Raw genomic sequence first — 72089 nt, 5'->3', positions numbered from 1 at the left:
TGTTGATAACAAAGGAGGGAAATATTGGTGCGGGAAGCATCCGACGATCGAACCTGAATTTTGATAATGGCAAAGGATTCAAAGTTAAGGGTTGTTGTAATCTAACATGGTTGAATGAGTATTTCAGGAAATTCCTAGCTGCGGTTAGGCAAAGGGAAAAACCCTAGGGGGTGGTAACCCTAGGTCATAGGGGGTGGTAACCCTATGCGGAAAGTCTTGGCAGGTCGATAGCTTCAGGCAAAAGTCCTAGGGGGTGGTAACCCTAGGTGGAAAGTCCTGGTGTCGCGAACTAGGTGAAAGTCTGGACTAGCTGGGAAGCGGATGTCCAGCAGAAAGTCCGGAAGCATCGAGTGCTGAGCAAAAGTCCAGTCGATCTGGAGGATCGATTGGCAACAGGTAAATCTCCTTAGTGGAGTAGGTGAGGACACGTTCCCCGTAGAGGGAACAGTAGGCGTCGGGTCGACATAGGATTTCCGGTTAGAAATCCGAAGTCAGACTCGGACAATCCGAAGACTGTCAATTCTTCTTTACGATGTTTTGTCTTATTCTAACACTGTCTTGCAGGGGATTTTGCTCGGACTAACCTTTGTTTGCAGGTGAGGAACCTGCTGGAAAAAGGCTGTCCGGGCGCTCGGAGGTCCGGGCGCCCAGGACCAAAGTTTATCCCCTGCGTGAAGTTGACACGTGCAGCATCCTGGTTGGCTGGTCACGTCACACTCCAGGCGCCCGGAAGGGATCCAGGCGCCCGGAACATCATATAAAAGAAGGGTCAAGGTGCAGCTTCAAAAATGACAAGAATCTAAGTAATCTCCTTGCGACAAGCTGCTAACGACTCGATCCAGAAAGTGCTGCAACGACACCCCGACAACCCGGAGCTTCGATTTAGTCTTTTGTTGTCGGTATAATCTGTTTACTGCTTTAAATTGTAGTTAATCTGTAATAGTTTTATCGTGCTTATAGTTTTTGCCCACGGAAAGCGATCAAGGATCGCGGGCCTTCGAGTAGAAGTCGCTTTAGGCTCCAACGAAGTAAATCTTCCTGTCTCTTTGTGTTTGTTATTTCTTTATTCCGCTGCGTTTTTACTCGTTTGTTTTACGAATCGAAAGAAATAGCCACGAACGCTATTCACCCCCCCTCTAGCGTGGTCTCGATCCAACAATTGGTATCAGAACGGGGTCGTTTTGAATTGGTGCAACCACCTTTCAAAACAAATTTTTCTTTCGATTTTATATTCTTCGGAGTCAATTAGAATTTAGCCTTAAAGCTTTATTCTAATTCTTTTATCTAATCGGCTTTTGCCCGAAGTTGGTGCAACACCACTCGAGCTCGTTATTATTACTATTCTTTATTCCCGCACTACTAATCCAAGACGTAGTCTTGGAACATATATTTTTTTTTGTTTTGTTGCATATTACAAATGGCTCAACAAGAGGGGTTCAGTACTGTTCGTCCCCCACTATTCTCCGGAGATGATTTCGGTTATTGGAAGGGAAGAATGGAGACGTATCTGAAGATTCAGTTCGAAACATGGATGATCATTAAGACGGGACTTCAGCTACCTTCCGATGACGACGGAAAACCAACCCCCTGCGAGAAGTGGGACGCCTCTCTAATCAAAAAGGTGGAATCCGACGCCAAAGCTACCTGCACCCTCTAGTGCGGCCTTACCAAAGAAGAACTCAACAGAGTCGGCCCGTTCTCTTCCGTAAAGGAGCTCTGGGAAAAGCTAGTCGAACTCCACGAAGGCACTAACGACACCAAGGTAAGTAAAAGAGATCTTTTACTTAATAAATTATATAATCTAAAGATGCAGGAAGGCGAAACGGCAAGTTCTCTACATGCGAGAATCCAAGACATCCTCAATTCTCTTCACGGAATCGGACAGAAGATAGAGAATCGGGACGTCATAAGGTATGTTTTAAACTCATTTCCAAGGAACACATTGTGGGCATCAATGGTAGATGCCTACAAAGTTTCCAAGGACTTGTCTTCAATAAAATTAGACGAATTATTTTGTGAATTTGAACTTCATGAGCAGACTAATGCACAGCCAACCGAGAAAGGTATTGCGTTGGTTGCAGGTACAAGTCGAACACGGGAACCGAGATCACGACGAAGAACGGAACCGGAGTCGGAGGTTGAACCAGACTCAGACGATGAAGACATTGAAATTACAACCGAGCTGGTAAACCTCGTAAAGAAGCTCTACAAAACGAAGGGCTTCAACAAAAGAGATCTAAAAAAGGCAGTAAAAACGAAGGAAGGTTCACAGAACTCAAAGATGAAGTTTGAAGTTACATGCTACGGCTGCAACCAAAAAGGGCACATCAAATCCAACTGCCCTAACCTGAAGGAGGTCAAAAAGCAAAGAAGGAAAAAGGTCCTTAAGGCAACATGGGACGAATCTTCATCGGAGGACGACGACGACGACGAGCTTGAACAGACGAGTCTACTCGCATTAATGGCCCGGGACCAAATCGTCGAATCCAGAAGCGAGAGCGAGTCCGAGGCGGAGTCCGAGCAAAGCCACGGATCCGTATCCGTTTCCGAAGGACCAGACCCCGCTGTAAGTATCTCCCGGTTAAACATTTTAGTTAGTTATTTATTGCGCAAATTAGCTAAGTCAAACCTGAAAGTTAAGTCACTTCTAAAGGAAGTATCTGTCCTTAAAGAAGTGGCTGACACTAAAACCTTACCTGACTAGAGTCAGACTGAATTTCCAACTCAAGTTCATAAACTTGAGGAAGAAAATTCAAGTCTAAAAAATCAGGTTAAAGATTTAAAAACTACTTTAGAACGGTTTTCTTTGGGCTCCAAGAACTTGGACTTAATTCTTGGGACACAAAGGACCATTTACAATAGAACTGGGCTAGGATATAAAAGTAAATATAAATCTTACTTATCCTTAATAAACAAACAAAGTAGTAACACAGCCCAAGCATGGGTCCCCAAGTCCAAATTGATCAATCAAGTTGGATTTGGTCAATACTGGGTCCCGAAGGATCAAATACATTACATCGATAGACCATATCGAGGCCGTGATCCAGGGGGAGCAAAAAGAAAAACAATAATTCGAAATTAAATTATAAATTCAAAAATTAAATTCAAAATTCGAAATTAAATTATAAATTCAAAAATTAAATTCAAAATTCGAAATTAAAATTATAAATTCAAAAATTCAAAATTCAAAATTAAATTATAAATTCAAAAATTAAATTCAAAATTTGAAATTAAATTATAAATTCAAAAATTAAATTCAAAATTCGAAATTAAATTCAAAATTCAAAATTCGAAATTAAAATTATAAATTCAAAAATTCAAAATTCGAAATTAAATTATAAATTCAAAAATTAAATTTAAAATTCGAAATTAAATTATAAATTCAAAAATTAAATTCAAAATTCGAAATTAAATTATAAATTAAATTCAAAATTCGAAATTAAATTATAAATTCAAAAATTAAATTCAAAATTCGAAATTAAATTATAAATTCAAAAATTAAATTCAAAATTCGAAATTAAATTATAAATTAAATTCAAAATTCGAAATTAAATTATAAATTAAATTCAAAATTCGAAATTAAATTATAAATTCAAAAATTAAATTCAAAAATCGAAATTAAATTATAAATTAAAAAATTCAAAATTCGAAATTAAAATTATAAATTCAAAAATTAAATTCAAAATTCGAAATTAAATTATAAATTCAAAAATTAAATTCAAAATTCGAAATTAAATTATAAATTCAAAAATGAAACTCAAAATTCGAAATTAAATTATAAATTCAAAAATGAAACTCAAAATTCGAAATTAAATTATAAATTCAAAAATTAAATTCAAAAATTAAATTATAAATTCAAAAATGAAATTCAAAATTTGAAATTCAAATTCAAAATTCAAAATTTAAATTCAAAAATTAAATTCAAAAAATTAAATGAAATTCAAAATTTGAAATTAAATAATTAAATCAAATTAAAAGGAAGGCTCCAGATTATCTGGCACCTCCGAACTTAATATACCCGATAAGGGTAACCAAGAGTAGACCACCCGGCAGGGTAATTGAGGTTAGGTAAAATGGCCTAGGTTTAACTTGACCCACAGTACTGGTGAAATTTTTTGGATGATAGTACGTTAGGGAAGCTTGGGCATCGCATGTCTAGGAAGATATGGCTTCGACCTGGTGCATTTGGCCAAGTGGAACTGACCGAAGCTACCCTTAAAATGGATCCTAACTAGTTAGACCAAGGGTTAGTATTAAGTTCAGTGGGTAGGACTATTTGGAAAACCTCGAAGGCATGGTTACTTTAATGAGCTCCGTGTGACTCACCATAGCCCAGAAGTTTATCCAAAGAATGCTTACTTGTTGAACCCAAAGCTAAACCTGAATCTAATACAAAGTTAAACCAGACCTTTGAATTCAACAATAAATCATCTCACATCAATTATAGGATTCCCTGATTGACAATTTAGATCGGGTGAGATGACTAAGAAAACTAAATTTTAAATCTTACTTAAAGTTAAGTTAAACATCCTTCAAAATCAAATTAATTCAAATATCTCCAACCTAAACAGTGTTAATCAAGTTAAATTAATAATAATAATTAAAAAAAAATTAAAATTAAAATCTTCCTCCTTAGCTTCCTAGCTTATTTGCGAAGATTCTGAAAATTAAAATTTTCCACGGTTGATCCGGAGTCGTAACTCAACCGAGGTCGAGTACAGCAGATAGCAGCTATTTTGTTACTGTGTTATTTATCTAATAGACTGTTTTACTTCAGACTTGATTGACTATACCTCAATCTAATAGATCAGTCTCTTAATAACATTTTCAAAATTCTAGGCAAAATTGATTTACCAAAATCCCCACTTTACTAGACTTTCGAAAGTTGGATTTAGTCTAGGATTGTACCCTTAGAAATCATGTTCCTCCAGGACTCAGCCAGAGCATCTCACAAACACCTAGGTTTACCTTGATTGTGTTTGTAAAACATAGAACGGTGTGAGATGCATAGGGTACAGCCTGGACTCAAGAATGCTTATTTCTGTGCATCAATATGAGTCTGGGCATTAAATACATAATTAACAGTAATCAAATCAAGTCTTCCAGCCTTAGTCAAATCTAACTGGATCAATTGACTTGACTTGACTAACCAGGTGAACACTGTTGCCCTCTAGGCAATCAGCAAGTAGCTAAATGGTTAGACAGTTGGTGGAGGCAATATTAAAGTTTAAGCATGTTTGTACTTAAGGGCTCTGATACCTGATCAAAACCAAATCTTGACTCATGCTTGGACTTTAGAACACTGAAACCTTACTAAAACTAAATTAAGGTTATCTCTTCTCCTTTGCCTTAAGTATTCCTGAAATTTATCTCAAAAACATTCCTTACTCAAAAACATTCCTTAAACAGTTTTATCAACATTTTCTCCAAACTTAACTTTCAAATATCTTCTTCTTTGAAAATTTTTTTTAAACCCTTTTGAAAATTCATTAAGTTGTTAAAGCTTTAAAAATTATTTTTCCTTGCAAATTTATTTGAAAATCTCTAAAGTTGAAACTTGTATTTTGAAAATTTTTCTATGAAAATTTTGGAAACCAATGTCTTTCTATAGACTCTATAGACTCAAAAAGAGCTCATGTTTTTCTATGTCTATTCAAACAAAATAAATTCTAAGGTGTTGTCCTTCACTTCCCTTGCCTAAGTTAAAATGTTTTTAATTCTGTCTTGAAAATTAAGTTTTTCAAAACTAGCTCATTTTTGATATATGGCAAAGGGGGAGAGTAGAGAAATTCAAAGTAGAGAAATTCTAAAGAAAAAGGAAACCCTGTATTAAGGGGGAGCTTCACAAAAAGTTTACAAAAAGTTTAAGTGTTAGCTTAAGTTAGGCGTTTATTTGAATTTAGATACTTAAGCTTGCTTAATATACTTATGCATTTGTTTTTTAACTTAACTTTGAATCTGGGTTGCCATAATCAAAAAGGGGGAGATTGTTGGTGTGGGAAGCATCCGACGATCGAACCTGAATTTTGATAATGGAAAAGGATTCAAAGTTAAGGGTTGTTGTAATCTAACATGGTTGAATGAGTATTTCAGGAAAGTCCTAGCTGCGGTTAGGCAAAGGGAAAACCCCTAGGGGGTGGTAACCCTAGGTCATAGGGGGTGGTAACCCTATGTGGAAAGTCTTGGCAGGTCGATAGCTTCAGGCAAAAGTCCTAGGGGGTGGTAACCCTAGGTGGAAAGTCCTGGTGTCGCAAACCAGGTGAAAGTCTGGACTAGCCGGGAAGCGGATGTCCAGCAGAAAGTCCGGAAGCATCGAGTGCTGAGCAAAAGTCCAGTCGATCTGGAGGATCAACTGGCAACAGGTAAATCTCCTGAGTGGAGTACCCCGTAGAGGGAACAGTAGGCGTCGGGTCGACCTAGGATTTCCGGTTGGAAATCCGAAGTCAGACTCGGACAGTCCGAAGACTGTCAATTCTTCTTTACGATGTTTTGTCTTATTCTAACACTGTCTTGTAGGGGATTTTGCTCGGACTAACCTTTGTTTGCAGGTGAGGAACCGGCTGGAAAAAGGCTGTCCGAACGCCCGGGATGGATCCGGGCACCCGGAGGTCCGGGCGCCCGGAGGTCCGAGCGCCCGGAACAGGTCCGGGCGCCCGGGACCAAAGTTTATCCCCTGCGCGAAGTTGACACGTGCAGCATCCTGGTTGGCTGGCCACGTCACACTCCAGGCGCCCGAAAGGGATCCAGGCGCCCGGAATATCATATAAAAGAAGGGTCAAGGTGCAGCTTCAAAAAGAACAAGAATCTAAGTAATCTCCCTGCGACAAGCTGCTAACGACTCGATCCAGAAAGTGCTGCAACGACTCCCCGACAACCCGGAGCTTCGATTTAGTCTTTTGTTGTCGGTATAATCTGTTTACTGCTTTAAAATGTAGTTAATCTGTAATAGTTTTATCGTGCTTATAGTTGTTGCCCACGGAAAGCGATCAAGGATCGCGGGCCTTCGAGTAGGAGTCGCTTTAGGCTCCGAACGAAGTAAATCTTCCTGTCTCTCTGTGTTTGTTATTTCTTTATTCCGCTGCATTTTTACTCGTTTGTTTTACGAATCGAAAGAAATAGCCACGAACGCTATTCACCCCCCCCTCTAGCGTGGTCTCGATCCAACAGGAAACTCATGATAAAGGTAAGAGTAAAAGCTAGCCAAAAGAAAACAAGAAAGGAGCAAGAGAAAGGCAACTTGTCTTCCTCCCTTTCTCTCCTTCTTCCTCTTTGGTTTTGTCGAAAATTTAAAGAGGGATTAAGGGGATTCATTCCCCCTTATTTCACCATGAAAGATGAGGATAAATAAATAAATAAAAATAAAAATAAAATAGAAAAAAAAAAAGGCTAAGGGAGAAGGAAAGCAAAACTTATTTTGCTACTTCTTCCTCCTTAACATAAAAGGGAGCAAGTAAAGAGAAGAATTCTAATTTTTCTCTCATTTTTCTCATTCTCTCCTCTCCCTCACCGAAACCTCAGTTCCCCCTCTCCTCCATTTTCGGCCCCAAGCCAAGGTTTTCTCCTAAGAAAACCTAAGATACAAGGAGGACTTAGCAAAGGACTCAAGGGAAAGGAACTAGAAGAAGAGACTACTTCTTCTTCACCATACCTTAGATCCACAAGAGAAAAGGATGTAAGCTTCCCCTCACCTGTGGTACAAGGTGTTTTAAGTGTTTTTCGGATTTTATGAAGATTTTAAAACCTAGAAACAAGTTTGAGAAAATTCGGCCAAGAAGGGCTTTCAAAAATCTAATGATGTTTAAACTAGTCTTCACTACATGATAGATTTTTCTATGCTATGTAGAAGGGTTCTTCTTCATGCTTTTATACCTATATGATGCTTGATCAGAGGAGTACTGAACCCTAGAATTTCGGCCAAAAATATTCTTAAGAGGCTAGGGAAATTTATTGTTTTACCCAACTAGTACAAGGGTCTCCCTATGAAATATTAAGGATCATGTATTAGTTTTTCTTCCTTAGAAGATATTTTGAAACTAAAAGAAAACCCACTCATATGATTCGGTCAAGAAAGGGTTTAGGGTTAGGAAGACCTTTAAATTTAAATAACCATGCTCATGTGATAGAATACAAAGATCTTAAAGGATTTGTATGCTTGAATATTGCTAGAATTTCATGAACTCCTTCTTAGGGTTTTTCGGCCATGATGAGATGGATAGCTTAGAAAAGCTTAAACAAAATTTTAATATGCTCAAGACCTCTGTGCTGTTTAGATATGAAAGTTGTTCATTGCCCTCATGCTTAATTAGGGTGTAGAAAAATTAGTTGCATGACATATAACATGTATGACCACAAGGGGTCCTAGCTTATTCATGAACCAATTTGTATATATGTTTCTTAGTAACTTTTGCCATGAAACTTACTTAGGTTGTTCATGATTTAGGCCACTTAAGAACCTAGCTAAAGAATGGTAGGTTTCGGCCATGAGAAAAAAATAAAAGAAAAAGAGAAAAAGAAACCTAGAAAGCCTAAGACACATTTCATATGTATACTCATTATGCTTGTCTTTACATATGCTATGAAACTTGTATGACTTCATATGTTTTTATGTTATTTGAAGCAAGTTTAAACACTGATGAGTTTCGACCAAGTAGAGTTTAAATGACCTAGAGGCCTTAGAATTTAAATCAAAGGTGTTAAAATGCTTCTTATGAAAATATGATAACCTATTGCTTGTGTCACATGCTTGTATAATTTTTCCATGACCTAAATGGACCATTGTAAGTCTCGGCCATGAAGTTTTAGATGCCCTAGAGACCCTAGGACTTAAATTAAATATGCTCATGTCACTCTACATGAAATATGATAAGTAGAAAGCCAAGGTTCAATTGCTATATGTTGTTTTATGACCTAAAATGATGCTAGGGTATGATTCGGCCATAACTATTGTATGATGCCTTGTATGAATTTATACATAAGGTTAGTCCAAGTTCACATGCTTGTATGCTTGTTTGTAGCCCTAATGAGAACTTGTTAAATTTCGGCCATGACATATGTTAAGGGTTTAAAGAACTTAGGAACTAATTCAAATGTGTCAAATGTGTTTACCTTGTTCCTTGGTAAAAATGTTATAAATATGATTTAAAGTTGTCCATGCTTTTATGTCATATGGAACCTTGTTTCACACCTTAAGGTTTCGGCCACATGAAATTAGGGACTTGAAGAACTTAGAAACTAAGTTAATCATGTTTATAATGCTTCCTATGAAAATGTTATGATGATAATTTAGGTGTCATATGCTTGGATGTTGTGTTTAACCTAAATTAAGCTCTAAAGGGGTTTCGGCCACAAGGGTTTAGGAAGCTTAGAACCAAGATGAATATGATACCATGTTTCCTATGATAGGATAATCACAAGATACACCCTTATGCTTAATATGTATGCTTGTGATTTATGACTTATGATATGATATGCATGCTTTTATGATATGATATGCTTTGTGCTAAAAATATGCATGCTTATGTTATGATATGTGGTTAAATTATGCATGCTTTAATGCTATGTTTAGTGCTTAAAATATGCATGCTTTCATGATATGCTATGTGGTTAAATCATGCATGCTTGATGATATGCTTTATGCTTAAGATATGCATGTTTTATGATCTATGCCTAAGTGATGCATATTGTTATGACATGATGTATGCCTAAGTGATGCATGCCTTTATGATGTGATGTATGCCTAAGTGATGCATACCTTATGATATGATGTATGCCTAAGTGATGCTACCTTTATGATATGATGTGTGCCTAAGTGATGCATGCTTTTATGATACATGATATGTATGACATGTACTTTACTTTATGTGTGAGTGGCTTGTACCAAGGGTGGGCTCCATAAGCGCCCCGAGGACTAAGGACCTCGTTAGGGATGGGCTCCTAAGTGCCCCTAGGACTAAGGGCCTAGTATGTTTGCCTCGTAGGGTTCAAGACTTGCTACCTTGGACCTACAAGGTTGCGCGCAATATGTAAGTGGTACATAGCCGGGATCCCCCTTATGTTGAGATTACTTTCAAGTATATATATGTAAAAGAAAATGGTTTTAAAGATCATGAGACATACACATGTTTTTCGGATACATGTTTTCCAAAATCATATTGCATACACCTTATGATTATGCTATATTTCATGCTATGCTCTTGATTATGATATGCCATGATAAGGTATGATTATGTTATGTTCATGCTATACCTTATAGACATGTTTCGGCCATGGATATGTTGATGCTTGATATATAGATTTCGGCCATGGATATGATGATGCCTTGATGTACATGTTCGGCCATAATTATGATGCTTTGATATACATGTTTCGGCCATGATTTGATATACCATGATACTTGGTTGTTATGCCATGTCTAGCTATGTTTTATGCAATGCACTAGGTATATGTTTCGGCCATGATGATGTTTGATATGCCATGACTAGTGGTGATTATATTATGATGCATGATATGCTTGAATAGAATGCTAGGTTATGCCATGATTAGTTGAGATTATGACTTGTTGATACATTCTTGATTATGTGCTGATTTTTGGTTTTAGTGAGTAGGAAAGGAACTTACTGAGCCATGAGTGCTCATAGCTTACTTTCCTTGTACCACAGATAAAGGAAAAAGCTGGATGAGTTAAAGGAGCAGCAGGAGGGGCAACGAAGATGTGTGTGGCGGTGGCTAGGCAACTAATTAAGAACCTGCTTTAAAACCTTTAAGAACTATGCTTTGGTTTTGTGAAATGTAATACACTATTGGTGACTTGATGTTAAGTTTTTATTGATTTTGTTATCATGTTATGAAACCATGTTAGTGTAGTTCGGTTTGAAGTATGTTAAGAAAAATAATTTTTAAGTCTTCCGCTGTAATACGTACGTAGAGTATCGTAGCCCCGTCCCTTAGGGTTAGCAGGGAGGGCGGGCGTTACAGAAAGTCCAAATGTGATCTTGGTAAAGGTTGTAAGCCCAAGCATGTGGTCTTGGAAAGGTAAGTCCTAGTGTGACTTGGCAAGGAGAACTCGACAACTAGGATGAGGCCGAAGGAAGCTCCTGAAGGCAAGGCGTGAAGAATGGGAGATATCCAAGGGATGTAAGGCTGATGGAGGAGGCTACAAGGCTAGTTCGAGGTTGGTCGAGTGTGGCCAAATGCTAGGCATGGAGACCCAACAGGTCACGGTTGAACGGGAGTTGGGTTTGGGAATTTGGACTTGAGTTTGAGTCAAATCCAGGTTGGTCAATCGATCGGGTGATCGATTGAACCAGAGTCCAATCAATCAGTGGATCGATTGGAGTGTGCTGCGATTGTGGGAAGGCCCAATCGATCGGTCGATCAATTGGGATGTGAAATTGTGAGCACAGAAGCATTTCCAATCGATCGGCCGATCGATTGAGCAGCAGGAGTTCTCACGCGATCGCAAGAGCACAGAAAGGCTCTGAATCGATTGAGCGATCAATTCAGGCAGTCCCAATCGATCGGTCGATCAATTGGGAAGTGACCGTTGGGCAGGAAACGAGCGATGGACGACTGGGATAGAGCGGTGCTGATGTGGCAATCGATTGGGGATGGATTGGATCGATTGGGAGCACTGTTTAAAGCCTGGGTGAAGCATTTTCTTCGTCAGATTTTTGCAATCTATTTTCTGCGAGTTTTGTGCGATCTTCACAGTGATTTCTCCAGCAGTCATGCTAGTTCTTGAAGGCACTTAGGGAGCATCTCCAAGGTTCAAGAGGCAACACCAAGTAGTAAGAAGAAAGGTGTATTTACTTGTATTCTTGTAATTTCTTCTTGTATTTGTGTTTGTGATGTGTGTGAGTTTGTACGAGGCTTCTCCGCCTCCGGCTGCGACCGAGAAGGAGGTTTTCATAGTGGAGATAGCGTGTCGTGTGTGGATCTTTGGATTAGTCACTTCATCTTGAGGTAGATACCAAGTAAATCTACTTGTTAGCATTGTATAGTTTGTCTTCGAATTGTATTCCGCTACAAACCATCCAGACGAAGCAAACGACGCAAGCGCGCGACGAACCACTATTCACCCCCCCCTCTAGCGGGCACATCGGTCCCAACAATTAGTATCAGAGCGAGGTCACTCTTCTACGGACTAACCGCCAAGAGAGCAAGAAGCTAGAGGAAGAAGAAGATGGAGAGTGAAGGACCTCTCGGATGGGACATCCGAATTCCACCTCCGTACGACAAAGAGGACTTCAATTTTTGGAGGAATCGATTGGAGACTTGGTTCCAAATGGATTGGAACTAATGAATGGTCTTGGAGGACCCATTTGAAGCTCCAATGGATAAGAAGGATAAATGCCTCCAACCTTGACATTGGACCGAGGAACAAAAGGAACAAGCAGAGGTCGATAAGGAGGTAACGAAAATTTTGTTGAATTTATTACCTTCTAATATCGTTTTGAGTGTAGGTGAATACACAAGTGCATGTGATCTTTGGAAAAAGATCATTGCCTATCATGAGAAGGGCTCATTGGTCCAAGAAGAGAAGGACCAATCCGATGTTGACATAAGGTCAACATTCGAGGAGAAGAAGGAAGAGAAAGAGAAGGAGAAGGAAGAAGATGAGAGATCCTCTACATCTTCAAGAGAGGAAGAGATGGAAGTATCCATATCCTCAAGAGTTGAAGAGGTGGAAGCCCCCACACCCTCAAGAGGAGAAGAAGAGGAAGATGATGCAGCCTCCACAATGCAAGCTACATCAAATGGAGAATCAAGCATCATCCCTAAAAGAAAAGGTATACAAACCTCAATTGAGAATAATAAAAATCATATCATTTACTTTGAGTGTAGGGAGCATGGGCACTACAAGAGTAAGTGTCCCAAATTGGCCAAGAAGAAAGGCCAAGTAGTACCCAAGGGCAAGGAGAAGTCCAATGAGATTGGTCCCACGAAACGCAAGAGTAAGGAGCACATTGTGTGCTTCTCATGCAATCAAAATGAGCATTACCAGAGTCAATGCCCTAAAGGGAAGAAGCCAATCAAAGTTAAAGGAGGAAGCACAAATCAGGGGGGAGCTTCTAAGAGCAAACCCAAGGTAACTTTTAATAGTGCAATTCCTCTTAGTCATGATAAAATGCATGTTAGAAATAACACTTATCATTTTAATGCAAATTATCATGAAAGTAATAAGCATGATAGTGTTAAGGGAAAATACATTCCTCCTCATGCTAGATTTACCACACCTAAGGTTAGGAAGGTAGATAACTATTTAGGCAATAACTCTAAGGATTATAGATACATGCCTAAATATAGAAATGCTCATAGGGGTCAAGAAAAATCCAAACCTATGGATTTAATGATGAAAACCAAGTCTTGAGGTCAAGACTTGATAACTTAGAGAGGACTCTAGCAAGAATGGAAAATATTCTTAAGGTCAAAAATGGGCAAACTCTAGGGAGAACTGGACAAAAGCTATCCAATGGCTATAGAGGTTTGTGATACAAATCTAAAGTCAAGAAGGATGTGATTTCTTTTCATAGTGTTCCATATAGCTATGAGACCAACCCTAGGTGTAGAGGTCAAGTCAAGGATACTAGGGAAGGAATCTCTAAAGGTCCTTTTGGCAAGACCAAAGTGACTAAGGCTCCAAAAAGGCCTAATAAAGTCACAAAGAAGGTTATACAAGGGAAGTTATCCCTAGAAGTGACCTAGTAGAAGAGACCAAGACTTCTAAGAAGCCTAGAAAGGTCCTTAAGAATGTATCTAGAGAAGTTATCCCTAGTGAGTACCTAGAGCATCCAAGGAGCACCAATAGGTATTGGGTTCCTAGGAACATATTCTCTACACCCTAGATGGGTTTAGAGAGTGTCAACTCCAATTGGAAGGGTAGTTAACCCAACCTTGTTAAAGTTGACACTTGAGAGCATTTTCAAGGTTATTGTTAACCTTCAAAAATGAAAAGGATTGAAGGGTTACTCTTTGAAAGAGTAATATATGTGTCAAAATTTAAAGAGTTAAACTTAATCTAAATTGGCACACTTAAGAAAAGAATAAGAAAAATCAAGTTAGAATTTTGATACTTTCTTAAAGAATTAAGAGAAACCACATGCTTTAATCAAATGTGATTAAACCTTGAAAAGAAAAAAATGTGTCAAAGTTTGAAAAGTTGAACTAAGGTAAATTGAGACACTTGAGAGAAGCAAAAGTAATGCCAAATTTAGAATTCGGCATTTTCTTATGGAACTAAGGGAAAAGTAAACCTTAATCCAAATTGTCACTCTTGGAAAGAGTAGCATGTGCCAAATCTTAAGGAATCATGTTTGAATTAAATTGGCATAATTTGGAGAATCATAAGAAATACCAAGTTGAGATTTTGGTATCTTCTTAGTGATTTAAGGGAAATCTAAGTGTTAATCTAAAGGTTTACTCTTTGAAAGAGTAAAATGTGCCAAGTCTTGAGGAATTGGACTAAAATTTAATTTGGCACAAATGTAAAAAAAGAAATACCAAATTGGAAATTTGGTATTCTATTGAGAGGAGGGGTTAAGGGAAAATTTAAACCTTAATCAAATTAATTACTCTTTGGAAGAGTAAGTTGTGCCAAACCTTGAGAAATCACATCAAAGGTAAGTTGGCACACTTGGAGAAAGGATAAGAAATGTCTAGTTGAGATATTAGTATGTTCTTAAGGGATTAAAAGCAAAATTAAGTCTCAATCTAAATATTTGACCATTAAAGAGAGTAATATGTGCCAAATAGATATGTGAGGATTGAATTCTTAATTTCAATTGGCACAAATAGAAAAAGGAGTAAAAGAAATGCCAAGTTAGGTTTTGGCATTCCTTCAAGAGATAAGCAATCTAGGCTTAATTTTAAGGTTTTAGCTAAGGTTTAAGGACACTTAGATAGGTTATCTAGGTATATTTTATTTATGTTAAAATGTCATGATTGATTTCCTATTATATGTCATGACATCATGTGTTTCATTCATTTTTATTATGAAAAAAAATACAAAAATACCATGTCATGTCATACATACATCATGTAGCTATAGCATATTTTTCTTTTAAAAATTGCTTATTTTGATGTATGCCATGTAACATCATGCATTATGTTAATTTCCTTATAATTAAGAACAAAAGACATTTATTATAAAGGGTAAATATCCCAACAAGTGGAATTATACCAAGTGACATCCTAGGTGGATGATCATAAATTTCATAATGCCTAGATAGATATGCATGATCCCTCAGTTTAGGGTAAAACCAAATATACATCTCACAAAGAACTATAAGGTGACTTGTATGTGTTTTAGTACACATTAGATACAAGTGAGATGTTAGGATGGTGAACAAAACTCAAGATGTTGATTTAGTGCATCTTGTTGAGTTTTAGGTTCATCAAAACACATAATTATGTGTTTTCCAATCATTGGGAAAGCTAATGTACAAGTCATGTGTATTGAGCCTAAAGAACATGGTTGGATATTAGTTTTGAAAATGATTTCAAAAAGTTTTTGGAAAACCTTGATGAAGACTATCTTTTGATAGTATTCATCATTGAAAAGTTAGATACAAACTAGGAGAAAACATTAAAATTTTTAAGAGTTTTCAAATTTGTGTCAATCTTTGAAAATAGGAAGTATTTTCATAGAAAACTATTTTTCCTTGATAAAGTATACCCTAAATAATGACTACATGAGTTTTCATGATTTTTAGATTTTTGTAGAATTTTTGGGGAGTTTTTGAATTTCGCTGAAATTGGATTTCAGAGAAATCAGAAACCCAATCGATCAGCTGATCGATTAGATTGGGTTCAATCGATCAGCCGATCGATTGGTAAGCCAATTCCCGCGAACAGAAGGGTAGTGAATCGATCAGCCAATCGATTGACCTAGGCTAGATCGATCAGTCGATCGATTCAGAGGGAATTTCTGCGAGCAGTAGCTTGCGGAATTGATCAATGGATCGATTGAAGTGAATTCGATCGATTGAGTCCTAACTTCAATCGATTAGAAAGTCTGATTTTGGCTGGAAAAGCTTGATTTCAACACTTCAAGTCACTTCGAGTCCTGCTAACCACTCCAAACCCCTTGGAATACATTTGTATACATTTAGGGGGGTTTCATGATGAAAATAAGTATAGATTGGTTAAGAAAAACCAAAGTGAAGTTTAGGATAAGGTTTAGTTTCAATTCTGAATTATGGAACCTTAAAACTGTTGGGGTTGCAAGGTTGCAAACATAGTCCCACATTAAAAACACATGGAAAAGATCATAGGTTTATAAGAGAAAAGATATCTCCATTGGCATGAGGCCTTTTGGGGAGAGCCCAAGAGCAAAACCATGAGGGCTTAGGCCCAAAGTGGACAATATCATGTCATTGTGGAGATATCTAAATTCTTTTCGATCTTACAATTGGTATCAGAGCCTAGACTGCCAGAAGGTTTAACCGCCGACTGTGCACAAGAGCTATGATCTGATTAAGCCATGTGGGTATAATATTGACCTCAAACAAAGAAAGGGGGCTCTTATGTTCGGATCAAGAGGACCAGACACCAGGCAAGAAGTCCTAGTTGCGGCTAGGCAGGGAAGTCCTAGTAGGTCGGGTGGACCGAGGGGCAGGAAGACTTGGTGGGTCGAGGATCGGACGTGGGAAGCCTATGGTCCTTTGTTTGAGGGAGGGATTGTTGGGGTTGCAAGGTTGCAAACATAGTCCCACATTGAAAACACATGGAAAAGATCATAGGTTTATAAGAGAAAAGATATCTACATTGGCATGAGGCCTTTTGGGGAGAGCACAAGAGCAAAACCATGAGGGCTTAGGCCCAAAGTGGATAATATCATGTCATTGTGGAGATATCTAAATTCTTTTCGATCTTACAAAAACTTCAAGTTTTGGTTTTCAAGGGTCATTAACCATTCTTAACCCTTTGGAATGCATTTGTATACACTTAGGGGGAGTTTTCAGGATGAAAACAAGCATGGATTGGTTAATGTAGACTTAGGTGAAGTTTAGGTTGAGGTTTAGTTTCATTATTGAATTTTTAAACCTCAAAACTTTGAGTTTTGATTTTCGTAATTATTTAGGAACCTCAATTCATTGTTGATGCAATAATAGAAGTTTGACGATGTTTTTAGGGGGAGTTACTCTTTGAAAACATAAAAATCTTTTCAAAGATCTTGGAAGGGTGTTAAACCTTCGTGATGAATTAATACTCAGAGTCGAGTATTGGGGAGCAATGGAAGATTGGTTATCTTCATTGCTAGGATGATAAATGCTCTCGGATGAGGATTGTGGAGTAGATTACTAAGCATTGGGTTAATGGAGGGGATAGGACCCTCATTGGTAAAGTTGAAAATGCTCTCGGATGAGCATGGAGAAGAAGATTGCTGCTCAAGGGGGAGCATTGAATACAATGAATGGTGTTGGGTTTTTCGGGCCGCGAAAATCGCTTTTCGCGTCGCGGAAACCCCGAATCACCCAAGGCCAACGGATCCGTGCAAGGTAAAAAATTTTCGGAAAAACCAAATACGAGTTTGAAAAATCTTTTTAGATCTACTCCTAGATTTACATGTTAAGAATTTTACCCTTGTTGCGTGCCCTCGCAAATCCCGCTCGTCCAACGGTACGCCGGATCTCGAGAGTGTCAATATAGACACTCCTCTAATGATATCCACACGAACAAGGAGTGTCTCTCACACTCAAAGGATGGAGAAGAGAGCCCCAAGTGTGCTATCACTTTCTAGAGCTCTCGGATGGGATTGGAAAGAAAGAAAAGAAGAAGATACAAAAAGGAAATCTTATACACTCACTAGTAGTATCCTCCTTTGTGATCTTCACTCTTCCTAATGCTCTTGGAATCAACTCAACCATCTTCTCCTCCCATGAAACCCACGGCAACAGTAGCAAGGAGGAAGAAAGACAAGGAAGAAGATGATAGCATCAATGCACACATAATACCACAAAATCAAAACCCCTCCATTGCATTAGTGTGGCCGGCCACACAATGTAACCCCCATTAATGTGGCCGGCCACATTAAAACCAAGGGGAAAGTGTAACCCCCATGAGGTGGCATGCCTCATGAGGTGGAGGTGATGTGGCAAGGATGAGTCATCCTTATGATGTGGCAATACATCAAGTCAAACTTGATGTTTCAACTTCCATTTGGTCAAGTCAAAATTGACCAATTTCTTCCTTGTTGAGTTAAATCCAACCTTTGATTCAAGTCAATTTCAATTTAATGAATCTCAATTCATTAATATAAATTGACTCAATGAATTAAATTTAAATTAGACTCATTCAACAATTGAATCTAATTGAGTCTAACTCAATAAGTCTAATTTGAATCCAATCTTTGGTGCATCATATGAACCTAATAAAATTGGTTCATCATATGAACCCAATCTCCATCCACTTGTTCTTTGTGTGTGACCCAATAGGTTCTTGTAACGTTGGCAATGTTTCTAAACTCCTTTAGAAACATAAGCAATGAGCGGTATCTAGCAATACATCATTGCTACCCAAGTTACAAAAAATGTTGAGATCCAACATCACCTTGTGACTACTAATTGTGACTCCTCACAATATGTGACATTGTCCTTCTATCCTAGACATCTAGATTGATCAATATGAGGCATAGACCGTGTCATCCTCTAATCAATCTAAATCTTGAACTCCAAGTAGACTCACTCGATCAAATGAGCTCAACATCTAATGTTGACTCATTTGGGCATGGCCATGCACTCAGTGGTCTCACTCTATCAAGAATACCGATATCGCTCCCGTCATATGGGAGGGATAGATCCCATCTACATCACTCACATCCCTCTACATAATTCGTTATATACCCAGTAATCGCCTTTATAGTCCACCCAGTTACGGGTGACGTTTGACGAAACCAAAGTACATAACTCCTTATGTAGGGATCCATGGTGACTTCAGGTCTAAGGACTAATAGTCATACTAATAGCCACATGAGAAAGTAAATGACACTCATATAACGATCCATGATATTTTCTCATGGCGGGTCATTCAGTATACATTCTCCAATGTATACCCATGTGTCAGCTTGATATCTCTGTGTCAGCTTGATATCTCTATATCCATGACTTGTGAGATCAAGTCATCAAGCTGACCTACATGCTAGTCTTATTGCATTAACATTGTCCCTGAATGTTAATACTCGACTAGGAATGATTTAGAGTAGTGTTCCCTATATCATCTCACTATCGATTCAACCAATCGATTGATATAGGTAAGAACCTTCTACTCAAGGACGTTACTATACTTATTTTATCTGGCACTAATACAAATAAGCATAATAACCAAAAACCAAATGCCTTAATATATATACAAGAATATGATATACATGAGTCCATACAATCATCAAATGATTGGCTCTAGGGCTCTAACTAACAAATGGGAGTTTCATTGAGAAGTTGAGGCATGCTCTAGGATGAGCATTGTGAAGTGAAATAGAGCTCAAGGAGGAGCTTTGGCGGCAATGGAGAATATGAGATCTTCATTGTGGGGTTGTTAACAACATATGAGGTTGTAAACAACAAAGAGTTAACTCTTATGGAAAAGAGTTTGTTTTCAATTTTTGATGTATGACAAAGGGAGAGAATGAAAGGTTAAGTTAGACCTTCATCCCAAATAGGGGGTGTTTGCTCTCTAGGAAAGGGAAAGAATGAAGGAAACCTTCATTCATGCCTTATCATGAAAGGGTTAAGGCAATGGGAGTTAGCCTTGTGATAAAGAAGAGGTTAAGGCTATGAGATTTAGCCTTGTTATAAAGAAGAGGTTAAGGCTATGGGATATAGCCTTGGTATAAAGAAGGAGTTAAGACTATGAAATTTAACCTTGTGATAAAGAAGAGGTTAAAGCTATGAGATTTAGCCTTGTTATAAAGAAGATGTTAAGACTATGAGATTTAGCCTTGGTATAAAGAAGGAGTTAAGGTTATGAGATTTAGCCTTGTCATAAAGAAGAGGTTAAGGCTATGAGATTTAGCCTAACTTAGAGGTATTAACTTAGAGGTTTGTCAAACATCAAAAAGGGGGAGATTGTTGGGCAATTTCCCTAGGTTAAGTTTGACCAGTTTGACTAAGCTTGAGTTGAGTCAAGCTTGAGTAGGGATTTGAGTTTTGATGTTTGATAATATATGGAGATTGCTAGGGCAATCGTCCGGTTGTGGAGATGGCCAAAGGGTTGACCAGGGTGATGAGAATACAAGTCAAGGATGACAAGAGACTTGACTGGGAAAGTCCTAACTGAAGGTTAGGCGTATGGAAGTCCTAACAAAAGTTTAGGCAGTGGTGGAAGTCCTAACTGGAGTTTAAGCAGTATGGAAGTTCTAACTGGAGTTTAGGTAGTGGTGGAAGTCCTAACTAGAGGTTAGGCAGATTGGAAAGTCCTAGTGAAGCTAGGCAGGAGAAAGTCCTAGTGAGGAGCCAGGCAACGGAAAAGTCCAAGTGTGATCTTAGTAAAAGAGTGTTGGTTGCTACTCGGAAAACCTAGAGGTTCCACTGTACAAAAATTTTGTACAAAGGTCAGAACCTTTTCCTAGCTACCATGTGTTCTTTTAAATTAAATTCTGGATCGCCTGCGGAACTTAACACGTTTGATCCAAAACTTAATCTATTTGTTCTTTTAGGTTTAGACTTGGATCTCCTGCGGAACTTAACATGTTCGATCCAAATCACATTAAGTTATTAATTCCATTAAATATTAATTTCCATAATTGGTTCCCAGTACTGACGTGGCGAGGCACATGGCCTTCTTGGATATGGGAGCAACCACCACCGACTAGACAAAACCTTTTATGGAAAGCTAATATTTAATTTCCTAAAATAACTTTAGCTCAACCGAAAAGAACAATCAAATCACAAGGAAAAGAAAAATAAAAGAACACTATATCGAAAATAAATTCAAAACACTAAAATCGTATGCCTCTTGTATTTGGTATTATTTCCAAAAATAACTAGTATGATGCGGAAAGGAAAAATACTAGTTATACCTTTTAGAAAGATCTCTTGATCTTCTATCGTATTCCTCTTCTAACCTCGGACGTTGTGTGGGCAACGATCTTCCGAGATGAGAACCACCAAGCACCTTCTTCTTCCTTGCAAGTTTCGGCCATCAAAACATCTTCTAGGATGAAGAGGTTCGGCCACCACCACCATGCTCCAAGGGATGCTAGAAACAAAGATTTCTTTCTCTCCTTCTTCTTCTTCTTCTCTAAACTTGATCCGACCACCATATGAGTCTCCATAAGAAGGATGAGGTTCGGCCATCAAGGAGAAGAAAGGAGGAGAGGATGGCCGGCCACACCAAGGAAGAAAAAGAGAGAGGAAAAATAATAGAGTTGTTCACCATGAAGCCTCCTCTACCCCCTCTTTTATAATCCTTGGTCTTGGCAAATAAGGAAAATTTAATAAAAACTTTATTAATTCTTTTGCCATTGAAAAAGAAAATTTATTTAATTAAAAATAATTTTCTTCTCATCAATTCATATGGCCGGCCATATTAAAGCTACAAACAAGGAGAGTTTTAATTAATTAAAACTTCCTAATTTGTCTCTAGAAATTTATAAAAATTTCTCCAATAATTTTCATCCCTTCATGATTGGTTAATAAAAAGGAAATTTTATAAATTAAAATCTTTCTTTTAAACATGTGGATAAAAAGAAAGTTATCTCTAAAAATTAAAATCTCTTTTAATCTACAAATAAGGAAAGATATCAAATCTTTTCTTAATCTCTTGTAGAAACTTATAACAGAGAATATTTAATTTTTAAACTCTCTTTTAAATCATGAACATGGTTAAAAAGGAAAGTTTTCTTAAAATTTAAAATCCTCCTTTAATCAACAAATAAGTAAAGATTTCAAATTTTAAACTCTCTTTTAAACATGTAGATGATTTACAAATTAGGAAAGTTTTTACTAAAAATTAAAACCATCCTTTTAAACTACAAATAAGGAAAGAGATTAATCTCTTCTCTTAATCTTTTGTAGAAAGCTATAAAAGGAAATTTTTAATTTTTAAACTCTCTTTTAAAATCATGATATCCACATAAGAAATAATTTTAATAAAAATCCTTTTTAATATTCTAGTGGTCGGCCACCTAAGCTTGGGACCCAAGCTTTGGCCGGCCACCAACTTGGCTCATCCACTTGGTCTTGGCCGGCCCTAGCTTGGGTTCCAAGCTAGCTTGGCCGGCCCCATTGGATGGGTAAGAAGGTGGGTATGCGGTGGGTATAAATCTCTATATACTAGAGGCTATGATAGGGACCGAGAGGAGGAATTGGTTTTGGTCTCCCGATGAAATTAAGCATCCCGTGTTCGCCCCGAACACACAACTTAATTTCATCAATAATAATTCATTCCACTAAAGAACTATTATTGAACTACCGCACCAATCCCAAATTACATTTTGGGCTCCTTCTTATTATGAGTGTGTTAGTCTCCCTGTGTTTAAGATATCGAATGCCCACTAATTAAGTAAGTTACTGACAACTCACTTAATTAATATCTAGCTCCAAGAGTAGTACCACTCAACTTCATCGTCATGTCGGACTAAGTCCACCTGCAGGGTTTAACATGACAATCCTTATGAGCTCCTCTTGGGGACATTCTCAACCTAGATTACTATGACACAGTTTCCTTCTATAATCAACAACACACACTATAAGTGATATCATTTCCCAACTTATCGGGCTTATTGATTCATCGAACTAAATCTCACCCATTGATAAATTAAAGAAATAAATATCAAATATATGTGTTTGTTATTATATTAGGATTAAGAGCACACACTTCCATAATAACTGAGGTCTTTGTCCCTTTATAAAGTCAGTATAAAAGAAACGACCTCTAATGGTCCTACTCAATACACTCTTAATGTACTAGTGTAATTATATAGTTAAGATAAACTAACACCTAATTACACTACGACCTTCCAATGGTTTGTTCCTTTCCATCATGGTCGTGAGCTACTGTTTATAATTTATAAGGTACTGATAACATGATCTTCTGTGTGTGACACCACACACCATGTTATCTACAATATAAATTAATTGAACAACTACATTTATCACAAATGTAGACATTTGACCAATGTGATTCTTATTTCTAGATAAATGTTTATACCAAAAGCTAGGCTTTTAGTATACACTCTAACAATCTCCCACTTATACTAAAAGACTAAGCTGTCATATCTGCTGTCATACATCTGATTCCCATGCCTTTCAAAAAACTCTTGCCTTAAGGACTTTAGGTTATCATCTGATGCAATCTAGGCGGCAACAACTTCTCCTCGTTATACAATTTCTCGTATTGGGTAGTACTTGCGCTCTATTGTGTTTACTTGCCTTATAGACTCATGGTTTCTTCGAGTTTGTTACTGCACCATTATTATTACAATAAATTGTAATAATCTTTGGACAAACTAGAAATCATATCTAAGTCTATCTTGAGGTAATTAAGTCATTCAGCTTTTATGGCTACCTCAGAGGCTTGCCATATACTCAGCTTCTATGGTGGAGTCTAGAAAAACACTTATGCTTATCACTCTTCCATAGTTATGACTTTTCCTCCTAAAGTAAACACAAAACCCCGAGGTCGACTTATTATTCTCCCTATCCGATTGGAAGTCAAAATCCGTGTAACCCACAGGGACCAAATTAACTGCCTTGTAAGCTAGCATATAATCTCTAGAGCCTCTAAGGTACTTTAATATATGCTTTACTGCAGTCCAATGTCCTTGTCTAGGGTTACTTTGATATCTGCTAACTATGCCCTTGGCAAAACAGATTTCTGATCTCGTGCATAGCATACATTAGGTTGTCTAACTGCCGAAGCATAAAGAACTGCCTACATGTCCTCAATCTCCTTTGATGTCATCGGAGACATCTCTTTAGATATAGACACTCCATGCTTAAAAGGTAAGAAACCTTTCGAGAGTTTTGCATGCTTAAAATGAGCAAGGATTTTCCGATGTATCAAGCTTGGGATAAGTAAAATATATTTTTTCTTTCGATCCCTTATTATTTTGATCTCAAAAATATATACATTCTCCCAAGTCCTTTATATCGAATTATTTGGACAACCATACCCTTACTTCTGACAACATTTTGATATTGTTTCCAACTACCAAAAATGTTATCTACGTATAGTACAAGAAATACCACCACGTTTCCATCACACCTTTTGTATACATAAGACTTATCCGTTTACTCAATAAATCCATAGGTCTGGATTACTTTGATAAACCGGATGTTCCAAGACCTTGAAGCTTTGCCTCAGTCCATAGACTGATTGAGCTTGCACACAAGATGCTCTTAGCTCTTTGCAATGAACCCTTCTGGTTGCTTTATATGGATGCTTTCATCAAGACTTCCATTAAGGAATGCTGTCTTGACATCCACCTGCCAAATAGATAAAAGAATCCGGATAGACTTAAGCATGTCTACCAGTGAAAAAGTTTCCTTTTTCATCAAGCCTTGCTTTGAAAGTTACTACCTTCCTTTCTATCCCTCTTTTCCTATTATAGACCTTTTTACACCCAAAGGCTTTTACACCATTTGGTGGTTCTACAAGCTTCCAGATTTTATTAGAATACATATATTCTAATTCTGTTATTCATTACTCTATGCCAAGATGTTGCATCTTTATCTTGGAGTGTTTCGTCATATGTCCGGAGATCAAGTTCATGTCCTCCAGGGATCAAGTCCAAAAACTCTCCCAAAACATGAATCTTTTTAGGTTGCCTAACAACCCTCCCACTACGAGAAGGCACTTTCTACAATTGTGTATCGTGTTGCAGTTTCCTTGTGGTATCTCATCTTGTACAGTTGGTACTAGATTAGACATGCCTTTTATTATTTCCTTAAGAACAAATTTTCTTATGGGCACATGGTTTATTACATAGTCCTTTTCTAAAAATCGGTCATTGATGCTAACAATGTCCTTCTGATTTTTAAGACTATAAACCTACTTTCATTTCACTAGGATAACCCACAAACAAGTGAATTCCTATCCAACTTATCATTGTCTCTCTTCTGCATATGTGCTGGACTACCCGAATCCGAATATGCTTCTAAATAGGCTTACGCCTATTCAGCAATTCTATATGAGTAGAGAGTTCTGACTTTAGAAGGTACTATATTCACTCCCGTTTCCAGAGTATATCCTTAAAATGATTTTGATAATATTCTTAATAACTCATTAATCTACTTATTTCCATAAGAGTCCTATACCTTCCTTTTCCTACACCATTCTGTTGGGGTGTACCAGGTGCAGTTAGTTGGGATTGAATCCCTACTTCTGATAAATGACTCCTAAATTCTCCCAAGAGGTACTTGCCACTACGATCTTACCGTAGTGTTTTGATACTTTTACTTTGTCGTTTCTCCACATCAGCCTCGTTCTCTTTGAACTAATCAAAGCACTTAGACTTGCGGCACATCAAGTAAATATATCCGTATCTCAAATAGTTGTCTATAAAATAGATGAAATATTTGAAACAACCTCTTGCCTGGATGCTCATAGGATCACACAAATCAGAATGAACCAATTCCAATATATCTTTGACTCCATACCCCTTAGACTTAAAAGCTTCTTGGTTATTTTTCCTTCCAAGTAAGACTCGTAGGTTGGAAAGATTTCCACTACTAATGAACCCAAAAGTTCATCAACTACCAATGAATCCTACTCAAGTTAATATAACATAGCCTTAGAAGCCAAAGATATAATTGGTTCATTTTCGAAGGTTACTTTCTCTTAAAGTTAGAAGATGTGTTACTAATTTCCATTTGTTGCATCGTGAGAGTTATTGGATTTATAAATTGTCAACCAACGTACCAGACCAGATAACTTCCCTCTTTTTCTTAATAACAACTTTATTATTAAAAGAGGCAGAATATCAAGTTCTTTGAATAGTTTAGAAACTGAAAACTAGTTCTTTCTAAACTTGATGCGTAAAGACAATTACTCAAAAATCCATGTTTTATTCTTATCAAAAGATAAACATCTCCCACTGCAACAGCTACCATTTTTTCAGTAGTGCCCATGTAGACGGTGTTTTAATTTTCATTTAGTTGTCGGGTTTCCTGGAACCCTGCAATGAATTGCGGACATGATTAATGACATCTATATCTACACTTCAGGTTCTGGTAGATAACACCACTAAACATGTTTCAACTAATGAATTAAATACACCTATATTGTTCTTAGTTCTAAGAAGACAGTCTACCTTAATGTCCAAGTCCTATTTCCAATCATTACAATTGGGATTACTAAGTCTTTCTTATAGTATGACTACTAGGGGATTGACAAACATTTTAAATCCTAAGAATCACAAAAATACTTGGTCAAGATCAACTCCTTAAAAATCCCCATGAATTTTGTATGCCACGATAGTGTGGACGTATACAAAATCGAAGAGGAGATTTTATTCATTAATTTTATTATCTCGTCAACTTTACTTTATGACGAATAAAATTAATAGTTGATCTGTCTTTGATCAAATATTTGGTCAAAAACTTTTGAATTTAAAAAATATTGATTCCTCAAACAATATTATTTAAATTCACCAACACCTCAAACACCGTGAATTTTGCATGCCACGTTAGTGTGGACGTATACAAATTCAACATTTGTAAAAGGAGGGTTTTAACCCATTAATTTTATTATCTTGTCAACCTAACTTTTTGACAAATAAAATTAATAGTTGGTATCATTTGGTCACACAAATAATAGCAGTGACTCCGATGGGGAGGATACTATTAGATGTGTCTAAGTGTATACCATTACTTGACACTAAGTCCATTAATAAGATTATGCCCCTTCCGTTGGGGAAGATCACACGCTCTTAACTAACTTCCTATAGTCATCCAAAAATGGAAGTCTGTTCTAGTGATCCACAAACAAGCTCATCCGTTATGGAGAAGGCACTCAGAGCCAACGCGCAAGCTTGTTTGCATCACTTACAAACTAGTAATGAAGACCATGAGATTTACTTAAAAATCCCTCTCCCACTTAGTTATTTATAAATGAGGAATTTTAACTATGCTAGCCTACTAAATATGTAAACTAACATGCACACACAGCACAATATAAAAGCAATAAATAGAAAATCTAATTTTCAACTATTATGGCTTTTATCTCTTGTTGCCCTCCGTGTGTTGTCATCCCAAGCTGCTGCCATATTTGGCCACTGCCACCGGGTCTAGCTGTCGCATCCATCTTGCTCTTAGTTCCGCTGCGCCTCTGTTCCTTAGAAGGTTCCACGCTTTGCAAGATTCGATCCGCGACATAAATAGAATTTTACATTTTGACCCTATATTCCTCGAAGGAATGTACATGTAAACTAGATCGAACATAAAATAAAATTTACATCCATCGATCCTATATTCCATAAAAGGAATGCACATGTAACTAGATCAAAAATAAAATCCTAATAAAACTAAATACAGCTCCTGCTGTATTTTATAATACAATCATGCACACACAATAAAATGCCCTTGACATGTCCAAGGGTCCAATCACACACATAATAACTATAAGCCATAATAGTTGGATCCTACATCCACAAAGTTAGCACATCCTACTATTAACCTGCCTAAATTATGTATGACATGTGCATAATTAACCTAATACTAAATACACAGAGGCAAAACCTCGCTCTGATACCAATTGTTGGTTGCTACTCGGAAAACTTAGAGGTTCCACTGTACAAAAATTTTGTACAAAGGTTTGAACCTTTTCCTAGCTATCATGTGTTCTTTTAAATTAAATTCTGGATCGCCTGTGGAACTTAACACGTTTGATCCAAAACTTAATCTATTTGTTCTTTTAGGTTTAGACTTGGATCTCCTGCGGAACTTAACACGTTCGATCCAAATCACCTTAAGTTATTAATTCCATTAAATATTAATTTCCATAATTAGTTCCCAGTACTGACGTGGCGAGGCACATGACCTTCTTGGATATGGGAGCAACCACCACCGACTAGACAAAACCTTTTATGGAAAGCTAATATTTAATTTCCTAAAATAACTTTAGGTCAACCGAAAAGAACAATCAAATCACAAGGAAAAGAAAAACAAAAGAACACTATATTGAAAACAAATTCGAAACACTAAAATCGTATGCCTCTTGTATTTGGTATTAGTTCCAAAAATAACTAGTATGATGCGGAAAGGAAAAATACTAGTTATACCTTTTAGAAAGACCTCTTGATCTTCTATCGTATTCCTCTTCTAACCTCGGACGTTGTGTGGGCAACGATCTTCCGAGATGAGAACCACCAAGCACCTTCTTCTTCCTTGCAAGTTTCGGCCATCAAAACATCTTCTAGGATGAAGAGGTTCGGCCACCACCACCATGCTCCAAGGGATGCTAGAAACAAAGCTTTCTTTCTCTCCTTCTTCTTCTTCTTCTCTAAACTTAATCCGGCCACCATATGAGTCTCCACAAGAAGGATGAGGTTCGTCCATCAAGGAGAAGAAAGGAGGAGAGGATGGCCGGCCACACCAAGGAAGAAAAAGAGAGAGGAAAAATAATAGAGTTATTCACCATGAAGCCTCCTCTACCCCCTCTTTTATAATCCTTGGTATTGACAAATAAGGAAAATTTAATAAAAACTTTCTTAATTCTTTTGTCATTGAAAAAGAAAATTTATTTAATTAAAAATAATTTTCTTCTCATCAATTCATATGGCCGGCCATATTAAAGCTACAAACAAGGAGAGTTTTAATTAATTAAAACTTCCTAATTTGTCTCTAGAAATTTATAAAAATTTCTCCAATAATTTTCATCCCTTCATGATTGGTTAATAAAAAGGAAATTTTATAAATTAAAATCTTTCTTTTAAACATGTGGATAAAAAGAAAGTTATCTCTAAAATTTAAAATATCTTTTAATCTACAAATAAGGAAAGATATCAAATCTTTTCTTAATCTCTTGTAGAAACTTATAAAAGAGAATATTTAATTTTTAAACTCTCTTTTAAATCATGAACATGGTTAAAAAGGAAAGTTTTCTTAAAATTTAAAATCCTCCTTTAATCAACAAATAAGGAAAGATTTCAAATTTTAAACTCTCTTTTAAACATGTAGATTATTTACAAATTAGGAAAGTTTTTACCAAAAATTAAAACCATCCTTTTAAACTACAAATAAGGAAAGAGATTAATCTCTTCTCTTAATCTTTTGTAGAAAGCTATAAAAGGAAATTTTTAATTTTTAAACTCTCTTTTAAAATCATGATATCCATATAAGAAATAATTTTAATAAAAATCCTTTTTAATATTCTAGTGGCCGGCCACCTAAGCTTGGGACCCAAGCTTTGGCCGGCCACCTACATGGCTCATCCACTTGGTCTTGGCCGGCCCTAACTTGGGTTCCAAGCTAGCTTGGCCAGCCCTATTGGATGGGTAAGAAGGTGGGTATGCGGTGGGTATAAATCTCTATATACTAGAGACTACGATAGGGACCGAGAGGAGGAATTGGTTTTGGTCTCCCGATGAAATTAAGCATCCCGTGTTCGCCCCGAACACACAACTTAATTTCATCAATAATAATTCATTCCACTAAAGAACTATTATTGAACTACCGCACCAATCCCAAATTACATTTTGGGCTCCTTCTTATTATGAGTGTGTTAGTCTCCCTGTGTTTAAGATAACAAATGTCCACTAATTAAGTAAGTTACTGACAACTCACTTAATTAATATCTAGCTCCAAGAGTAGTACCACTCAACTTCATCGCCATGTTGGACTAAGTCCACCGCAGGGTTTAACATGACAATCCTTATGAGCTCCTCTTGGGGACATTCTCAACCTAGATTACTAGGACACAGTTTCCTTCTATAATCAACAACACACACTATAAGTGATATCATTTCCCAACTTATCGGGCTTATTGATTCATCGAACTAAATATCACCCATTGATAAATTAAAGAAATAAATATCAAATATATGTGCTTGTTATTATATTAGGATTAAGAGCACACACTTCCATAATAACTGAGGTCTTTGTCCCTTTATAAAGTCAGTATAAAAGAAACGACCTCTAATGGTCCTACTCAATACACTCTTAGTGTACTAGTGTAATTATATAGTTAAGATAAACTAACACCTAATTACACTACGACCTTCCAATGGTTTGTTCCTTTCCATCATGGTCGTGAGCTACTGTTTATAATTTATAAGGTACTGATAACATGATCTTCTGTGTGTGACACCGCACACCATGTTATCTACAATATAAATTAATTGAACAATTACATTTATCACAAATGTAGACATTTGACCAATGTGATTCTTATTTCTAGATAAATGTTTATACCAAAAGCTAGGCTTTTAGTATATACTCTAACAAGGAGAAAGTCCTGGTGAGGAGCCAGACAATTGGAAAGTCCAAGTGTGATCTTGGCAAAGGAGAAAGTCCTGGTGAGGAGCCAGGCAACGGGAAAGTCCAAGTGTGATCTTGGCAAAGGAGAAAGTTCTGGTGAGGAGCCAAGCAAGTGGAAAGTCCAAGTGTGATCTTGGCAAAGGTTGTAAGCCCAAGCATGTGGTCTTGGAAAGGTAAGTCCTAGTGTGACTTGGCAAGGAGAACTCGACAACTAGGATGAGGCCGAAGGAAGCTCCTGAAGGCAAGGCGTGAAGGATAGGAGATATCCGAGGGACGCAAGACTGGTGGAGGAGGCTAGAATGCTAGTTCGAGGTTGGTCGGGTGTGGCCAAATGCTAGGCATGGAGACCCAACAGGTCACGATTGACCAGGAGTTGGGTTTGGAAATTTAGACTTGAGTTTGAGTCAAGTCCAGGCTGGTCAATCAATCGGGTGATCGATTGAACCAGAGTCCAATCGATTAGTGGATCGATTGGAGTGTGCTGCAATTGTGGGAAGGCCCAATCGATCGGTCGATCGATTGGGATGTGAAATCGCGAGCACAGAAGCTTTCCCAATCGATCGGGCGATCGATTGGGAGCTACCAATCGATCGGTCGATCGATTGGGCAGCAGGAGTTCTCGCGTGATCACAAGAACACAAAAAGGTTCTGAATCCATCGGGCGATCGATTCAAGCAGTCACAATCGATCAATCGATCGATTGGGAAGTGATTGTTGGGCAGGAAATGAGCGATGGACAGTTGGGATGGAGTGGTGCTGACGTGGCAATCGATTGGGGATGGATTGGATCGATTGGGAGCATTGTTTAAAGCCTGGGCTAAGCGTTTTCTTCGTCAGATTTTTGCGATCTGTTTTCTGTGAGCTTTTTGCAATCTTCACAGCGATTTCTCCAGCACTCACGCCAGTTCTTGAAGGCACTTGGGGAGCATCTCCAAGATTCAAGAGGCAACACCAAGTAGCAAGAAGAAAGGTGCATTTACTTGTATTCTTGTAATTTCTTCTTGTATTTGTGTTTGTGTTGTGTGTGAGTTTGCACGAGGCTTCTCCGCCTCCTGCTGCGACCGAGAAGGAGGTTTTCATAGTGGAGATAGTGTGTCGTATATGGATCCTTAGATTAGTCACCTCATCTTGAGGTGGATACTAAGTAAATCTACTTGTTAGCATTGTATAGTTTGTCTTCAAGTTGTATTCCGCTGCAAACCATCCAGACGAAGCAAACGATGCAAGCGCGCAATGAACCGCTATTCACGCCCCTCTAGCGAACACATCGGTCCCAACACGTTCGACCACAATGTGCTGAACGACATGCATCCTAAGCTCGTGTTGTGGTTGAGTTCCTCCCAATCGAGGCCCTTTAGGAGGCTGATGGCTGCTCAGTTGACACTGCTCGGATGCCATTGCTAGTTCGGCGGGTGCCTCTTTTTTCCTGGTCGCTTGGGCTTCTTCTACATTGATATATTCATTTTCCCTTTTTTATAGATGGACAAAGTCCTTTGGCGGCTTCCGAATGAGTGATCGGAAGAATTCTCCTTTAGTGAGCCCCTGAGTGAAAGCGTTTACCAATACATCCGAGAGACCGCCGGGATGTCCATCACCACTTGATTAAAGCATTGGATATTGTTGGATCGTGAAAACGTGAAAGGGGGGGTGAATAGCGTTCAAAAAATTTGTAATTAAATCGAGTCGATCACGCAGCGGAAATATGAAAGACACAATGCTAACACAAACAAATTTTACTTGGTTTGGAGCCTTCGTCGACTCCTACTCCAAAGCTCACACTCTTTGAGTACTTTCATTGGACAATCACTAATAATTTGAAAAGATGTTTACAAAATGAGTACAAGAATTTTGCAAAATGAAATTACCGACAACAAGAAAGTAAAGACTACGTCGTTGGTTATCGGAGAAGCTTCCCAGCATAGCAAGAGCATCTTGGAAGCAGCGCACACGAGAGTAATCGTGGCAGAAGTTGTTGTTCTTTGCTCCAGTTGGTGGCCTCCTTATATAGGAACCTCTGGGCGCTTGGATCCCTTCCGAGCACCTAGAGTGTGACGTCAGCCCAGCCAACCAGCGCATTCCACATTGCATCGGGATAGAGTTTGCATTCCAAGCACCCGAATCCTTTCCGAGCGCCCGGACCACTATTTTCCAGTACCTCAATTTCCTGCAAGAAAATATTAGCCCGAGACAAATGCAAATTATACTACCCTGTAAAATAAAGTGTTAGCACAATTATAGAGTAGTAATTAGATTCCGTCTCACCGAGACCGGAATCTAGTCACGATCTCAACTTAGATTCCTGAAATAGTTTTATGTTGGACCGACGCCTATGTTCCCTGACTGGGAATGCATCCTCACCAAGTCACTCCCCTCCAATGACTTACCTTAACTTACTTGCCAGACATTTGGTCAGCCCGTCGACCTGTTTGGACTTTGTGCCAACTATCAGGTCCGCCCGTCGACCTAGCTGGACTTCGTGCCAGACATCTGGTCAACCCGTCGACCTGTTTGGACTTCGTGCCAGCTATCAGGTCAGCCCGTTGACCTAGTTGAATTTCGTGCCAACTATCAGGTTAGCCCGTCGACTTAGTTAGATTTCTCCTGTATACTAAGTCAAAGTGTTAGATCATAACGAAAATAACTTAACCTACTTTGTCATTCATCAAAACCTGAGTTAGACTGTTAGTGCTAACTGCACAAACAGATATATGCCCTTAAGGCCTCTCGGGGCCCTTACTTCAGTGAGAATAGATTCACGTTCGTCTTCTGGTGGCGGCGACTACTAGTAAAGTGATGCAGGAAGACCGCTTGAAAGTCTTTGAAGCTGTGGATCGAGCCGCTCGGCAAACGTTTGAGCCAGCGTTATACCGATCCAGATAATGTAGTAAGGAAGAATCGGCATTTTGCCCCGTCCATGTATTGGTGCAGCGTGGCCGCGTTGTTAAAGTTGGCTAGGTGGTCGTCGGGGTTGGTCGTCTCATTATATTCCCCAATCGTCAGTGGAGTGGAGTGCTTCGACAGGGGGTCATTTAGAATCCCCTCTGAAAAATGTTGATTGATCCGTTTGGGCGAGTCATCCTCCCTGGGTTTCCTTTTTCTTGTGTCTCGAATGGGCGCCTCATCAGAGGATGATCCTCGATCTTTATCCGCTTGGCCCCTCTCTGCTGGAGTTCATAACAGGGTCGGCGCATTAGGGGCTTCCCTATAGGTGACGATTGGCATCTTGTTCAGTTCCCGAGCGGAGAGTTGTTCAGCCTGCCACCCCACTATTGAGGCTACAGGTTCCTGCACTTGATGATCGGCCAGCTCTTGTTGTTGTTGTTGCTCCACTATCTTTGTCTCTCGGGTTTGTATCAGCGCGTCGAGCTCCTCTTGCAACAGCATTATCGTTGTGAATCGTCCAGCGTCTTCTATCGTCCCATTCGGATGCACGAATAATTCCTACAGACGACGCTAAAATGATCTTGTCCGGGGCGTAAAGCTGGAAAGCCGAGAAGGTGGTGACTCTGCTGATTGGATAAGAATCTCACTCCTACCTGCAAAACAAAACCAAATCAGGGAAGAGGTCCTTGGAGTTGGTCTTCCGACGCTCAAGTCAAAGATGGAGAAAGGAAAATGGAAAATGATAGAGACGAAGACTATTATTTTTCTTGCCTTTTTCTCATATCTGGCATGCCCTTATATACATTTCTGAGTAACTTTCCATCTTTTCCTATTTAATGATATTGATTATCTACAGAAGGTATTTTTATCTTGGTTTCAGTGCATTTAATGACAGATAGAGTATTCTCTTTTGCTTTCTCTTCCTCAAGACCTTTAGGCTTCTCCTTTATTACTTCGCATGACTGATGTCGGTGCCATATCCGACCGGATGGGTGATCTGCTTGGACTGATTTCCCTCTAGCCGACCATCATCATTCTGATTGACTAATGCAGTCACTCCTGCTCAAATTAGCCTTGCTTAAACCTTAGTGTTGACCGCTTTGATTTTAATTTACACCGTGACTATTGACCTGTGCCAGGTAAATTCTTATCTCCACATCCTATGGAATTATTAACATTCCACTTGGAGTAATTGGAATATTAATGAATAAAATCTTTCATTTTAAAAAGCGCAAATTGATTTACAAATCACCTTCTTCTTTAAAGATCGACATAAATTAATGCAAATTGATTTATAAAATAACTCGCAATTATATTTTGCATTAAAATGAACTTCTTTTGGACTAAAAATACGGAATATAGTATTCTACTTTCTGAAATTTCGAAGTTCATATGCTTAAAATCTTTTACTTTAATATGCAAATTGATACTCGGGTTAACTAGCATACCATCCCTTTCAATTATGGATACAAATAAATCGACCCAATTATTTGATTGTTTATAAAAAATATTAAATATTTTTATTATTTTTCGATTCAAATATTCTCAAATTAAAATACATTATAATTGGAATCAAATTCAAATTTAAGTTCAAGAATTCAAACCGAATTCAAATATAATAATAAAAAAGGCTCAAGAATTCAAACCCAATTCAAATATAGCTCTATGAGTATTAAATTCATTTGTTTTAGTTGGCACCCGGGCAATTAATCGTGAGAGTGATCCATTTGGCCCCACCCTCGTAGAAATTCTTTAACGACCGTTACGATAAATTAAAAAGTCAGTCCAATATTTTTTAGATAAACGGTTCCTTAAATAAAATTTATCAGTTAATTTATTAAAATTAAAACTCGATCATATGTTTGAAAAATTAAAAAGATATTCGGTATCTCAGTAAATTCACTTTTAGAGCATAAAAAGATACTTTATTTAAGTTGGACAACCTAATGATTCAGAAGCAAATTAATACTGTCTGGACAGCGACCAACTCATCATGACCAGCAAGAGCGACAGGAATCCACAGCACTCCCACAGCCTGTGTCCGATCTGGTCCAGCTAAATTCGGAAAACCGATTAGATTTTTTTGTTAGAATTCGGCAGGTTCCATTGGATTCTACCTACGTCATTATTATTATCTAAATCTAATCGGCCGGTCCGAGGTTTGGATCTCACAGTGCCAATTGGTTTGTCTGCATTTCTTGGACTGGGACAGTTGGACGTAACGGCAGAGGAAGAATCGAGACAAGAGCAGTGAAGGGAAGGCAGGGGAAGGAGGAGATGCCATAGAAAGTAACGAGAAGGCTTTAAACACACACCCAGCGAAAAAGAAGGGAAGCAAAGAATCTTCTTCCTTTCCTTTCCTTCCCCTTCCCTCTTCTTCTTCCTCTTTCTCTTTTTCAGTGTTTCTTTTTTATTCTTCCTTCCAACCTCGCCACCTTTCTTCTTCCATAATTCTATCTTTATATTTGCTTTTGTTTTCTTTAATCCGAGTCTCTTATTTCTGCCCCCTTGTGGCTTTGGTGCTCGATCATCGCTTTGTGCTGTTTGCTTTTGGGACGATGACGAGTTCCTCCTCTGGGCCTGGCGTTAGCTGCAGTTACTCCTTCAAGATACTCCTGATCGGCGACACCGGCGTCGGCAAGAGCAGCCTCCTCGTCTCCTTCATCTCCAACAACCTCGTGGACGACCTCTCTCCCACCATCGGTGCGCACTCCATCCTTTCCCTTTCCTCTCTGCATAATTACTCTTTTTTTTTGCAGCAATTATGCAGCACCTCTGTTCTTTTTTCAGCAATTATGCAGCACCTCTGATTTGTTAGAATTTTTCTTCATTTTGCGCTTGGTTCTGAGTGGATTCTCTTGTTCTTGTTGTCCTTTTTGTTTGTATCTTTCATTTGGTTCCTTTTGTGTTACTTGTGATAGTTGCTTCTTTAGGTGGGCAAGAGTGTTTGGTGTACCAGAGTAGTGACTCGAGGCCTAATAATGTCTCCTACGACAGATAAAGTTCAACAGTAACAGAGAGTCATAAAAGACAGAAAGATTTCTTCTTGTTTTAAAGTTGCAGAATTGGCTTGTCTTGGTTTCCGATTGACCTGGAATCAATACTTTCCTAGTAAATAGACTGATAGCTCAATGTTAGGAGTAGAAGGCAAGTGTTGATCTTGGCACAAGCAAAGTATAGGACAAAATTTTACTACTCACCGTGATTGGCACAAGTGGAGCGGTACTGGAATCGACAGCACATTTCATTTAAATAACTAGAGAAAATATACAAACTCTTAAGGGCTATTAAATATTGTGGACAGATGCATGTTATGTTGTGGGCTCATGATAGACTCAGACCATGGCAGATATCATGCAGTAGCTTTGCTACCTAAATCAACCAATCAGAATTCGACATAAAAGAGACAAGTTTAGAATGGTACAGGACATGTCTAGATTGTGGCAGCCACTCCCACATGATTTTTGGTTGGTGAAAGTGATGCTTCTCCTTTACAATTTAGAATAAATGAACAGCTGGATCTTAAATGATTTACAAGTAGAGAATCCTTTCATTTTCAACACTTCCTTAAATATAGACTAATAGAGGATCTTAGTTTCTCATCTACCTCGAGGTAGAATTTAATCGACTTCTATGTCCTTTTGGGGGCAAATTCTCGTGATGTTTTTTGCTTGAGTAGCTAATTTATTTTATCAAACTATTCTTATTTAGTTGTGACAATATAGAAAAAAAATATTGGATAAATTTGGGTTAAACTATTGATTTATGTGTATTATAAATTTATATATATACAGAGTTAGGATAGTGAGACCATTATTTCTTATCTCATTCTGGATTTTCTCATTTGATTTCTTTTTATCCATAATTATTCATTTCTACTGTTTTTTTTTTTTTATTTACGTGAACTAATTTGTAATGGTTTTAGGAGTGGATTTCAAGATAAAGCATCTCACAATTGCTGATAAAAAGTTAAAGCTCACAATTTGGGACACGGGTGAGTTGGAACACCTTTCCATGCTAGAAGTTATTTTTTGGTCATATATTGATTCTTCTTTTATTTTATCATGATGAAGAAATATGTATTGAAGGATTAAGTGTCCATAAGATGGGCTAATACGAGATTAATAACAACACACAATTTTTTGTCATTAAGGAATTAAACTTCAATTAAGTGATCTAATGCTTGATGCATGAAGGAGGGTTTATGTTATTGGATGTGGATTGCATGTGTAGATCCATTAACCTAGTTCGTTAACATTAATGGGTTGTTAACGGATAATGATCTTCATGGTGGATAATCCTTGTATACTGAGCAAAGTATAAGATGAAGTGGTCAACACTCAATTTGGGCATCTTGTTGAATTGCTAACTCTTCTTCCTTGGACTCTTTCCCCTCGAGACCAAATTTTGGTTGCCACCCACTCATGCAGAAGGCTCCGTTGCAGTTGCAGGAATTTGTTCGGCAACAAGTAAGGATTAATGGCTCTTGCGATGGATTCAGGTCAACATTCACTTGCATTGCATTTGATTTCAGTTTGGTCTTATTGATGGATGGTATCTAGATCCTATTGTAGATGCATCTTATTTTCGACAATTTGGTATATATACATCAATTTTGCATTCAATTCCATTTGGATGAGTGAATCGATGTATATTCATCGAATATAGCATTAGAAAACCCAGGATTATAACCAAGAAATCAAGTTTTTCACATTATTCGTGAAGAACGCGAATGACAACATTATTTTAGGTTTTCTCAAGCTGAAAAATCGTGTGCAAAAACTAGGTTTTCAGCTATCAATCGACTAGTGAGTTTCACCAATCAATTGATAAATGACACATGGGTTGGACTAGTGTTCATCGGTCTATTGCCATAAGGATCAATCAACTGATAAACCTAGGATCGTGCACAGAAGCTCGCGGAGTCGATTGGCCAGTTCGACTGGTCTTCACCAACCAGTTGATTTTCACAAGGACTAATCGACTGATGAACCTGGGTCGTGCACAAAATGACTCGAAATTGATTGGGAAGTTCAACTAGTCTTCATTAGTCGATTGCCATAAGGATTAATCAACTGGTGTTCATTGGGTTGTCCACAGAAGATCTCCAAGTCAATTGGTGGATTTGACTATGGCTATCAGTCGATTGTTGTAAGGCACTAGTCGATTGGTGTGGATGAACTCGTGAACTGAAGCCTTCTGAATCAACCAAGGAACTAATTGTTGTGGGGCAATCGATTGTCATGCCCTGAACTTAGCACATAAGAAATATTAATCAATTTATACCTAAGGGCAATCGATTGATACCAGTATCAATCGACTGATAGCTAATATTAATCGATTGATATCTGATTAGCTAAGTTTTCAATGATTTTCCTATGTTCTTCTATATGTTTGTTGCTTAGTCGAACCAATACTATTGCCAACGCGAGAACAGTTGGGGAGGCTTGGGGTATTTGCATAGATGAATGTACATCCATGCTAAAAATGGTTAACCCAAAAGAAAGTCATTCTTTATGCCAGATGTATGTTTAAGGAAGCTCACAAGTCTAGTTTGGCTTATAAGTTATGCGCATAGTGTGTTGGCCCAAAGGAAAACACACTATGTCACTGATTAAAGTGTTGTGACTGATATAAATTTAATCATGTGTGCATGATATGTCAGCCCAAAGGAAGACATGTGATGTAAATGAAGGTTATTATAAGCTGTATGAAGAGTACTACTAGAAAATTAATTTTTAGTCCAAAATCGCATTGAATGTTCCACCTTGTGCATGTTTTGTTTGTTGCGTTATGTTACTACACAACTATAAGGATACATGTTTTGTGTTTAGTTAATTGAGTTATGTTCTTTACTTTTGTTACTCACAATATTTGCAAACTTGAATAACATCCCGTGCTTACTGGCACAAACTTTGGATAATGGAAAGAGCATATTACAGTTTTATTACGTTGCATAGATCTAGACTTTATATTTAGGCATAATTGATCTGTACCTTTAACTAGTGATTTCACTATGAATCAAAAGGTGATCTTTGACAAGTGAGAGCGATAAAATCGCATGAGTCTTATGATCATGAAGATGTATATTCTGGAATTCATTAGGGGTTCAATAACTGAGAATGAAGATGTTGAACCTTTATTAAAGAATTAGCTGATTGATTGCCTAAAAAAAAAAGGTCTAGACTACCACATTTCTTAATAAGTTGGTATCCATGCGGTACAATAGGAAGGGTAGCATAAGTGAGTACATCATCAAGATGTTGAACTTGATTACAAGACTTAAGATACTAAAGTCAGAAATGTCTAAAAGCGTACTTGTGAACCTCATCCTAATACCCAATACACAACTTTTAAGATAAGTTACAGTACTCCAAAGGGGAAGTGGTACTTTTATCAGTCGACTGGTATCGAACCGTTGGAATGTAACGGTCGAATCTCCACATAGGGCAGTCGACTGATGGTTTTGGCAGTCAACTGGTAGGCGGAGTTTTCCAATCCGTGACCTATATAACCAAGGCTTGGAAGTTTGGTTAGGACTGACGAAATTAGACTTGGTTAAAGTCAAATTAGTAGTCTACTAGTGCTCAAGGTTTCCCTTGTGTCCAAGTGATCCTTGGTGAATGTTGTGGTGAGGTTTCTCCACTCACAAGGAGATTTGAGCTAGCCGGAGTTTTCGGGGACTAATCTACTGACGGATTGAGGGATCATCCACCTTATGGGCAGCCGTGGAGTAGGAGCAAGTTATCTCCGAACCACGTAAACGAGCTTGTTAGTGGTTTATGCTTTTCTTTATTGTCTTTACTTTGTATTTGCTTGTATTCCGCTGCGCAAGCTAACAAGTGTAGGAAGAGCTATTGATTTGGGGGCGTCGTCCATTCAACCCCCCCTTCTAGTCAGCAATAAGATCCCCCAATAATTGGTATCAGAGCGAGGATAGGTTCTTAAATAGCTCTGTGATAAAATTCATAGCTCAATGGGGAGCTTAAGTGTAGGGGGAGCCCTGGGATAGGTTCCAATGCATGTTTGCATTTTCCATTCGGCGGTGTAAGTCCAAGTGTATGCCTTGGCAATGTAAATCCAAGTGTGTAGCCTTGGCAACATAAGTTCATTGTTTTTAGCATGTTTATTTGCTATTTATTTTTCCTAACTTAAATGTATTGCCAAACATCAAAAAGAGAGAGATTGTTGGAGCAATCCCAAAGGTCCGTGCGATCATTGTTAGCAATTCGAGCCGCAAAAACCGCTTTTTACGTTGCGGAAACCCCGAAGCTAGCTACGGATCCGTGTGAAGATAAATAAAATTGTACATGTACATGTTCCTCTACACTAGATCTACCTTAGATCTACATGAAAAGAAGTATATCCTTGTAGCGATGCCCTTCGCTTATCCCGCTCGTCCAAACGGTTGCCGGATCTCGTAGAGTGTCAAGTGTACACTCCTCTACACGTATCCACACGGACAAAAGGTGGAGAGAACCACTTAGAGTGTGCTAGCACCCTTAAGTGGTTTCGGCAAAGGAGGAGAGGGAGAATAGAGAAGAGAGGAAGAAGAAGAAGGGAGAATCAATGAGCACACAATTGCACTTACACCATCATCAAATGTGGCCGGCCACTTATTGGCATTTTAAACCTCCATGTAATACTAAGAGTCATGGCTCTTGGTCTTCCTCATGAGGTGACACACATTGATGTAGCCTTGATGATGTGGAACATCATCATTGGTCGGCCCATGCCAAGTCACAATGAGGTGGCATTTGGTCAAGTCAAACTTGACCCTTCATCTTCCCTCTCAAGTCAAGTCAAACTTGACCTCTTATCTCCCATGGTTGATCAAATCTAACCTTTGATTCAAATCAATTTAATTTAATGAATCTCTATTCATTGGTTTAAATTGACTCAATGAATCATAATCTAAATTAGACTCATTCGACACATGAATCAAATTGAGTTCAACTCAATTAGTCTAATTTAGATTACTCTTAATCCAATTTGGTTCATCACATGAACCTAATCCTCTTGATCCATCATATGAACCTAATCTCCATCTAATTGCCCTTTGTGTGTGACCCTATAGGTTATTGTAACGTTGGCAATGCTCCTAAACCCATTTAGAAACATAAGTAATGAGTGGTATCTAGCAACACATCATTACTACCCAAGTTATAAGAATGTTGAGATCCAACATCACCATTGTGACTACTAATTGTGACTCTCATAATATGTAACAATGTCCTTCTATCCTAGACATTTAGATTGATCAATTGAAGCATAGACCGTGTCATCCTCTAATCAATCTATGTCTTGAACTCCAAGTAGACTCATTCTAATCAAATGAGCTCAATATCTCGTATTGACTCATTTGGGCATGGTCATGCACTTAGTGGTCTCACTCTATCAAGAATCATGATATCACTCCTGTCATATAGGAGGGATAGATCCCATCTACATCACTCACATCCCTCCGCATAATTTGTTACATACCCAGTAATCGCCTTTATAGTCCACCCATTTACGGGTGACGTTTGACGAAGCCAAAGTATGCAACTCCTTATGTAGGGAACCATGGTGACTTCAGGTCCAAGGACTGATAGTCATACTAATAGTCACATGAGAAAGTATATGACACTCATATAATAATCCATGATACTTTCTCATAGTGGGTCATTCAGTATACATTCTCCAATGCATACTCATGTGTCAACTTGATATCTAATATCCATGACTTGTGAGATCAAGTCATCAAGTTGACCTACATGCTAGTCTCAGCGCATTAACATTGTCCCTGAATGTTAATACTTGACTAGGAATGATTAAGAGTAGTGTTCTCTATATCATCTCACTATCAATTCAACCAATCGATTGATATAGATAAGAACCTTCCACTCAAGGACACTATTATACTTAGTTATTTGGCACCAATACAAGTAAGTATAATAACCATAAGAAATGTCTTTATAAATATAGAAATATGATACATCGAGTCCATACAACAATCATCACATGATCGGCTCTAGGGCTCTCACTAACAATCATGTGTTTTGGTGTTTCGGCAAAGGATTTAAGTTAGGTTCACCCTTGTATTTGATATGTGTATTTGAGTTGTATAGATTTGCAGGATACACATATTACTCAGGTTGATGGCTTCGGATCCGGTGAAGGATGGAGCATCCGAGGGACCATGGACAAGGCAGCAAGGACAAGGGCCGAGGGAAGCGACTTCGAGGCATATGCGAAAGATGGCATTGGGACGAGCTGCGGGCTTAGGTCCATCCGAGGGACGAGACCCAAATGAAGTAGACTTAAAGGCAAGAGGTCAAAGCTGCAATGAAGAGTCAAGTGAGTCGTAAGGGTGAGGGTTCGAGTGCTGAGAGATTGTACTCGGATACCAGTCGACTGGTGGTTTCATCAGTCGACTGGTGTAGTTGACTGGGCAGTCGACTGGGAGCGAACAGAATGCTTCTGTTCGCTCGACCAATGTGGAGCAGTCGACTGGTATCGAGCCGTTGGAATGTAACGGTCGAATCTCACCATAGGACAGTCTATTGATGGTTTTGGCAATCGACTGGTAGATGGGGTTTTCCAACCCGTGGCCTATATAACCAAGGTTTGGAAGCTTGGTTAGAACTGACGAAATTAGACTTGGTTAAAGTCTAATTAGTAGTCTACTAGTGCTCAAGATTTCCCTTGTGTCCAAGTGATCCTTAGTGAGTGTTGTGGTGAAGTTTCTCCATCCACAAGGAGGTTTGAGTTAGCCGGAGTTTCCGGGGACTAATCTATCGACGGATTGAGAGATCATCTACCTTACGGACAGCCGTGGAGTAGGAGCAAGTTATCTCCGAACCACGTAAATGAGATTGTTAGCGGTTTGTGCTTTTCTTTATTGTCTTTACTTTGTATTTGCTTGTATTCCGCTGCGCAAGCTAACAAGTGTATGAAGAGCTATTGATTTGGGGGCGTCGTCCATTCAACCCCCCTTCTAGCTAGCCGCAAGATTCCCTGACAATTGGTATCAGAGCGAGGATAGGTTCTTAATAACCTTGTGATAAAATTCCTAGCTCAATGGGGAGCTTAGGTGTAGGGGGAGCCTTGGGATAGGTTCCAATGCGTGTTTGCATTTTCCTTCGGCGGTGTAAGTCCAAGTGTGTAGCCTTGGCAACGTAAGTCCATTCGGCGGTGTAAGTCCAAGTGTGTAGCCTTGGTAACGTAAGTCCATTATTTTTAGCATGTTTATTTGCTATTTGTTTTTCCTAATTTAAACATAGTGTCAAACATCAAAAAGGGAGAGATTGTTGGAGCAATCCCAATGGTCCGTGCGACCATGTATTTTTTGGTGTTTGGGCAAAGGATTTAAGTTAGGTTCACCCTTGTATTTGATATGTGTATTTGAGTTGTGCAAGTTTGTAGGATACACATATGGCTCAGGCTGGCTTCGGGTTCGGTGAAGGATGGAGCATCTGAGGGACCGTGGACAAGGCAGCAAGGACAAGGGCCGAGGGAAGCGACTTCGAGGTATACACGAAGGATGGCATTGGGACGAGCCGCAAGCTTGGGTGCATTCGAGGGACGAGAGCCAAAGGAAGTAGGCTTGAAGGCAAGAGGTCAAAGCTGCAATGAAGGGTCAAGTGAGTCGTAAGGGTGAGGGTTCGAGTGTTGAGAGATTGTACTCGGGTACCAGTCGACTGGTGGTTTTATCAATCGACTGGTGTAGTTGACTGGGTAGTCGACTGGGAGCGAACAATGCTTCTGTTCGCTCTACCAGTGTGGAGCAGTCGATTGGTACTTTTACCAGTCGATTGGTATCGAGCAGTCGGAATGTAACAGTCGAATCTCCACATAGGGCAGTCGACTGGTAGGCGGGGTTTTCCAACCCGTGGCCTATATAACCAAGGCTTGGAAGCTTGGTTAGGACTGACGAAATTGGACTTGGTTAAAATCTAATTAGTAGTGTATTAGTGCTCAAGGTTTCCCTTGTGTCCATGTGATCTTTGGTGAGTGTTGTGCTGAGGTTTCTCCACCCACAAGAAGGTTTGAGCTAGCTGGAGTTTCCGGGGACTAATCCACCGACGGATTGAGGGATCGTCCACCTTACAGACAATCGTGGAGTAGGAGCAAGTTATCTCTGAACCATGTAAATGAGCTTGTTAGCGGTTTGTGCTTTTCTTTATTGTCTTTACTTTGTATTTGCTTGTATTCCACTGCGCAAGCTAACAAGTGTATGAAGAGCTATTGATTTGGGGGCCCCGTCCATTCAACCCCCCTTCTAGCCGGCCGTAAGATCCCCCAACACAAAGTTCTGGGCCATTTGTAGAATGCCTTGCAGAGTGAGGAATCATGGTGCAACACACCATGCCTGGTACCCTTCAACAAAATGGTGCAACAGAGCAATGAAATTGGACTCTAAAAGACATAGTGAGGAGTATGATTTTATTTTCTTCTTTATTAGAGTCTTTGTAGGTTGAGGTATTCAAGACTGTTGTTTACTTATTCAACAGAGTTTCTAGTAAGGCGGTAAAGAAAACCAAATACAACTTATGGACAGGTAGAACATTTAGTATTAGACATCTAGATATCTGAGGTTGTCCAGCTAAGGCTAGGCCTTATAGGCATAATGAAAGGAAATTGGACTCAAGAACCATTAGCTGTCATTTTGTAGGACGCTCTAAAAACTCAAGAGGGTTTAAGTTTTTTAACCCCTTGAGTATGTCCTTTTTTAAGACGGGTAATGTTAAAGTCATTGACGATGGTGAGAGCGATAAAGTTAGGAAAATATCACTTGTGGAAAATATTGGTGAACCTAATATGGTAATTACTGATACAACTGATACTGAAATGGTTACCATTTTATATACAGTAGACCACAATATTTCCATGTCACCTTCAATGCAATTGGAGAGTACGTCAGCTCAAATAGAGGTATTCCCTCCTATGGTTGAGCTGGACTCCCAATCACCTCAAGATCAAGTGTCACTAAGGAGATCCATTAGGGAAAGGAGATCCATGATCTCTTATGATTATGTATATTTCCAAGAGCGTGAGTTTAACATTGGTTGGAAGATGATCTCACATCCTTCCAAGAAGTCAAACAATGTCCTTAAGGTAATTATGATACTTAAAGCTCATTATGATCTAGAGTTTCATTAAATGGACATTAAGATTGCATTTTTCAATGGAAATATTGAAAAAACTATATATATGGTGCAGTTGGAGAACTTTGAGTCGGGAGATTCAAATCACCTAGTATGTAAATTAAGGATGTCTATTTATAATTTAGAGAAGGCATCTCATCAATAGTACCGCAAGTTTGATCAAATGGTTTTTTTTCATACGATTTCAAGGAGAACTCAATTGATCAATGTTTTATCACAAAAGACATATATAGAAAACGTGTTCATTTGGAATGACATGTAGAATTGTGCTCCTGGAGACACTCTTGTGTCAAAGGGTGATACACTTAGCTTGCAGCAATGCCCACGCCATGAGCTTGAAATTAATGAAATGTAGTAATTCCCTTATGCATCGGCAGTAGCGAGTCTAATGTATACACAAGTATGTACATGTCGGATCTTATGTACATTATGATGTTGTTAGGAAGATATTTGAGTAACCCTAGACTAGAGTATGAGAAGTTGTAAAGAGGATTATGTGGTATTTGCAAAGAACTAAGGATTACATGCTCACATATCAGAGATCAAGTCATCTAGAGATCTTTGGATATTAAGACTTCGATTTTCCTAGATGCTTAAATAGCAGGAGGTACATCTTTAGTTATGTCTTTATGCTAGCAGGAGGGACTATATTATGTAAAAGCATCATATCATATAAAAGCATCAAACAGATACTAATAGTCACTTCCGTTATGGAGGCAGAATTTATAGCCTATTATGAAGCTTCCAACCATAGGATATAGATGCAGAACGTTATCATAGGTTTATATATCATTGGGGGCATTGACATCACATTGAGGATCAATTGTGATAATAAAGTTGTAGAATTATATTCTAAGAATAATCGAAGTTTGTCGAAGTATATACACATCGACATAAAATTTTTTGCGGTTAAAGAAAGGGTTTAGAGTGGTCAAATTATGATAGAGCATATAAGGACAAATTCTATGTTAGTGGATCCGTTCACCAAGGGTTTGTTACCCAAGGTGTTTCATCAATATGTGTTGAATATGAGAGTTCTTCATTTTGACGAAGTACCCATTTGGTAGGAATCTATATTTTGGTGTAATGCTTTATATTAATGAACACATGTATTTTTGGCTTATTACACATACTAAAGTTTTTACATGTGTATGAGGTTTTGACTCTATGACATAAAGACATTACGATTTACTATTGCAGTTTTACATACGATATTTATAAATGTGATGTAGGACTCAATTTTGAGTTAAAAGGTTGAATCATGATTTGCCATTACGGTTTAGCATAAGGTATTAGTAAATATGATTTGGACTCGGTTTGGGTCATAAGGAGGTTTCTTGAAAATGAACATGTTTGTATCACATTTCGTGTCATTTTCATATTTATATATCCACATTTGATCTATGTCGTTAATGAATTATCATTGTGATTGTTGTTGAGTCTTATTACAGTTATAGTAACTTTGACTTCTTTAGTCTTATACTAATTGAATTAATGAACCAGATTGTTTAAGAGATATTTAACCTATAAAGTTGTGGCATGTTGAGCTCAACTAAGGTGTTGTGTGATGTATACGGTATCATGTATAGCCCAAGTGGAATATTGAAGCATTAAGTCTCCATAAGATGGCCTAATAGGAGATTAATAACAACACACATGATTTTTGTCATTAAGGAATTAAACCTCAATTAAGTGATCTAATGCTTGATGCATGAAGGAGGGTTTAAGCTAATGGATGTGAATTGAATGTGTAGATCCGTTAATCCGGTTCGTTAACATTAATGGGTTGTTAATGGGTAATGAGCTTCATGGTGGATGGTCCTTGTAGGATGGGCTAAGTATAAAATGAAGAGGTGAACACTCAAATTGGGCATCTTGCTGCTGAATTGTTGACTTTTCTTCTTCCTTGAACTCTTTCGCATTGAGACCAAGCTTTGGTTGCCATTCACTCCTGCAGAAGACTCCGCTGCGCTCGTAGGAATTTGTATGGCGACAAGTAAGAATCAATGACTCTTGCGATGGATTCAAGTTAGCCTTCGCTTGTCATTGCATTCAATTTCAATTTTTCCTTATTGATGGATGGTAGCGAGATCCCGTTGTAGATGCATCATTGATTTAGTTCAAGGTATTGTCTCGCTATTGTTTTCATATATTACTTGTTGGAATTTGAAGTATCTTTTATGGTGGAGTCAACACTCAAGAATCATTCCATGAACATTTGCTGCTAAGTGTTTACTCATTTGTATATGAAGCATTTGCATTGTTTGTTTCGTGTGACAACCATCAAAATTGTAAAACATGGTCAAGTACAGGAGCAGCTAACAAACCTAGAACACTACCACAATTCTTGTGTGTTACGCAATTAGACTACTAATAAATCACATCCACAATTTTTTTGCAGCTGGACAGGAACGGTTTAGAACGTTAACTAGTTCATATTATAGAGGATCTCAAGGAATAATACTAGGTGAGCAATTCAAAGATTTTCAGTTATTTCTACATGGAAATTGTTCTTTGCAATTTCACTAGCCTACATAGATATTTTTCCTATTCTTTTTATTGATGCCTAGCTTGATGAGACATTTTCATCTTTATTTTCATAAAAACTCGAAGAAACAATTTACAGATCTTCACCATAGAATGCTAGTATTGGATTCATCTCAATGTTTCATCTAACAAACACAATGAGGGTTTAGCTTGTGTTTGATTCCATGATAATGTTAGTAATATGTTATACATATGTCTGTTTCTTCAATTTGGCAAGATGCTGCTGGTTCATTTGTCATGTTACCCTCTGCTATGCATATACAACAGAGAAGGAAGATAGGTAGTTTGATCTTTGTATGATGTATTGGACTCAAACAACCTAAAGATCCTTGCTTTAGCTTAACATCAGTGATTTATATGATACTTCTGCTATAGATGATCATTTTGCTTCCGGTTCAACTCTCTACTAATATTCCTACAAGAAAGATATTGTTAACACTATAATTATTAGGCTAATTAAAAGCACCAAGACAAGCCCAATAAACTCGACTATATGATTCTCTATAAAGTCTTCTATCATCTGGCATATTTAACCTATTAAACTTCCTCTTGAGATGAATCTTGTTAATAATAATCTGTCACCATGTAATACTCTAGCTATCATATGAATGATCATGTCCATAATGCAAAACGAATGTTGATTGATTTTGCCTCTACTCTTTGGTATTTGAATGATTGTCCTCCTTTCTACCAAGTAAGGCGCGCACACACTTTACCGCATCAACATATTTAATATCCTCAATCATTGTAAAGAAAATTAGACCTCCCATTAAACCTTGTATAGAAAACCCTCTAATATTAATTTGTGTTTTCTATGCTAATCCATCCACTATGAAGCCCTCTAGTATACTTAAATCTTCGAACTTGGGTATTCAAGATCACCTTCATCATTGCAATACACCAAACTCAAACTGCTTTTCAAAAAAATGTTTTCCTTAGCTACCCCTTTTTCAAACTGTATAGATGTTTTTCATATTCTGGTGGTTTCTATTTTCTCCAAGCTATTGATTCTGAACTGAAATCAATAACTCATTTCTCTTGATAGTCTATGATGTGACAAAGCGAGAGACTTTTACTAATATTGCTGATGTGTGGATCAAAGAGATAGAATTATATGCAACAAACCACAACTGTATCAAAGTGCTAGTTGGAAATAAAGCTGACAAGGTTATTTCTGCTACTCATGATTTCCCTTCCTTGCTTCTTAATCATGTTGTTCTCAAAGTGCTTTTTGAGTGTTCAAGTGTAATTTCTCCTATTACTATATATAGATTAATCATTGTCTTGATCATTTTGATAGTCTATTGCACTAATTCATTGGCAAATACAATTTGTTAGGAGTTGGAACGAACAGTGACAAGCGAAGAGGGGATTGCCTTTGCCAATGAGTACAAATGTTTGTTTCTGGAGTGCAGTGCAAAAACAAGATCCAATGTTGAAAGATGCTTTGAAGAACTGGCATTGAAGGTATTGTTAATTTTCAAAATAACATGAGGGACAAAATTCCATCCCATCAAATGATAAAATGACACTGTTGTACTTATCTAGATCTTGGAAGTTCCTGAACTGCTAGAGGAAGGATCAGCTCCAGCAAAAAGAAACATCCTAAGACAGAAACAGGACCAACAAGAAGCAAACCAAGGAGGCTGTTGCTCATAGTTTAGTTTATTATTATTGTTTTCGTTTCCTTTATGATGAAACATGAGTTTGGAGATACATTTGGAATTTGGATCACTTCTACAGTGGACTGAGTTTGTAAATGAAATGAGGTGTTTCGGTTTAGCTTTGCTTTGCGGATGTGCAGTATTGAGTGGGAAATTCAGAAAGAAGAGATCTGAACTACATTATTATACTTGTATGATTGTGTCCGACTGCATCACACTTGTAGTTGGATAATGGGATGGATGTTCATGTACAAATGCTTAGTTGGATAATTTGATGTTGGATTTCCAGGTTTTACAATTTATCCATTTCCTCTTCCTAATAATTGAAGGAATCAAGTGTATCCTCGCCATTTAATTTCCTTTCTCTTTTCTTGTCCGTTCACTTTCCCTCCCTTACGCTCACCGAGCATTAAACACAAAAATACGTCCCACCGCCACAGATAGTGTGCATTAAAGTCGTAGCATATGAAAGTAAATGATCGATCAAATTGTCTGTCCCTTATTTTCAATCGTTATGATTATACCAACTACAACTAAGACCTTACTGCATTGTATGTTTCAATATGAGATTGAAAAATCTGTGACGAATATTGTGTGAGGGGCTTTTGAATTTGTTGTGCCAAGGGTATGGTCATATATCTCTATAATCTATAATGATATGATATTATCTATTTTGAATCTAGATCTATATGACTTTACTTAAGGTCTCATGTCAATGAAGATATCCTACATTCTTTTAACATCATGATCTTTCTCAAATCTATCTAATGTGGGACTTTGATTGAATCACAACACTCCTCCCCTCAAACGAAGGACCACCATTATTTTCATAGTCTAGGTCTCCCCACGAGCATCCGGTCATCCTGACCTGCTTTGGGCCTCCCAACGAGCATCCGCATCCAGTCACCCTGACCTACTCTCGGTTTTTCCACAAGCATCAGGTCACCCTGACCTACTTCGGATCTCCCTATGAGTATCCCGTCACCTTGATCTGCTCCGCGGGCCTCTTCACGAGCATTCAGTCACTCATTACCAGCCCTGGGCTTACCTTCAACTTCGTTCAAGGGCACCCACATGACATCTGGTTTAGATCATATACAACTCTGATATCACTTATTATGTCCAAAAAAATATTCACATATCTTCATAATGATATGATATTATCTACTTTGAGTCCAGACTTTGATGATTTTACTCTTGAGTTCTTGTTAAAAGATCTTATGTCAATAAAATTATCTTATATCCACTTAATCTTATGATATTTCTTAAATCTTTTAAATATGATACTTCGACCGTATTCAATTACTAAACCAAAAGGAAGTTCCTTTTTTTTCTAGTCCGTTCACTCTCCTTCCCTCACCCTCCATCGTTATGATGGAAACAAACAAACAATATTAATACTTGCTGCCCCACCACCAACCATTGAAGATGCCCTGATTTTATTCACATTTTAGTTGTGTAGATAAATTTAACGTGGTCAAAAATTAAAAGGATATTCTAGAATATATAAATCGTCAAAATATAATTTTTTTAATAAATAAAAATAAATTTAAAAAGCATCTTATACGATGCTTTATCTTAAAATTAAATACCTTTACATTCAGAGTTAGAGTCACTGTAGCAACTTCAGTTATTTACTTCATTGTATAACAGCTAGTTTGTAGATATTGATCATAGCATCCCAATAAAATATTTAGGTTGTCATTCAGATATTCGTAGTTTAAACCCTAACTATGATGTATTTATAAAAAAAATTTCTCTAAATAAAAAACATAATCAAAAGATGTTTAATTTTTAAGCTAGTCGTCGCGTGCGCTTCCCGATTTAATTTGATCATCGGTGACAAACTTATGTAGGATCGGATTCATCATCCCCAAAAATAATCAATGAAATTAATTAAGATTGTCAAATTTTTTTTTCATTTGTAGATATTACATTATTTTTTATATACTTTTAATAATATGTAGCTGCAATTAATTATTACAAATATATCATAGTTGATATAATATTATAACAATTATGAAATAGATGATACAATATTATTATAATATTATAATAATTACTAAGTAGATGATATGATTGTGTAAGAAGCTGTCGAATAGCTATTATAATTATTTTAAAATAATTTTAATAAAATTTAAATAATTTTAATTAAGTTGGTAAAACATATTTTTAATATAGTACTGTTCAAAATTTAAAATTCAAAATTTTAAAAATTAAAATTTAACTTTAATTATTTTAAAATAATTCTTAATATTTTTATATAATAATTTTAATTATAATTAAAATTTTATATTATAATATCTACTCAATAACTATTATATGCTGCTGGCTATCGAATAGTAAAGGGATAAAAGAATATCCCTGGGATAAAATATTATGAGACGCTCTTTTATTTTGTTTTTTAAAATATTCTTTTGACATTTTATATAATTTAAAAGGCTCTTAATTTTCCATTCTAATTCTCATAATTGAGCTGGTCCTCCACGTGATGCAATTCCGCCTTCAAATCATTCATCATGTTCGAAATCATTGGTCCTCCACGTGATGTATTTGCCCTTTTCGAATTAGTTCGGTCCCCTATCTAAAAAGGAAATTTGCGATAATTTCTACAAATTGTAGGATGGGTTTTAAATGCTCAAATTAATTAGATCGTAATGAATCAATCAAGAAGGATGCAGAATACTTAAAAATGGATTGAGAAGGAAGAACAGGGAACCACCAACATGAACATGCACGCAGGACTTTACACGACAACGTACATTCGAGAGTGATCGACCGAAAGGCGAAATTAAGGTCATCCATCGACACAGCGAAATCAAGCAAAGAAATTAAGCAGGACCAACTTTTTTTTTTAAATTTTTTCTTTTTTTTTGGAATCGAGAAGACATCTACGCCGACGACGTAACGAGTGGCCGCGCGTCCTGTAGGATTTCGGGTGGCTTAGTAGTCGGAGGCGAGCGGCTCGTGCGTGTGGCTGATGAAGAAGATCTCGTAGACGACGCCGGCGATGCCGCCGCCGATAAGCGGGCCCACCCAGTAGATCCAGTGGTGGGTCCAATTCCAGCTGACGAGCGCCGGCCCGAAGGCGATGGCCGGGTTCATGGACGCGCCGTCGAAGGCTCCGCCGACCAGGATGTTGGCCCCCACGATGAAGCCGATGGCGATGGGCGCGATGGTGCCCAGGGTGCCCTTCTTGGGGTCCACCGCCGTCGCGTACACCGTGTACACCAGCCCGAACGTCATCACGATCTCTAGCACCACCGCCTGCCACACGCCGACCCCCGACGTCAACCCGAAGGTCCCGGTGGCCATGCTGGTGGTGAATTGCAGCAGCAAGCACGCCACCGTCGACCCCAGCAGCTGCGCGATCCAGTACCAGATCGCCCGAAACAGCGTGATGTTGCCGCCCACGAACGCCCCGAACGTCACCGCCGGGTTCACGTGCCCGCCGGAGATGTTTGCCCCCACTGCCACCGCCACAAAAAGCGCAAACCCGTGCGCAATAGACGCCGCCACCAGCCCTGCCGGCGTCGCTGCTCCATTGTCCGTCAATTTGTCTGAACCAAATAATTATGCGTGCTCAAATTAGTCGATGTGACATCAAAAGGGTAATCGCAATCACCAATATTTCTACTAGTACTACGTACTGAAGGCTATGCCGGAGCCTTGGCCGGCGAAGACGAAGATGAGGGTGGATATGAACTCGGCGATCGCCGCCTTGAGTGTAGTCGGATGGGTCACCTCCTCCGTAGTTCCGATCGCGATTCTGGAGATCGGCATTCTTTCTTTCTTTCTCTCTCCCAAAAGTCAAAGCGACTACAATTCGCTTCCTGTGAGCGAAGGAGACAGAAGAAGCACCCGCACCTTAAATAACGCCGAGGTTGAACACGGGTGACCGGAATAGCCGGTAGCCGGCAAAATGAGTTTTCTTTAAAAATCTTTTAAATTAGTGTAGTTACTTTGAGTAATTCTTAAAAAAATGTTTATATATTTTTTTAATATGGAATTGTCATTAATCTGATTCAGCTACACGTCAGATTTATATCTATATAATAATACGGTTAAATAGAAAAATTGATATATATTTTTTTTACATTTCTTGGTTACACTGATTTGATTAAGCTTTTAAACATTTAGATCCTTAAAAATCAAGGAAAATAATATTTACAGCATTAAAAATATTTTAGGTATCTAAATGAAAACAAATGCTATTTAATTTTTTTTGCTGCTTTAAAACTAGGTGTGCTTCAATGAAAAATTGAAAAAAAAAATTAAAATTGTCACATTTTTTGTGCGGATAAAGTGGACATTAATCTATGGATTGTGCTTCATGTGATCTGGTCCACTCAAATTTTCCCGTCCGGCACAGCTCAGCATCCTTCGCCAGAGAGATGGCCGAGCAGCACGTGTCCTGGTCGGCTGGGGCCCCACGAACCGTCCTCGGTGGATCAGAAGCAGGACCACCCGCGATTGACGTGACAGGCCACGAATCCGCTGCTAGAAACTCCGGGCGGGAACGCCAGACATTGGCCGGTAACGTTGCTTTCCTGTTTTGTGATGGATATTTTAAGCCGCAGTCGGTTCCCCTTTCTCGAAGGGTCGACGTTGATGACGGGATTAATTAAATCAGTCATTAGCGGATAATATTATCTCTTTATCGCTATCATTGATTAAAGCATCTCGCTTAAATTTTAGCGTTCGGTTCGTTCATCAGACGCACTAACACGTCGCGACACACCGAACCCGCAAAAAAAAATTAATTAGCGTCTATATAATTCATTTAAAAATTGCTATTTCACGATAAATTATTTTGAAAACTGCTCGTGAACGTGCTTATTAGCCCATCTCGATTAATAAACGATCGAGGCATCTATGATCATTTGAATGGGAGGGAGCCATCCAGATGCGGAAATTGGTTCGCGGACAGTGAACCGGTTGTTTTATGGAATTTCGATTAGCATGAACTTTGGATAGAAATCGTGTGTTTGTCGATAAATTTGATGTCGCAATTATTTAAAAAAAAAAGAAATAAATAAATAATTATAGGGGATGTGTCATGTGTGGCCTTCTTATCCACATAAGAAGGCTCGAGATAATCAGAGAGAGGTTAATGCCAGCAGGGCTGGAGGAAGTCAAATCTTGAGTGAGTGTACAACGTAACATGCTAATCGTCGTCCTTATCCAGAATCTCTTTCCAGGCTGGCCAGAAGATCGCTGGGTCCCACCGACGCTGTCCCTGCCCTTGGCGGTTGGAATCGATGGCGTCGGGTGGTCCCCGCCCCACCTTTACGCACACGACGACGAGACGAGGCAGCTAATTGCTTTGGGGGCGGTAAAGAGTAATAAAAGCGTCGACTTTTGTGCCAAAAGTTTTTCTTATTTATTTATTTATTTATTTTTTATTCATGATTGAGTAAATTAGACCAGCAAACAAGAACTCAAACGAGACAATAAACTTAGCTTTTAGGATGTGAAACGGTAGATAATAGGGGACGTCCACTGGGATAAGCTTTCTTGGATTCTCATATATTTTACTTTTTTTAAAAAAAAAATATTAAATCATGTACTAAATTTTTAAGATTACTTATCGCATATTTGATAATTTAAAAAGTAAATTAAGTGATTTAAATATTTATAAAAATTAATGCTTGGTTTAATAAATTATCAATTAATAATGTATAAATCAATGTAAAAATGACAAAAATAAAGGTCACAAAAAATAAAAAATATTTCTAGTAAAGAATGAAGGCAATGAAGACTATAAAGAATCAACAAATGACAAAATTTAAAATAAAAAAATTACATTTTAATAAATAAAAAGGTGAAATATTCCTCTTGAATCTCGACGTTTCTCTTAATGATTAGCAAACTAAAACAAAAAAAGAATTCAAATAAAGATGAATTATAAAAGACAGCTTGCTTTTAGGATGTGACAATGGCAGAAAATAGTTCACTTGGATAAGCCTTCTAGGACTCATCTTTTATTCCTTGTGGACCACGAAATTTAAATGGGGTTGAGATTTTAAATGTTGTATACTTTGATTTTTCAGTGATGCTGTAAAATTTTGTGCATTTTGTCAATATAAGCACTTTTGGATTTATCAAAAAAATAATTGATATTTCTTTTCATTGAAAAATTATCTCAGATCTATTTTTTAAGATATCTGTGGCTAGCTATATTTACTTTTTTTTGTCCTTTCAAAAAAAATACCATATATGCTAATTTATCGACCAACTTATGGGCAAGATTTACACATTAGAATTACATTTTCAAGACATCTAAAAATGTCAAAAATAGACAATTCATATGACAATTTAATTTTATAATTTTCATAACACAAGTTGATCTATGAAGTTAAAATTACTACACTTGCTAATAATCTTGTTCTTCTTAGCTATATCAATGTGGTCAAACTCAAGCTTATAAGCATGCCCTAACTAATAATGCAACAAACAAGCTGATCGATTGCTTATTAGCTAGTCCACTTTTTAAATTTGTTTTGCTCTTGTGTGTTGTCTTGATATGAGATCTAGTCACTCGGCTGTCTTTAGTTGTTCTTTCAACTATCTCCATTGTCTTAGTTTGATCTGCTCAATCCTCATGGTCAATATCAAATTAGATTTTACATACTTAGATTTTACATGGTTATCAAGTAAATTGCTCGCAGCAAAAAAGTATTGCCTTGCCCCATCAGTGACCAAATTCCCATGTAGCTCTTGCATATTCAGAAGACAGCGCGCTGCCAATTTACGGGCTGAGGCCCAATTGCTTTACTTAGGTCCAAAAACAAGTAGCGCCAAAACCACTCCCTAAAGTTTTTTTTTTTTTAATCTAATCGAGTTGAGTTTATTGCTAATCGATTAAGTCCAACTTAGTATCGAATTCTCATCATAAATACTTTTTTATTCTTTTAAATGATACTCCTTGGAAAATTATGAATAAAGTCTAACATTTATTTTAAGAATTTAAAAAAAAAAATCAATAATATTAAATCTTGGGCTATCGGTCTAAAATTTTTCATAGACTGTGAAGACAAATCATTAAACGTTTACAGTAGGTTGTCTAAAATCCTAACATTTTATAATTGTGTGTCTCATTTGAAAAAAAAAAATAAAAAATATTTATAAATATATCGTAATTAAAAATCAAATTGTGAATATCCGAATAATAATTTGACAGACTATATATCTGGTTCTAAGAACTCAATAAATTGAGAGTTCGAGAGAGAAACATGTGAGCAAATTATGATAGCAACAGATGCTTCATTCGCGTGGAGTGGTGAGAGGTAACAGTGGGCATGAGGTCATCGCCTCAGATTATTAGATGCTTAGCTGCCACTGTCGCTTCTAATGTCAGCTAGATTCACAAGATTCATACATCATCTACCTTTCTCTCTCTCTTGTCTTTTGTTTTTTTTAAACTTTTTTTGAAAAAAAATAATATGAAATTAAACTCTATCCACTTCCGACTAGAATAGTACGCCCACTCCAGATCTCTCTTATTGTTGTCGAACAATTAAGGAAGGCCTAACTAATCTAATTAAAGCAATAATATTATTTTATGAAATGCTAACATCTGTCTCCTCGGCATTAGCAGCCAACAGCTGACCTTGTAACTTAGATTACGGCAAACACTGATTCCATCGGAAGGGGAGACTTTATTACGGAAGGCATGTGAGGCATCAGAGGAGGAAGAAGATCGGAGACTTACGAGGGTGGCGGTGCGTGAGCTGTGAACGTACGCCTATTAATTTATAATCTGTGTGTTATGAAAGGTGATAATGTAAGGCTTGTGCAAGGAAGACAAATTAAAGTACCGAATGATTTTTTAAGTGAAAAGAACTTATTCATCCTTTGTTTGGATGAAGTGAGTCAAGGTTTATTAACAAAAAGAAAAAGGAGGAAAAGGGAGGAGAAGCAAAGGATTTATATTCTTCTGATTTAGGAGGGAGAAAAAGTAGAGTTGTACATGAGCCGGCGAGCTTTGGGATATTCGAGTTTGTTTAATAAGATAATCGAACTGAGCTCAGCTGAACTGAGCTGAGTCGATTTTAAAATGAACCAAACTTTTAAAATGATTGTTCAAGCTTGACTTGGTTTATTTTTTATGAGCTTGAATTTGTTTGAAGCTTGGCTTAAACTTAGCTTATTTAGATATTATCAAGTTCTCAATTCAACCTTAGCTTGACCTTGGTTCAAGTTTAGTTTGTTTAGATATTATCGAGCTCTCAATTTAAGTTTGCTTGATTATTTAAAAACTTTAGTTGTTTGATTGGTTATTAAACTTGATAATTTAAACTTATTGATTTATTTTATTTTATTATTTATTTAGCATATTGAAAAGAATTTTATTAATGAATATGGTTTGTGAATATTATTCATGAACGTTGTTCACGAATATTATTCATGAATATTGTTCACAAATATTGTTCACGAACGTTGTTCATGAACGTTAACGAGTTGAACACATGTGTTCAAGCTTGTTTGTTTAGTTTAACGAGTTGTTCAAGCTTATTTATTTAATTAATTTTGTGTATATTGAATGAACATAAACAAGCTCTTATCAAGACGAACACCAAGCTTGTTTACAAATACTTGCTCATTTACATCTCTAGAGAAAATGTTCATTAACATAACATATGTTTGGGAGGAAAGTGAGGGTAATAAAGGTTAAATTTAAAAAGTTACAAAATTACACTTACTTTTATTAAAGACTTACACATTGAAGAACCTAATGCATCTTACATACATTTATTGGTTAAGACTTACACATTCAAATAATTATAGCTCATTTGTTAAAGTCAGCATTGACGTCGAAGTTGGTGTCAGCATCGAAGTTGGTGTCGGTGTCAAAGTCGGCATTAGTGTCGGCGTCGTTATCGAAATCGACATCAAAGTCAACGTCGACGTTGACGGAAAGCGAGCATCGGGCGATGCGAGTCAAGTGGTGCAAGTTGAGCCATGCGATTTTTCGTTGTGACTCAAATAATACATGAAACAATGACTTTTAGAATTAATATAATAAAATAAAAATAAAATTAAAACATATTTTTTTTTTACTTTCTTTTACCCTTCCTTACCCTCCAAATAAATTCTTATATTTTATAGGTAAGGAAGGTCTACAGCTCACTTCCTCCCAAATAGGATTTCAAAATTTCCTTCCCTTTTTTACCCTTCCCTTCTTGTTTTTCTTACCTCTTCTCAAATAGTGCGTAATGGAATGCACCCCAATAAATTAGAATCATGCTCCTATCATACAGATCTATTATCCGAGTACAAACTCGTCCGTAAAAGCCTATTAATTTATAGTATATCTAAGAAGGCTGGTGGTATAACTATAAATGATCCAAACTCAAAACACTCGCCTTGGTATAGTACAAGCTCTCCTTTGATGCCCGAGCTCCCCATGTGACCCCCTTAGGCTCCCCCCATTCACTACTTTCTTATGACCGTTTGGACAGACAAATACAAAATCATAAAAATATATATAAACTTTAAATATCGAATTGCACGAGCGCTTGGGCTGAGTCAGGGTTCTTGAGAGATAGTCTGGTTAAGGAACTCGGGAGATAGCCAATTAGGAAGCTTGAGAAAATGCAGAGTCAAGAAGTTTAGGAGACGATTGAGTCATAGATCTTGTTGAATCATGAGCTCAGCTACTGAACTGAAGTATGCCTTATCCGTTAGGCGAATCAGGAGGCAAGACCGTCTACATCCAGGACAAGGAATATAAAAAAAAAAAAAAAAAAAGGAGAGAGGTTTGGCATTAGATAACAGTTTGTATTTACTATATGCGAGCTTGCTGGTGAAACTAAGCATCATATATTCTATTCTTGGTCCTATTGGTAGGCAAGGATGGGACATTATCAGGTAACTCACTGATCAAGCCATGCACTGGTAACATCCCTACACCATCTTTGAAGCCAAATCGCTAGCTGTGGCCCTGCAGCAAAGAAATGGATTGTTTACTTGTGGACCATATAGCTGGAAAGAAATAGATGTCGAGCGAGGATAGGTCGATTTCGAGTTGGTACAGAAATAATTGATCTATCTTCTGAAACAAAAGATTTTCAGGCTTCCAGCTACCAAACATCACTTGCTAATTTGAACAATTCATCTCTAGATTAACTTAATTTTGAGAAGGACATGAGTGAAACTTTTTTGGAAAGTGAAGATGTAACTTTATACAATTGTTGGGTGTAACTCTGATGTAGTAAAGTAGAGAGTACCAGAGAGTATGGTCAGAGATACTTGAATAATAGTATTCTTCTTTAGCCTAATTCTCAGTGTCCATTACTTTTTGTTGCATCTTATTTTCAATAAAGTGTTACCAGAGTTTGAATGATTGTTATTGGCATATTTTCAATAAAGTGTTATGAGGGGCCAGGAAGAAGGATAAGAAGGGCATTTTTCTTATCTATCGAGGTCTAGATGAAGCCACATTTGAGATGATTGTTCGCACCACCAACTCCAATTGAAATATTCTCCAAAATTCATACAAAGCAAATGGAAAAGTGAAAAGGGTTTTCCTCCAATCCTTGAAACGTTCGAAGCACTGAATGTCACAATCCAAAGGCTTTCATCTGTATATAAGGGATAGCCTGTCTATTGAGATAATATCCATTTAATATCAAAATTACAAGCAATATCCCTAAGGTGCATCATCCTATACAACTATGTCCTCTCGGATGGGTGTAGTGGCTGACATATGAGGTGTTGTCACCATGAGGTCTAGGGTTCGAATCTCGACTAAGCCGAGGTAAATGTCTCCCTTATGTGCTAGTCACTATTCCAAAGACTAATAGCCGCCCGTGATTTACCTCTTCCGTGTTGATCTTGGGACGGATTGACGGGGGCACTGAGGGCGAGCGTATTCGTCTTTTTTACCACCATCATGCTATACAACCATGAATACTTAATAATTTATTAAATAATGTAGAAAAATATTAACATTATGTCCAACTCAAAATATAGACTCTGCTAAATTTATGATGATTGATAAAGCTAAACTCATGTTGAGAAATAAACAAATGCACTAAAGTATCGAAATAATCAAAATGCATATGAGTAACAATTCCTACAATAAATATAGAAGAAAATAAATTGAATGAACTCGGATAGGATCCATACTATTGTTGAGCATCTTTGAGTAATATCATCTTGTAATATTGTCCGTCCAACTCAAAATTTTTGACGCTACTAAATTTATGATGATTGATAAAGCTAAACTCATGTTGAGAAATAAACAAATGCACTAAAGTATTGACATATCAAAATGCATATGAGTAACAATCCCTACAATAAAAATAGAAGAAAATAATTCGAAAGAACTCTGATAGAAACTATCTTCAATACTATTGTTGAGCATCTTTGAGCAATATCATCCTGTAATATTGTCCAACCACAAAGATCGCCGAAAATCTATAATTTTAGAGGTCAAAGGAATAAAGGGGGTGAGCACATAGCAAAATGGAGATGAGAACTAATTAATTATAGAAGGCAACAACATAATTTATAGCTTTTGTTTTCATGTTCTTAAACATCATTTATTTGTTACTCTTTTCTAGTTATTCTTCTTTCATTCACTTCTCTATTAATTTCAACAATTTTATTTATCTTCTCTTTTTAACATAAGAACATTACACAAATTAAAATGTTACTTTATTTGAGAATCAACATAATTATTAAGTGAGTAAAAGACCCACAATTTGCCCATCAAAAAATGTGTCATATAGGTAAAAAATGAATGATCTACAATAAATATATATATATATATATATATATATATATATATATATATATATATGACTCACAATCCATTCGTAATAAAATACATCATGTGTATACATATATACATATATGTATAGACTAAATGACTTATAATCCACCTGAAATGTACCTCATATAAAAATAGGATAAATGATCCACAATCCACTTAGTGAGTAAAGTATCTCATGCAGTATGGCTAAACTTAGTAACACACAAAAGACTCGAGAATCCTTTTTCAGCAAGGAGCCAATGCTATATGATTATGAGAATTTATTGAATTCTTTTTTGACATACATAGTTACACACTCTTATAAAGTATAGAGTTGAAATTTAATGATACTTGAGTTGTATTTATTTCATTCTTAACTTAGTTTGATACATCACACAACTCCTTCAGAACACAGAGCCGAACTCTCTTACCTGATTTAACACAATTAATTAGATAACTTAATTTGTTATTATTTTCATTGTAATTTTAATTCTTTAAGGGCACTACCCCTAAGTTTTCATAATCTTCTTTTAATTTAGAGTTATCTTTGGATAACTAAAGTGGTAAGTCTCAATAGGAGATATTTAGAATAGTTAAACAACTAGGATATGCATTAAGAGAAATCTCTCAAGTAACAAGAGTAACAATGTTCATAGATAATTACTTTCTAAAAATTAAAATCTATTTTGTTCACTTAATCATGCACTAAGTAGTTCAAATTAGAGGTACCAATAGATAAATTATTAGAGCATGATTCTCATTTAAATTAGAGGTCTTTCAAGTATTAAAAAAATAATAAAAAATCAAAGCATTGATTGAGAACCAAAAGGGGCTACACCATCAAGGTGATGGGATTGAATTATGGAGGAGAATTCATAGTTCAAGAAGTTTGAAGAATTTTACAAATTTCATGGCATAAGGAGGCTTTTAACCATACTAGATCCTCCTCAATAAAATAGAGTCATGGAAAGAAAAGAAATCAGACTATGCTTGACATGGTTCAAAGAATGTTAAAAATTACAAACATACCGAAAGAGTTTTTTTACCAAGGCCATCAATTGTACAATCTATTATCTTAATTAATAGATACTCAACCAAGAATTTCAAAGGGAAAACTTCAAAAGAAGCTTGTAGCAAATTCAAACCAAGTGTATCTCACTTTAAAGTTTTTAGATGTTGATCATATGTACATATTGCAAACTAAAGGAAAAGCAAATTGGATGACAAGAGAATCCCAACATCTTCATTGGCCTTGACACTAAATCTAAGGTATATAAACTTTATGATCTAAAGGAGAAGGAGATCATTGTAAGCCGAGATGTAAAATAGCAAGTTATGAAGCAAGAGTTGCCATTAACTTCATGTGCAAAATCATTGTCAAATGAGGATAGTCCAAGATAACAAAAGATAAGAAGCATTCAAGTTTTTATTAGGTGACTCAACAAGGAAATTGTTAGTTATTGGTGCAATCGACCCCTAGTCAAGGTTGATCAACTTGACCAAACTCGAGTTGACTCAAGTTGACCTTTTGATGTTTGATCAATATGTTAATTGGTTGAGTAAGATGTTAAGTAGTTCAAGATTGATCAGATACTAGAAGTCAATCAATATGTTAAGTTAGTTGAGCGAAAAATCAAGTAGGTTAAGATTGACTGGATATACTTGATAAGATATGAAAAGTCTAAGTGGGTTAATTAGACACTTGGTAGTCTGAAGTTCAATATGGAGTTGTCACGCTATAGAAAATCCAAGTGGGTCACAGTTGACCAGATATTTGGTGTTCAGAAGTTCAACAAATAGTTGGTAAGAAAAAAGTCTCGATAGGTCAAGGTTGGCTCGATGTTAAGCAACGAGGAAGTTCTGGCAAATTAAGGTTGATTGGATGCTAGGTAATGATGAAGTCTCGACAATTCAAAGTTGATTAGTTATTAGACAATGATGAAATCACGACAGATCAAGGTTGACCAGATGCTAGGTATGTGAAGTCCCGATAGGTCAAGGATTGATCGGATGTTGGGCAAATAAAGTCTTGGTAGATTGAGGCTAGCTAAATAGTGTTGGATTTTGAGGGATGTCTTAAGGCAATCGCCTTATGATTTTTATTAAATATAAATTCACTATTTGAGTGCATATTATATGTTTGATTGTCTTAGACTCATTTATCGAATGTCCGTAATACAATTCATAGTATGAGAGAAATTGTGATTGGATCACAACTAGTGATTATCTCTACATGTATAATTATAAATGTATTGGAATTTCCCTAGTCGTCCAATTGATACATTTGGACATCATTAATTCTTTAAGACTAGCATGTGTTATACTTCTTAGTTTGACAAGCAGTTATTTTCTTACTAGCTAGAGACATTGGGATGTCGAGAGTTAAATGTGTTAGAGTCGATTTGTGCTAAGGGGGGGGGGGGGGGAATAGCTCGTCGCGCTTTATTGTCTTGCTTTGATAATGATGATATGTAGTGGAAATACACACAAAGCACACTCACAGTGCTAACGCTAGGATTTACTTGGTATCCACCTCGAGAAGAGGTGACTAATCTAAGGATCCACATACGACGCACTCTCCACTAAGAAAAACACTCCTTCTCGGTAACTACCGAAGGCGGAGAAGCCTTGTACAAACTCTCAATATAACAAGAAGAAAGGAAAGCAAAATACAAGTGAAATCTTACAAGATTTATAATATGAAACCCTAATTTGATTCTTCTTCTTATGGAACCCCTCTTGACCTTGGAAGTGCAACAACACTTTGCTCTAAGAAAGCTTCAAGAATTGGCATGAATCTGTGAGAGAGATCACAAGAAGTGGAGAGCAAGAACTGCGGAGGAAGATGCTCGCCAACGGCTTTATCCTGCCTAACGGTCGTCTCCCAATCGATCGACCGATCGATTGGGGAGGTTGGATCGATCGATCAACTGATCGATTCAGCCTTCTTCTGTGCTCTCTGGAAAATGGAATGAATCAATTGTTTGATCGATTCAGCTCTCTCGCGTCACATGAGATTTCCAGCCCCTAATCGATCGGTTGATTGATTGGTGGTGTCCAATCTATAGGCTGATCGATTGGGGGCTGTTCTGTGCTCGTGGCATTTCTTCACAATCGATTAGTTGATCGATTAGGATACTGTTTGTCGCAGCACTGTGTCTAATCGATCAGCCGATCGATTGAGCTCGGTCCAATTTGATCACTTGATCAAATTGACCAATCCTAGCTTGCCCGAGTCAAGTCTAAGGTGTCCCAAACCCAACATCGGGTCAACCGTGACCTGTTGGGACTCCTCGTGCCTAGCATCTAGTCAACCTTGATCTGCTGGGACTTCTTCACCAAGTATCCGGTCAACCCTTTGACTCACTTAGACTTTTTTTCTCGTGCCAAATGTCCGGTCAACCTTGACCCACTTGGACTTACCGTCTTGTGCCAAGTGTACGATCCTCCATGACCCACTTGGACTTCCACCATATGTCCGGTCAATCTTAACCCATCTGGATTTCCTTGTGCTAAGTATCTAGTCAATTCTTTGACCTACTTGGGTTTCCCAACATCAGGTGTCCGGTCAACCTTGCCCCACTTGGATCTCTACGTGCTTGGCTTCACTCACCAGGTTTTTCCTTCTGCCTAGCTTCACTCACTAGGGTTTCCATCTGCCTGGCTTTACTCACTAGGACTTTCACCTAGCTTCACTCAATAGGGTTTTCACCTGGCTTCACTCACCAGGATTTTCCCACTGCCCGACTTCACTAACCGGGACTTTCCATCTGCCTAGCTCACTCACTAGGTCTTTCACCTAGCTTAACTCACCAGGATTTTTCAACTGCCTAGCTTCACTCACTAGGTCTTTCGCCTGGCTTCACTTACCAGCATTTGCCTTTTCCTAATCTCCAGTTAGGACTTTCCCAGTCAAGTATCCGTTCAATTCTTTGACCTACTTGACTTTTCTTCATATCTAACTGGTCAGTCCTTGACCAGAGGGGAATTTTATCAACAATCTCCCCAATAGGATGATTGCATCTACAATCTCCATATATTGTCAAATATTGAAACTCAAACATCAAGACTCAAGCTTGAGCCAACTCAAGCTTAGTCAACCTGGTCAACCTGACCCAGGGGATATTGCACCAACAATCTCCCCATTTTTGATGTTTGACAATATCTTTAAGTTAGGCTAATCCCATAGTCTCAACTTATTCTTCATGCCAATACCTTTTGGATAATGAAGGCATAATTTAGACCCTACATTCTCCCCTAAACATTCCTTGAGGGACAAAAGGCTAACTTAAACCCTACATTTCTCGCCCTATTGGCACACATAAAAACTCTCCCTCTGAAGAGTTACTCAACGTTGTTCACAACCTCACTTGTTGTTCACAACACCACAATAAAGGTCCCATGCCCTTCATTATATTCAATGCTCATCCTTGAGCATACTCCTTTTTTACAATGAAGATATCCAATCTCCTATTGTTCCCCAATGCTCAACCTTAAGCATTTATCCAAACGAAGGATTTACCACCTTCAATGGTTTCAGAAAAATATTTTCATGTTTTTAAAGAGTAGCTCCCCCTAAAAACATGCTTCAAACTTCTGTCATTGCACCAACAATGACTTGGAATCCCTAAACCTTTAGGAAACTCAAAAATTTGAAGTTTTGAGGTTTAAAAGATTCAATATTGAAACTAACCTCATTATAAACTTCAACCTAGTGTTCCTTAACCATTTCTCCTTGTTTTCATCATGAAAACTCCTCCTAAATGTATACAAATGTGTTTCAAGAGGTTAGTAATGGTTAAAGGGGCTAAAAATGGCTTAAAGTGTTGAAATCAGAGTTTTCTAGCCAAATTTAACCTTTTCAATCGATTGGGATGAGACTCAATTGATTGACATTGGTTTCAATTGATCGCTCGATCGATTCTGCGAGCTACCGTTCGCGAAAAATCACCTTGATTTTTTATAGAATTTTTAGGGAGTTTCTGAATTTCACTGAAATTGAATTTCAAGAAATTAGAACTCTAATCGATCGGGTGATCGATTGGAGTTCTGATTTCCTAAAATTCAATTTCAACGAAATTCAGAAACTCCCAAAAAATTCTACAAAATTCTAAAAATCATGAAAATTATTGTAGACATTATTTAGGATATATACTATCATGGAAAAATAGTTTTCTAAGAAAATACATCTTATTTTCAAAGATTGACACAAACTTAGAAACTTGCAAAAATTTCAATATTTTTTTCAAGTTTGTGTCTAACTTTTCAATGATGATTACTATCAAAAGATAGCATTCACCAAAGTTTTCCAAAGTATATTTAATTTTTTTTTCAAAACCAATTTTCAATCATGTTCTTTGAGCTCAATGCATATGACTTGTACATTAGCTTTCCCAATGATTGGAGTACACATAACTATGTGTTTTGATGAAATCAGAACTCAACTAGATGCACTAAATCAACATCTTGAGTCTTGTTCATCATCCTAGCATCTCACTTTTATTTAATGTGTACTAAAACACATACAAGTCACCTTATAGTCTTTGTGAGATGTAGATTTTGTTTTTACCCTAAACAAGGGATCATGTATGTCTATCTAGGTATTTCTGTGAATTATGAACATCCACTTGGGATGTTACTTGTTAATAAATGTCATTGTCATTAATTTCAAGGAATTAAAAAATAATACATGATGATTTATGGCATACATCTAAATAAATGATTTTCAAAAGAAAATACACTTTAGCTACATGATGTATGTATGACATGACATGATATTTTTATATTTTTCATAATAAACATGAATGCAAAATATGATGTCATGGCATATGATGGACAAACAATCATGGCAAATTAGTATAAATAAAATATACCTAGATAACCTATCTAAGTATCCTTCATCCTTAGTTAATTTAAAACCTAATCCTAGATTGTCCATATTTTATTAAGAAAATATCAAACCCCAACTTGACATTTCTTTTGCCTTTCCTTAGTTGTGCCAATTTAAATTATATGTAATTTCTCAAGGTTTGGTATATTTTACTCTTCCAAAGAGTAATCACTTAAATTAAGACTTAAATTTGCCCTTAACTCCTTAAGAAAATACCAAAATCCCAACTTGACATTTCTTATGCTTTTCTTAAGTGTGCCAATTTAAATTAAGTTCAATTCCTCAAATTTTGGCACATTTACTCTTCAAAAGAGTAAACAATTAATCCTTTTCATTTTCAAAGGTTAACAAAAACCTTGAAAATGCCTCCAAGTGTCAACTTTATCAAAGTTGGGTAAACCACCCTTCCCATTTGAAGTTGTCACTCTCTAAACCCATCTAGAGTGTAGAGAATATGCTCCTTAGAACCCAAAACCTATTGGTACTCCTTGGATGCTCTAGATACTCACTAGGAATAACTTTCCTAGATACCTTCCTAATGACCTTTCTAGGCTTCTTAGAAGCCTTGGTCACTTTCTCTAGGTCAACTCTAGGGATAGCTTCCCTTATGACCTTCTTGGTGACTTTCTTTGACTTCTTAGAAGTCTTAGTCACATTTGTTGTTGCAAAGATACTCCTAGGAATAACTTTCCTTTTATCCTTGACTTAACTCCTAGACCTAGGATTGACTCCATAACTATATGGAACCCTATGATAGGAAGGAACATCCTTCTTGGTTTTAGGTTTGTATCCTAAACCTGTATGATAATTGGATGACTTTTGGTTTCCTAAACCTATGTTATGCTCTTTTTGCCCCTTAAGGATACTTTCCATCCTTCTTAGGGTCTTTTCTAATTTATCAAGCTTTGACCTCAAGGCTTGGTTTTCCAACCTTAAATCTTTAGATTTTGATTTTTCTTGATTCCTATGAGCATTTCTATTTTTAGGACTATAACTAAAATCCTTAGAGTTATTGCCTAAGTTTGTATCTACTTTTCTAGCCCTAGATTGAGTTGTTTTAGCATGATAAGCCATATATTTTTCTTTAATTCTATCATGTCTTCTATTTTCATGATAAATAGCATTAAAATGATATAAACTATTCCTAGCATGCTTTTTTATCATTACTCAAAGGGATAGGTTCAATAAATGATACCTTGGGTTTTACCTTGGAAGCTCCCCCTTGACTTGTGCTTCCTCCTTTAGGCTTGACCGATTTCTTCCCCTTTGGATATTGGCTCTGATAATGTCCTTTTTGGTTGCAAGAAAAGCACATAATGTGCTCCTTGCTCTTCTTTATTGTGGGGGCGATCTCCTTAGGCTTCTCCTTACCTTTTGGTGCCACTTCACCCTTCTTCTTGGCTAATTTAGGGCGCTTACTCTTGTAATGCACATGTTCTCTACACTCAAAGTATATAATATGATTTTTATTATTAATTGAACTACTTATACCTTCACGTGTAGGGATGACACTCGATCCTTCAATTGATTTCTCTTGACTTGTGGAGGTTGCCTCATCCTCTTCTTTTCACTTGACCCGGAAGTAGAAGCCTCTTCTTGCTCTAGTGTCAATGATCTACACTCCCCCTCAATCATAGAGGTGGAGGCTTCATCATCATCATCCTCATGTACATGAAATAAGGAGTATGCTCCCTCATTGCCTTTTTCTTTGCATTCCTTTAAGGATGAAGCTTCTTGGACTTCTTTTTCGGAAGTTGAGCATCTCTCAACTTTGGAGTCCTCTTCCTCTTGGTCTTGCTCCAATGAGTTGCCCTCTTTGGATTTCTCTTAGTTTGGTGTAGTTGAGGGTTCTTCATGAAGCTTGGCCAATTTGCTCCATAATTCATTTGCATCCTTTTATTCTCCAATTTTGTAAATGATTGTGCTTAACAATAGACTAACCAATAATTTGGTTACCTTGTCGTTCACCTCGCATCTTTGAGCTTGTTCCTTGCTCCATTTGTTTTTCTTGAGAATTTTGCCCTTTGAATCTTTTGGAGCTTCAAAGCCTTCCATTAGAGCAAACCATTGCTCTATCTCCATCATGAGAAAAAATTTTATCCTTGATTTCCAAGAATCGAAGCTCATTGATATGAATGATGGAGGCACCCTTGTGTCAAATCCAAGTCCATATTGGAATTCCATTTGAAGTTGAGCCTTTGATGAAGTCTTTGAATTGTTGAAATTTGCTTTAACTTCTTCTCCCTCTAGCTCGTTGCCCCTTCTGGCGATGATTCTAGTGAAGAGCGACCTCACTCTGATACCACTTGTTAGGGTTGATTGGTGCTAGGGGGGTGAATAGCTCGTCGCGCTTCGTTGTCTTACTTTAATGATGATGATATGTAGTGGAAATACACACAAAGTACACTCACAATGCTAACACTAGGATTTACTTGGTATCCACCTTAAGAAGAGGTGTCTAATCCAAGAAAAACACTCCTCGATAACTATTGAAGGTGGATAAACCTTGTACAAACTCTCAATACAACAAGAAGAAAGGAAAGCAAAATACAAGTGAAATCTTACAAGATTTTCAATATGAAACCCTAATTTGCTTCTTCTTGTGGAACACCTCTTGACCTTGGAAGTGTAGCAACACTTTGCTCCAAGAAAGCTTCAAGAACTGGCGTGAAGCTGTGAGAGAGATCGCAAGTGTAACACCCGCCCTTCCCCTACTGATAGTAAGGGCGGCGCTACGCGAACATACATGCATGTGTGATCATTGCAGCGGAAGAATTCTTAAATTTTTAAAACATACATAGAGAACAATATAATCATGCAAACATATTAAACATACGAGCATGCTTAGCATTCATGTGTGTAACTTAATTTAATATTTAATCACTGAACATAACATAGAATTCAAGCATAGTTTAGTTACCCTAACATTCAAGTCATGATAAAAAAAGGATCTTAGCAATTCTTTAACTAAACCAAGTGCTTATTAGTTCAAGATTCATGGAAATAATAAAAAGAGATAGTCAAGTAGCAAACGTTAAAAGCATCAAGTAGAAAAACAAGTTAACATGCAAAACTTAGAACATGCATAAGTCTTGAAACACAAAAACAGATCTCTTCTACCATGCCACTGCCACACACATCTTTGCTCTTCCTGCTGCTCCCTTTAGTTTAGCCATTCTTTACCCTTTTCTGCAGTACAAGGAAATTTAAAACTATAAGCATATAGGCTTAGTAAGATCCTTTCCTACTCGCAAAAGCCATAAATCATGAATTAAACATGGAGTAGTGATATATTCATTTAACCAACACCAAGATTTAACATTTCATGCTAGCATAAAGTAGTATCATACTAATTTGGGCAAATCATAAACATAACATATGAGAGCATAAGCATAAGGTGGTAGCATGTTCATCTATGTATCATAGACATATCTCAAGAGAGCACCTTCCTAAAGCATAATAATCATATAGCATGAAATAAGTATATGCAAGATGTTCTTTTGAAAACATATATCATAATCATATAGCATGAAATAAGTATATGCAAGATGTTCTTTTGGAAACATATATCATATAGGTACTTAAACATAAATCTCAACATGAGGGCCCGGCTTTGTACCACATATATGATTTGCGCGCATCCCTAAATAAATCCGAGGTAGCTAATCCCGAACCTACTAGGGAACTAAGCCCGTGCTTCGACCTAGGGGCGACGTAGGAGCCCATCCCCTGGACCTTGCTGGGGTCCGGTACAAGCCATACAAAAGTAAAATAACATATCATGTTTCTTGTCATATCATAAAGAGTGCTCTTAATCTCAACTTATAGGGAAGCAACTCTTAGGCATTTCATCATACATAAGCCTTACATAAGCATAACGTGGTGGCATAAAGTTCACATATCACATAGCATATCATAGAGAGTCATTATCATGCATAGTTGGGGTTTTGAACTTTCTACAAACCCTAATTCATGTCTTGGCCGAAACTTCCAAGGGGCATGGTCTTAGGTCTTAAGCAACTTTAAAACAAGGAAAGCATCATACTAGCATCACATGGTACTTATCATAACATGGGAGATCTTTCGCAACCATAAAAGGACTTCTAACCCTAGTTTCTTGGTTTGGCCGAAACATACACAAGGCATAGTCTTAGGTTTTAATCTATTTTAAGCATGGAAAATATTAAACTAAAATCTCATAATTCTTAGTATAACATGCGAGACACTTAGCAACCATAGATGGGCTTTGTAACCCTAACTTCTTGTCTTGGCCGAAATATACCAAGGGGTAAATCCTAGGTTTTTGAGCATCATTAAACATGGAGACTTTAAACCAATATCACACAATACATAGCATAACATGTGAGACTTTTAGTAAGCATAGATGAATTTCTAACCCTAAATCCAAGTCTTGGCCGAATATATAAAGCATGATTCTAGGCTTCTTTTAAGCAACTTTAAGCATGAAACTTTAAACTAATATCACACAATACATGGCGTAGCAAGTGAGACTTTTAGCAAGCATAGATAAGTTTCTAACCCTAATTTTAAGTCTTGGCCGAAACTTACAAAGCATGATTCTAGGTTTCTTTTAAGCAACTTTAAGTATGAAACTTTAAACTAATATCACACAATACATGGCATAGCAAGTGAGACTTTTAGCAAGCATAGATGAGTTTTAAATCCCTAATTTTAAGTCTTGGCCGAAACTTATAAAGCATGATTCTAGGTTTATTTTAAGCAACTTTAAGCATGAAACTTTAAACTAATATCACACAATAC

General features: G+C 37.4%; 2 protein-coding genes across 2 annotated transcripts; one reads left to right on the top strand and one right to left on the bottom strand.

The window, feature by feature from the left end:
* Positions 1-35471: 35471 nt before the first annotated feature.
* On the top strand, positions 35472-49944 carry LOC121974802 (ras-related protein RABC2a-like). Its single transcript, XM_042526036.1, has 6 exons — positions 35472-35999; positions 37222-37290; positions 47847-47912; positions 49038-49159; positions 49331-49459; positions 49541-49944. Exons 1-6 carry the CDS (start codon positions 35855-35857, stop codon positions 49649-49651), a joined length of 642 nt encoding a protein of 213 aa, XP_042381970.1. The 5' UTR covers positions 35472-35854; the 3' UTR covers positions 49652-49944.
* Positions 49945-52330: 2386 nt separating this feature from the next.
* LOC121974801 (probable aquaporin TIP1-1) lies at positions 52331-53507 on the bottom strand. Its single transcript, XM_042526035.1, has 2 exons — positions 53307-53507; positions 52331-53216 (listed from the first exon to the last, which is right to left on the bottom strand). The coding sequence occupies exons 1-2, from the start codon at positions 53437-53439 to the stop codon at positions 52600-52602; spliced, it is 750 nt and encodes a 249-aa protein (XP_042381969.1). The 5' UTR covers positions 53440-53507; the 3' UTR covers positions 52331-52599.
* Between the last annotated feature and the right edge of the window lie 18582 nt (positions 53508-72089).

The sequence above is a fragment of the Zingiber officinale genome, chromosome 4B (genome assembly GCF_018446385.1).
Source record: "Zingiber officinale cultivar Zhangliang chromosome 4B, Zo_v1.1, whole genome shotgun sequence".
Classification (NCBI taxonomy): domain Eukaryota; kingdom Viridiplantae; phylum Streptophyta; class Magnoliopsida; order Zingiberales; family Zingiberaceae; genus Zingiber; species Zingiber officinale.
This window is presented reverse-complemented; position numbering and strand designations above follow the sequence as displayed.

What these genes read in the sequence shown, in the direction of transcription:
- LOC121974801 (XM_042526035.1), bottom strand. Translation starts at nt 53,439, where the DNA reads ATGCCGATCTCCAGAATCGCGATCGGAACTACGGAGGAGGTGACCCAT. An exon ending in AGGCTCCGGCATAGCCTTCA is followed by an intron (nt 53,217 to 53,306) that starts GTACGTAGTACT and finishes TATTTGGTTCAG; the next exon opens with ACAAATTGACGGACAATGGA.
- LOC121974802 (XM_042526036.1), top strand. Translation starts at nt 35,855, where the DNA reads ATGACGAGTTCCTCCTCTGGGCCTGGCGTTAGCTGCAGTTACTCCTTC. An exon ending in CGACCTCTCTCCCACCATCG is followed by an intron (nt 36,000 to 37,221) that starts GTGCGCACTCCA and finishes TAATGGTTTTAG; the next exon opens with GAGTGGATTTCAAGATAAAG. An exon ending in TTGGAAATAAAGCTGACAAG is followed by an intron (nt 49,160 to 49,330) that starts GTTATTTCTGCT and finishes ACAATTTGTTAG; the next exon opens with GAGTTGGAACGAACAGTGAC.